At 39.6% G+C, this 72,089-nt stretch overlaps 2 protein-coding genes and 1 long non-coding RNA gene across 3 annotated transcripts; 1 reads left to right on the forward strand and 2 right to left on the reverse strand.

Moving 5' to 3' along the window:
• Positions 1-5,313: 5,313 nt before the first annotated feature.
• On the forward strand, positions 5,314-36,453 carry COPB2 (COPI coat complex subunit beta 2). Its single transcript, XM_045503486.1, has 22 exons — positions 5,314-5,762; positions 11,921-12,058; positions 15,525-15,611; positions 15,810-15,936; positions 16,712-16,860; positions 18,953-19,099; positions 19,949-20,048; positions 20,672-20,814; positions 21,312-21,511; positions 23,141-23,251; positions 24,971-25,059; positions 25,144-25,250; positions 26,397-26,540; positions 27,180-27,310; positions 27,862-28,069; positions 32,153-32,263; positions 33,431-33,645; positions 35,050-35,142; positions 35,236-35,416; positions 35,564-35,632; positions 35,784-35,855; positions 36,081-36,453. Exons 1-22 carry the CDS (start codon positions 5,760-5,762, stop codon positions 36,174-36,176), a joined length of 2,721 nt encoding a protein of 906 aa, XP_045359442.1. The 5' UTR covers positions 5,314-5,759; the 3' UTR covers positions 36,177-36,453.
• LOC123611501 lies at positions 24,738-26,398 on the reverse strand. Its single transcript, XR_006718704.1, has 2 exons — positions 26,300-26,398; positions 24,738-25,812 (listed from the first exon to the last, which is right to left on the reverse strand). It is a non-coding gene; the product is annotated as an uncharacterized LOC123611501 (long non-coding RNA).
• A 508-nt stretch (positions 36,454-36,961) lies between the features above and the next one.
• On the reverse strand, positions 36,962-58,162 carry MRPS22 (mitochondrial ribosomal protein S22). Its single transcript, XM_045503487.1, has 8 exons — positions 57,934-58,162; positions 47,283-47,446; positions 46,052-46,216; positions 44,070-44,213; positions 43,094-43,177; positions 41,455-41,600; positions 38,059-38,167; positions 36,962-37,098 (listed from the first exon to the last, which is right to left on the reverse strand). Exons 1-8 carry the CDS (start codon positions 58,145-58,147, stop codon positions 37,003-37,005), a joined length of 1,122 nt encoding a protein of 373 aa, XP_045359443.1. The 5' UTR covers positions 58,148-58,162; the 3' UTR covers positions 36,962-37,002.
• Positions 58,163-72,089: the final 13,927 nt, after the last annotated feature.

The following is a 72,089-nucleotide window of genomic DNA, read 5'->3' on the forward strand; positions in this document are numbered from 1 at the left end:
ATTTATGAAAAGCCCACAGCTAACATCATCCTTAATGGGGAAAAACTGAGAGCTTTTTCCCTGAGATCAGGAACACGACAGGGATGTCCACTCTCACCACTGTTGTTTAACATAGTGTTGGAAGTTCTAGCATCAGCAATCAGACAACAAAAGGAAATCAAAGGCATCAAAATCGGCAAAGATGAAGTCAAGCTTTCACTTTTTGCAGATGACATGATATTATACATGGAAAATCTGATAGACTCCACCAAAAGCCTGCTAGAACTGATACATGAATTTAGCAAAGTCGCAGGATACAAAATCAATGTACAGAAATCAGTTTCATTCTTATACACTAATAATGCAGCAACCCAAAGACAAATAAAGAAACTGATCCCATTCACAATTGCACCAAGAAGCATAAAATACCTACAGATAAATCTAACCAAAGATGTAAAAGATCTGTATGCTGAAAACTATAGAAAGCTTATGAAGGAAATTGAAGAAGATATAAAGAAATGGAAAAACATTCCGTGCTCATGGATTGGAAGAATAAATATTGTCAAAATGTCAATACTACCCAAAGCTATCTACACATTCAATGCAATCCCAATCAAAATTGCACCAGCATTCTTCTCAAAACTAGAACAAGCAATCCTAAAATTCATATGGAACCACAAAAGGCCCCGAATAGCCAACGTAATTTTGAAGAAGAAGACCAAAGCAGGAGGCATCACAATCCCAGACTTTAGCCTCTACTACAAAGCTGTCATCATCAAGATAGCATGGTATTGGCACAAAAACAGACACATAGACCAATGGAATAGAATAGAAACCCCAGAACTAGACCCACAAACATATGGCCAACTAGTCTTTGACAAAGCAGGAAAGAATATCCAATGGAAAAAAGACAGTCTCTTTAACAAATGGTGCTGGGAGAACTGGACAGCAACATGCAGAAGATTGAAACTAGACCACTTTCTCACACCATTCACAAAAACAAACTCAAAATGGATAAAGGACCTGAATGTGAGACAGGAAACCATCAAAACCCTAGAGGAGAAAGCAGGAAAAGACCTCTATGACCTCAGTCGTAGCAATTTCTTACTTGACACATCCCCAAAGGCAAGGGAATTAAAAGCAAAAATGAACTACTGGGACCTTATGAAGTTAAAAAGCTCCTGCACAGCAAAGGAAACAACCAACAAAACTAAAAGACAACCAACGGAATGGGAAAAGATATTTGCAAATGACATATCGGACAAAGGGCTAGTATCTAAAATCTATAAAGAGCTCACCAAACTCCACACCCAAAAAACAAATAACCCAGGGAAGAAATGGGCAGAAAACATGAATAGACACTTCTTTAAAGAAGACATCCAGATGGCCAACAGGCACATGAAAAGATGCTCAACGTCACTACTCATCAGGGAAATACAAATCAAAACCACACTCAGGTATCACCTCACGCCAGTCAGAGTGGCCAAAATGAACAAATCAGGAGACTATAGATGCTGGAGAGGATGTGGAGAAACGGGAACCCTCTTGCACTGTTGGTGGGAATGCAAACTGGTGCAGCCACTCTGGAAAACAGTGTGGAGGTTCCTCAAAAAATTAAAAATAGACCTACCCTATGACCCAGCAGCAGCACTGCTAGGAATTTACCCAAGGGATGCAGGAGTACTGATGCATAGGGGCACTTGTACCCCAGTGTTTATAGCAGCACTCTCAACAATAGCCAAATTATGGAAAGAGCCTAAATGTCCATCAACTGATGAATGCATAAAGAAATTGTGGTTTATATACACAGTGGAGTACTACGTGGCAATGAGAAAGAATGAAATATGGCCCTTTGTAGCAACGTGGACAGAACTGGAGAGTGTTATGCTAAGTGAAATAAGCCATATAGAGAAAGACAGATACCGTATGTTTTCACTCTTACGTGGATCCTGAGAAACTTAACAGAAACCCATGGGGGAGGGGAAGGAAAAAAAAGAGGTTAGAGTGGGAGAGAGCCAAAGCATAAGAGACTCCTAAAAACTGAGAACAAACTGAGGGTTGATGGGGGGGGGTGAAAGGGAGGGGAGGGTGGGTGATGGGTATTGAGGAAGGCACCTTTTGGGATGAGCACTGGGTGTTGTATGGAAACCAATTTGACAATAACTTTCATATATTGAAAAAAAAAAAAGTATGCCTCCCAACCCCTTAATTCACAACAAACTCAAATCATTTGTGTATCTTGTTGATTCTAGCTTCTTAGTGAAAAAGGAAGAAATGTCAGTCTAGTAAAAACAGCATTTGTTGGGGCACCTAGGTGGCTCAGTCAGTTGGGCATCCAACTCTTGATTTCAGCTCACGTCATGATCTTGTGGTTCATGAGTTTGAGTTCCGCGTCAGACCCTGCACTAGTGCGTAGGGCCTGCTTGGGATTCTCTCTCTCTTCCTCTCTCTCTGCCCCTCCCCTGCTCATGCTCTCTGTATCTTTCTCAAAAAATAAACTTTAAAAGATGCTATTGAAAAAAACAAACAGCACTTGTTTTGGAGATAAACTTGGATTCATATCTCAAGGCTGTCGCTCATTCTTGAGCAGTGTGGCATGGAGCATATCACTTAACCAAGCAGACCTCAGTTTCTCATCTATAAGTTGGAGAAAATAAAGTCTTTTAGTACTACTGTATGAATCACAGTATGCAAAGTGCATATTCTCATGCTGAGTGCTTAGTGGACACTCAATAAAATTCATTCATAACCATTATTTCCACACTTACTTCCCTTAAACTTGTGTAGTATTTCACTGTCCCAATCCATTTATTCATACACATCAACAAATGGTAAATATTACAGAGTGCAAGTATGAACAGGTTTCTTTTCTGGTTTAATGGTTCCAAATTGCTTACTGAATTAAAGTCCAATTCCTCCCTATTTAAGAATCTTCAGGCTCTAGCTCTGTCCTTCTTCTCCATGCTTTTCCCTCAGTGTCCTAAACAAATACCAGGCAAACTGGACTTTTGTGGTTCTCAAATATACCATGTACTCTTTAACTCAAAGTCCTGCTCACATTATTCCTACTTTATCAAACTGATATCCCTGGATGGATATTTTATCCTTTGAGTACTTTATTGGTACTTCTCAGGGTACTCATATTTGGCATAGTATTTCATAATTTGTACATAACTCATCTCCCTTTGAAGAGAGAAACTAGGCTATTGTTCATGTACCTACTCACCACTTTGCTAAATGATCACACACACACACATTCATACACAGAGTTTTATTTTTTGAAAATGCCAACTAGACTTTTCCAGGAATTATTTTCACTTCCTCAACTTCTGATGAAGGGGTGGGAATAGAATGGGGAGAGCAAGGTGTATACAGAGTACTGATAGCGGCATTGCTGACTGAACTTCCATTTGGATTTCTCACAGCTGCGGAAAAAAGGAAGGGGTGAAACAGTCATCCTAGAAATTGACCAGGTAAGACTTTAAGATCTGTTGATCAATTGCAATCAACCTCTTGGGAAACCCTTTACCAATTTGCTAAGCTTGTTCATATTTATTTTCTTCCCCAGAGCTATTTTCCTAACCTTCCAGTCTCCTCTAAACCACAGAGTAAACAAAAGATTTTAAACCCACCATTGAAAACTTAAGAATATACACACATGTAGTTAGTTATTTTATCTATTAGTTCATATTTGAGAATCTTATTTAAAATGGAATTTCTTTTAACCAAATCCAAGACTAAATTTTTATAGGTCTAAAATTTTTATAGGCAGCACCTAGTATAGTGCTTTGGATATAGTACAAATTCAATATGTAATGGTTGAAAGAAGAATGAATTTATAGTATACAACTGCAGAACTTAATGTTGGTTAACTGCAGTGGGAAAAATGAGAAAAGGTAGAGTCACAGTGAGTGTGACATGGGGGGCTCAGCTCTCATCAATACTAACTAAATAAATCCTTGGGTGCCTAGTGTATTTAAGGATTTAAGTATCCCCAACTGAGTGCCTTGAGGATAGAGATAATATGTTATTTTGTATTGCTTGGTAATGTGCCAAGTCTTAAGATACTTTCTCAAATGCAAGAGTATCCAGGAATCAGAAATATTAGAAGCGCCACCATTCAAGCAAATTACATATAGTTTGAATTCATAAAATTTTCAACGAACTCTTCTCAATTTATATTTCATAAGATAAAACTGCTGGCATTAAAATCCAGTTCCAGACCCACTCTTCTATTAAATATTGCAAAAACACAGAATAGTAGAAATGGAAAGATCTTTAGAGATTATCCAGCCTATTTTTTTTTTTTTAATGTTTATTTTTGAGAGAGAGACAGAAAGAGACAGAGCGTGAGCAGGTGAAAGTCAGAGAGAGAGGGAGACACAGAATCAGAAGCAGGCTCCAGGCTCTGAGCCCTCAGCACAGATCCCTGCCTGGGGCTCAAACCCACCAACAGGGAGATCGTGACCTGAGCCGAGGTCCTCTGGCTTAACCAACTGAGCCACCCAGGCGGCCACAACCTATTTTTAATATCAGGAAAACTGAGGCCCACAAAGAGATCACATTAGCAGCAAAGCTCTCACTAAAAGACACGCAGAGTCTATGTCTCTCTCTGAATGTTTCTACACACACACACACACACACACACACTTTTTGCCTTTCTGAAAATACAGAGGTCTTAAAAAGCCACGGCTTCTGTCGGGCCAGAGGTACTCATTTAAACGTAACAAGTTTTTATTTGGCCCACGGTGTTGAAAACAAAATAAAAGCAGGAATATAGGAGGATGGTGACAGGCAAATGCTCTCGCAGTTTTTGCAACCTGTGGCTCATGTCCTTTCTACAGTTACCTCTATGAAGAGATACTCTGATGTAGTAGAAAGATCACGGGACTTTGAGGACACATGAATCTGGGATGAAATCCCGACTCCACCACTTACTATGTGGCCTTGGTCAAGCCACTTCTTTGAACTTTAGTTTCCTCATTAGTCAAATGGAGATAATTCAGTTTGATGTTAGGGTTTGAGAGGAAAGTATGTCTAGCACGCAGCTGAAGATCGATAAATATTTGTTAAATAAATGAATAACACAGTCGATGCTCAGTAACAAATGATCATGCATGATTGGAGTCCCTATCTCCTGGGGGCTCCAGACTGAAGGCTCTTGGCCTCCCTGCAAGCTTACAGGCCTCAAACCCGGCCCTGAGTCTGGCCATTTCTTCCCAGCCTCACTCGGCGCTCGGTCCAGGGCTCGCAGAGAATTTCCTGGTCCTAGTTCTCAGGCCATCTTAGTACTGAGGCGTTGGACCCGTGCTCCGCCTCCTCTCCCCGTCCCTCCCATCAGAGCCAGAGTCGGAAGAGGCGGACGCATCTCCTCAAACCACAGCTCCACTACGGCGATGCTCCCCCTGCCGTTAGCGTCCAAAGGGATTAAGCATTTCGTTTTTCTCATCTTTTTTTCTCTCTCGGTTTCTAGTTCTCAGTCTCCCCTCACGGGTTCGAGTCCATTTCGTTTGGTGGTAAAGACCGCACGCAGCCTTCTCAAACCCTTCGACTCCGGACAGTTTAGAAGGCCGCGTTGCCTAGGAAACTGAGAAGGGCGTTGGAAAACGTCCACCCTGCGTCGCGTTTGCGCAGGCGCTCGCGGCCTGGCTTCCATTATCGCGAGAATCGCCTCCCGGAAGTTCCACGTCAGTCAGTCGGCCGGCAGCAGGTCTGTGGGTCTCTCAGGGTCTGCGTCGCCGGTGGCAAGTGCGGGCTCCCGGGCTCTGACCAACGGAGCGATGGTAGGTCCAGACCCTGCAGGAGGGAGCGGGGCCTTTTCGTCTGAGGCCAGCCTTGAGCTGCTGGAGTGCGGGCTGCGGATGCGGCCACCGCCCCAGGCCTTGCGGGGTCCTGGTCCGGTTTGAGTTTTTTGAGGGAGGCGGCGGCGGTGGGGCCCAGGAATCTGAGGTGGTTTGGAGACGCAGTGCCTGGGCTTTGGCAAAACTACCTCATTCTGCCCTTAACACGGTGGCAGCTGACCGTACTCTCATGTTGGGCTTGTTCTTACTATAATAGCGTGTGCTGACCGCACTGACGATCTTAAACAGAAAAGCATTCCCTCTGAAATAGGTAAATTGTATATGGAGTTCAAAGTGGAATTTCGAATGCTTTGGCACCCCACTTTAAGTTTCTAGGGGGCAAAGAAGGGTTAGGATGTTGCTTATAAAACTGGTGTGCTTTTCTGCATTTGCAAGGATAGTGGCTGGTAAGAATGGCAGACAGGACAGGTAGCACTTTTTTATTGTCATTCACACCCTCAAAAATACCCTAAAGTACTTTTGCCCAAGAGTGTTCTAATAAGAAGAAAAAAAGTACAATAGTGTGAGAATATGATTTCTGCAAAAAAGTAAGAAAGTCGGTATTCTGTATTTAAACATTCTCCTGCACCTCCCCCCACTTTTTACTTGTTATGGAGCATAGGTTCAGAGATTTTGGAGCTTGAAGAACTTTGGGATTAATAAATCCAAAATCTGCATATTGCGGTAAAAAAAAAAAAAGTTTGTAAAAAGCTAATTGAGGCAGAGTTGGGATTACAGCAGAGGTTGAGTCCTTAGGGAAACTGGTGAAAGTTATGGATAATAGGTAGAGAAGCACACAGCGTTGCAAAAAATTCAGTGGGTTCACTAGAGACCACCTCTCCCCTATCCTTATCCATGAACTTCGTTGGGTCCCCCAGGTTAAGGGCCCCTGAACAAGATCTCAGGTCTCTTAATGATCCTACTTCATATTGCCAATGATCCGCTCTGGTCTGGGATCTGCTGTGCTTTCAGTAATGGACATTTTCTAACGAAATATCCTTCATTCTTTAATACATTTAAAATCTTTTTTATGAGATACAAATACGAATTTATTTTTTCACTTGTTTACCATAGAGTGTTTACTATGTGCCCATGCAATTTGCTAATCATTTGCCTCCTAAGTCTTTCAACAGCTGGGAGAATGAGTTATACGAAGTGTTTATGGAGCGGTTATGATAGGCCAGGCACTATTCTAACTGCTTAACACTGAATTTAATTCTCATAACGCTAAGACGTAGATAAAAGTATTATCCCCGTTTTACTTAATGTCGAACCTGAGAGAAGTTCTAAGTAAACTTGCCCATTATTGCATATTTGAAATGAGTGGCAGAACTGAAATTTGGGTGCAGCATAATTCCCTAGACCTGGATTATACCATCTGTCCTTAAACCCCATATCCAAATATAGAAGATGCTGTGGAGATAAAGACATGAGTAAAGCAATGACCCTGCCCTTAAGAATAATCGACTCTATAAAGCAAAAAGATACGTATACAAATGTTAAAGGTTAAAATTAACTTCTGTAAGATCCCTTAGGAAAGGATAGTTCTGGCTAAGGTAATCCAAAAGATTTTATTGGTGGCAGCAGCATTTAAGATGAGTCCTAAATGGGGACGCCTGCGTGGCTCAGTCAGTTAAGCGTCCGACTTCGGCTCAGGTCATGATCTCGCGGTCCGTGAGTTTGAGCCCCGCGTCGGGCTCTGTGCTGACAGCTCAGAGCCTGGAGCCTGCTTCGGATTCTGTGTCTGCCCTTCTCATTATCTCTCCCCTGCTCACAGTCTGTCTGTCTGTCTCTCTCTCTCAAAAATAAATAAACATTTAAAAAAAAAAAAAAAGAGTCCCAAATGCATCCAGTTTTTGGAAAATGGAGGCATTTAGAACGAAGGGTACAGTATGAATATCTTACTCGTGTTTGTATCCTAGAGTGTCTAATACAGTGTCTCATTCAAAGTAGTCACTTAAATGTTGGGAGAAATGTAACAAGAGATTTCATATGTGCTTTTTAAACTGGGATTTGTGAATTAGGGATACTTGGAAGTATTCTAGGTTGCTTAGTCCCCCGGCCCAACTTTCCATAGCATCACTTTTACTCAGTAATCATTAAACATCCATATGGTAAAATATATACAGTTTGTAAGTGATGGATTTCCTCATTTGCTAGAGGAAAAGTGTGAGATGTGCTGGCTTACGTGAAAGCCCCCACTGTGGTTCCTGGCACACAAGAGACATTTCATGTTTGTTCACTCTGAAGAGACCAGCAAAAGGAGTTGAAATTTGTCATGCAAATTAATGAGGCAAAATTGAGAAAAGGATGAAGTAAAAAGTCCTGCTTCCCTGAATGACCAAGAAGTGTCAGGATGGTGATTTGAAAGTAGAGAGTTTGAGATGGAGAGAAAGGCACACCAGTGGAAACATTTTTTGGTGATTGTAGAGAAGAGCCAAAGAACTCTGATCTTTTAAAGTAAAGAGATCTAGGTTATTGCTAAAAGTGGGAGAGGCATGTATAGAAGTGATGACAGGGTTGGAAGTAGTAGATGAATAAAAGCCTTGTGAGGCGTTTGCTTTGTTTCAGAAAATTATCTCTGCTGAAAATATCTAATGATCTTCATTTTGTGTTGAAAAGTAACCTTAAATTTCTGTTCCATTCATGATCATTCTGGAAGATTACAGAAATAAAGATTCCGCAGTAACTCAACTTGCCAAATAAACTTTTCGGTTGTGTTTAAAACCTGTCGAAGGGGAAACATTTTAAATCAGTCTTCCCCAATCTGTGTCCAAGAGAGAATTAAGACTAAATCCAAAGGTATCACTGTTTATAATGAATTAACTTTTTTTCTAGAATGGTAAGTATTCTTGGGAGAGTTGAGAAAATACTTTATTCACATCATTTTCTTGTCTGTGGTGTAGATGAATCCAGGTTGAAAAAAGCTGTTTTAAACTATTAGCATTTTCTGACTCAAGAGTATTTTAATTTTTGTTTAAAATTGTTCTAATTAGAATTAGGTTCTTGTATTAGATTACTAAGTAATGCATCAGTTAGGTTCCTAATTAAGTACGTTAGGTTCCTATAACTTTAAATCGATTAAAATGTTATAAACATTCCCATTTGCCTCCAAAGGCCTTCATGGACATGGATATAACCCATATTGATCACACATCCCATTCATCTAGTATTTACTAATACTATTGCCAAAATACTTTTCTCTGAAGAAATCAATTTTTTTATTGAGGTATAATTGAAATAATGTTATGTTAGTTTCATGTGTACAATATAATGATTTAGCATATTGTGAAATGGTCACAACAGTAAGTCTAGTTAACATCCATCGCTATACGTGGTTAGAGTAATTTTTTTTTGTGATAACTTTTAAGGTCTAAGCAACTTTCATATATACAACACAGTATTATTAACTAGTCACCGTGTTGTACATTATATCCCCAGGACTTAATTATTTTATTACTGGAAGTTTGTACCCTTTGACCTCCTCCATTCACTGTGCCCATCCCCACCCCTTGCTTCTGGCAACCACCGAATGTATGAGCTTGAGCTGTTTAGCGTGTGTGTGTGTTTATTTTTTTTAAAGATTCTACATACAAGTGAGGTCATATAGTGTTTGTCTTTTTCCAACTTATTTGACTTAGCATAATACTATCAAGGTCCATCCATGTTGTCACAAATGGCAAGGTTTCATTCTTTTTTATGGCTGAATAATATTCCTGTGCATATATACAATGGAATATTATATATAAGTATATGTAATATGTATTATGTACATATATACAATGGAATATTATATGTATAGTATGCATATATTACATATGTTTTCTTTATCCATTCATCCATCAGTGGACACTTATACATTGTTTCGATGTCATGGCTATTGTAAATAATGCTACAGTGAACATGGGGGTGTATATATCTTTCCAAGTTGGTGCTTTCCTTGTTCTTTGGATAAATACCCAGAAGTGGAATTGCTAGGTCATACATATGGTAATTCTGTTTTTAATTCTGGCGGAGGGGGGGGAGCCTCCACACTGTTTTCCAATAGTGGCTTCACCAATTTACATTCTAGCCAACAGTGCACAAGGGTTCTTTTTTCTTCACATCCTCACTGACCCTTGTTATTTCTTGTCGTTTTGATAATAGCCCTTCTAATGGGTGTAAGGTGCTATCTCATTATGGTTTTGACTTGTGATGATTAGTGACATTGAACATTTTTCATGTACCTATTGGTCATCTGTAGTCTTTTTTGGAAAAATGTCCATTCAGAACCTCTGCCTATTTTTAACTAGATGATTATTTTTATTATTTTTTATTTTTTTGTTCTTGAGTTGTATGGGTTCTTTACATATTTTGAATATTGATCCCTTATCTAGATATATGATTTGCAGGTATTTTCTCCCGTTCAGTAGGTTGTCTTTTCATTGATGAAATGAAATGAAATGAAATTCATTGCTGGATGTTTCCTTTGCTGTGCAGCGTTTTATTTGATGTAGACCCACTTGTTAATCTTTGCTTTTGTTGCCTTTATTTTTGGTGTCAGATCCAAAAAAATCATCAAGACCAGTGTCAAGGAGCTTACTACCTATGTTTTCTTCTAGTTTTATGGCTTCAGGTTTTACATTCAAGTCTTTAATCCATTTTGAGTCAATTTTTGTAAAATTAACTATGGTGTAAGATAGTGGTCCAGTTTTATTCTTTTGCATATGGCTGTCCAGTTTGCCAGACATTTATTGAAGAGACCATCCTTTCCCCATTGTATATTCTTGGCTTCTTTTTGGCAGGCTAATTGACCATATATGCATGAATTTATTTCTGGGTTCTCTGTTCTGTTCCATTGATCTATGTGTTTTTATGCCAGTATCATACTGTTTTGATTGATATAGTTTAGGATTACTAAGACTGCATGAATAACACTTTAGAATATTTTCGAATAGGACACTCATGACATGGGCACAACATTGTGATTTATTGGATATTTTATGTATGCTTACTTAGATATTCTGTAAACCAAGGGTTCTCAAAATGTGATCTGCAGTCTCCTAGGAGTCCCCCATTCTTTTTCAGGAGGTTCACAAATTAAAACTGTTTTCCCTATAGTAAGACACTATTGGCCTTTTTCACTATGTTGATAATTTGCACTGTTGGTGTAAAAATAATAGAAGATAAAACTGAACTGGTATAGTGTCACCAAATTGTACTGTTAGTATATTCTTCATTACCACACAATTTTTTTTTTTTTTTTTTGTAAGTTAAAAGTCTGTGTCCTTAATAAGGGGTGCCTGGGTGGCTCAGTTGGTTAAGTGTCTAACTCTTGATTTCAGCTCAGGCATGATCTCATGGTTCATGAGATCGAGCCCCACATCAGGCTCTGGTTTCAGTTTTCATATTGCAACTAACCTTTAAGAAACTACCACTTGTCAAGTTTTAACGTGTGTGAAAGAAGAATATTCATAGCTGTTTGAAAAAAGTTATTTAAATATTTCTCTTTTTCCATCTACATATCTTCATGAGACTATTTTATATACATCAACCAGAACAACATATTGAAGGCCAAAGCGAATATGAGAAACCAACTTTCTCCTATTAAGATAGAATGTAAAGAGTTTTGCAAAAATGTGAAACACTACCACTCTTCTCACTAAATTTATTTGGAATATATAGTTGTTTCTCATAAAAATATGTTAAGTTAACACGTAATGAGTTTATTTTTGAGTTATTTTGAGTTATTTGAAAATGAACTAATAAGTATTTTTAAGTTGTTTCAATTTTAATATTTCACATGGTATCAGTAGATATAAACTTCATAAACAAAAGCTTTTTAGTAAATTTTTTTAGAGTGTACAAGATTCCCGAAGCCAACAAGTTTGACAACAACTACTGTAAATTAAAAATAACTTAAGTACTCATATGTTTTTATGAGTGAAGAAGTAGGTGCTTTAGACTTGAAACTGTGCCTACGATTTAGCAAAGTAAAAACTGAATTGTTTTATAGGCCTGTTAATGCGTGTTAATGTAGTGTTTCAGTTGAGATCTCAAATATGTTTTATTTGGCATAGCAATTTAATGTTTTGTGGGTTTTTGATGTTGTTTCTCCTTAGCCTCTGCGACTTGATATAAAGAGAAAGCTAACTGCTCGATCAGATCGAGTTAAGAGTGTGGATTTGCATCCTACAGAGCCATGGATGTTGGCAAGTCTTTACAATGGCAGTGTGTGCGTGTGGAATCATGAAACACAGGTAGGAATTTTTAAGGACTTTTTAGAAATAGTGTGTTAGACAGTGATTATAATGAAAGAGAAGAAATAGAATCCACTAGCTATATGCAGACTGCTTTCTCAAATAGATTGGTACAAAGTATTTTCAGTAAAGCAGAACTAACATTTATGGGGTAATAGCTTGTGGGATAAAACGTTTGGGTCTTGTCATACACAATATTTAAATGTTAAATTCTGACGTAGGAAGTATTAACTTTTCTTTGAAATTAAGGAAATTGTCACCAATATAAGGTCACTTGCTCTAGATAAAGTATTTAATAGTACTTAATTTTCTATTCAGTGAATATTCTAACGTTCCTAAGAATGGGATTTTTGATTTTATTTATTTTTCCCAAGTACTCGATATAATTATTTGCAGATAACTTTCAATCTGCCGTATGAATTATAGAGTATGTCAGAGAAGTATTTATAGTCAGCTTTTGATTACACATATTAAAATATGCATTATACGGATTGTCTGCCTTACATGCTTGTTTTGCTCTTTTTCATCTGAGTAAATAATTAACCTTCAAATTGGTTTGTCTCATTTTCCTTTTTGTTGACCATTCTTAATCTTTTTCCTTCAAAATACAGAACATATAGTCAGCAATATTCCATACACTTCTGTGTCTTCTTATACAATAATTACCTTCAACATCCACGTTTAAGTTCTTAATACCCGACAAACCTCACATTGAATAATTTAAGATGGCAAAAATAGGCTTAGGAAATCAAGGCCAGGAATAAACGTAAAAACACCGTTATAGTCTTATGTCACTAATGACACAGAATGACTGCACACTAAACCAAAACCCCATCAGTGACAATTTATACACATTAACACTTTGTTCTCTGCTTTATGCTACTGCTGATAACATTGTTTGACACGTAGGAAGCGCTCAATAATTACTTTTTGAGCTAATGAATAATGAACATTCCATTTATCCCTATTTCACTGTATCAGGAATTCTCACCTCTGCAATTTCACATCTTCATCTTGTGAATCCATTTGTATTAATGGAGATAATATGCATGCTAATTGCTTTTTTTTTGATCTACTCCTGCATTCACACGTTTAAAATCTTTGTGATTTTATGCTAAACAGATATATTGGTGCCTCCCCGAGCCCTCACTGCACTTCCTAATTCTTCCTGGGGATCCCTTGTCTCCGCTCCATTTAGCCATTTCTCAGCTCTCATTTCACTGTAGTATGTTCTAAATCCCAGGTGTACTTCCCTTACCCTTCTCTAGGTTTTCCTGTAATGTAACTCTGCTTTATCTTTACCCACTTTGCCTCATGTTTCTCTTTTGTGCCCTCCTGTGCCCTCTGGCAGGGCCGCTTCCACTTTCATAATTTACCTCATTGGTAACTTGTCTAATTTCCTTCTTTCCTTCAAGAATGGCGGTTCTGAGGTGGACAGGGATTATCCTAGTCTTATTTCCTACTGTTACTCCAAGTGCATATCTGACAGATTTATAGTAGATACTCAGTAAGTCTTTGTTGAATGGTTTGTCTCTTTTGGTTCTCCCTGCTTTTTCCCCTCTATCACCAACAGAAGCTACTTGGCACTCATGTATATTGAGAGCAAAATTCTTGAAAGAGGCAAAAAGTTTTTGGAAGTATATTCAAATGTACTTGAATTTCAAATACGTCTTTGAGGTGGTGAGTCCAATGATTGAGAAAATCAGTATGTTGGAATTTGAAGCCATCCTGCCAATTAAATGGTGTGGGCAAGGCTTTTAGCCATGTTAAGGCTCAGTTTAATTATCTAAAATGAAGATGATATTATTGCCTTCCCTATATCACAGGAGTATCAAAAGGATTAAATCCAATTAGATAAAATTGTGTGTGAGACCTGTAAGGTACCATACAAGTATTAATCATTATTTTCCTGACTTACATTGAGTGTTTGTTGAGTGTATAGCCTTTCCTCCTGTTTAGACTGTTTAGGTTCTAGAATGTGGAGACCGTCTCTTGTGTTATTTGTATCAGTCATAGCACTTAACATGGACCTGAACCATGACTGTTCTGCAGCTGCTTTATGTGTACGGCTCAGCAGATCCCTGGATTTATTGACTACTCATAAGCTTTCGTGGATTTGTCCGTCATCTTAGAGACTGCATGTTCTTTCTGCTCTCAGTGTCTGTATTGTAATCAACTGACAGTGGTTGTACAGGTTGGAGCTTCCCCATTTAATGTCTTTGTGTGAAGAATCTTTGAGGTCTGTCTCTATTCTTTTTCTTTTTTTTTTTTTTTTTGTAACTTAGTTTTTGTTTGTTTGCTTGTTTTAGTATAGTTGACATACGATGTTACATTAGGTTCAGGTTTACTAGCTTCTGTTCTTTTTATTTAGTGCCCATGGTTCATCAGTTAGTAAGATTATACTTTTTTCCATTACTCTCTGGTACAAAAAAAGATATTGCAAAATGATAGCTTGATTTTCAGAATTTTAAAAAATAAGGCATCAAAGTAGGAGGACAAAAAGATGCATTTATCCCTGTTCTTTCCAGGAGGGATCTCCTAGTTATCTACTTTTATCCTGTGTATATTATTCCATTCTGAACAACTTGAAGAGATATCTAAATCACTGTGTAAAGCATAACTTCACTAAAGACAGGTAAACAGCATTTGTATGGAAACATATTGCTGAGATGTACAAAACAACTGTATCTTTTTTAGGAGTTTATTTTGTGAGTTGACGGGTTTAATTTTAAAAAGAAAACTAAGCAGGGTGTTGGGTGGCTTAGTCGGTTAAGCGTCCGAATCTTGGTTTCTGCTCAAGTCATGATCTCACAGTTTGTGAGTTCAAGCCCTGCATCAGGCTCCATGCTGACAGTGTAGAACCTGCTTGGGATTCTCTCTCTCTGGCCCACCCCTGTTTGTGGTGTCTTTCTTTCTCTAGGTAAATAAGTAAGCTTTAATAAATAAACAAACAAAGCCAATTCATTCAACAAATAGTTGTTACACACTGGTGGTTTGCCAGCCACTGTTCTAAGCTCTGGAAATACAGTGGTGAAAAGATTCCTGCCCTCAGGGAGCTTAGTAGGAAAGATTGACATTAAACACATAATTATGAAGGTGCTGTGTTTTGAACAGGGAGCGTAAGGATCTGTGGGTAGGTTTTCAGGAGGAGGAAAGGTAAGGCTGGGAGTAGCCAAAGGTGAGGCTAGAGAGAAAGGAAAGGGCAGGCTGGAGCACAGAGGATCTGGAATTTCATCTTGTGGACATTTGCTCTCTTTTATCCTTTGTAAGTATTTTAGTTTTGAAACTGTTAAAGAAGAGAAGATTGGTCTATGTTTTTCATTTGATTGTTGAACTTTTGTATTTTAGCCTGAAAATATTTTTAAATTAGAAGTGATCTAAATAAATAGATGTTTTAAATATAACAATAGATTCTTCAGTTATTTTCTCATAACTCAAAGTGTATGTGTTTTTATTAATTTTAAAGACATTGGTGAAAACATTTGAAGTATGTGATCTTCCTGTTCGAGCTGCAAAGTTTGTTGCAAGAAAGAATTGGGTTGTGACAGGAGCGGTAAGTAATTCTGTGAATCTCTAATCCCTTCGGTTCAATTTCTGAACTGGTCAGTGATAATGTGGATGATTTAATTCTTGATTTTTTAATTAGTGTAATGTTTTGAAGCTTGGACTTTAATCCTTGAGCCTATAATCCACTTTTCTTGTGCAGTTGACTTCATAACAGTAGTAATGACTTCTAGATTTTCATTTCCAGGATGATATGCAGATCAGAGTGTTCAATTACAACACTCTGGAGAGGGTTCATATGTTTGAAGCACACTCGGACTACATTCGCTGTATTGCTGTTCATCCAACCCAGCCTTTCATTCTCACTAGCAGCGGTAAGAAGTGACTTCTTTTGGTTACGTGCATCTCTTTGAGTCATTCATTTTCATTCAGCGAGACGTGCAATTCTTTCACTGCCATTACAAGTTGAGTTCTAATTCCAAGCAGCCTTTAAACTATTTAAATCCATTAGTGTGCTATCAATGCTGCTTGCTTTTGTATTTAATGAAATATCAACTCTGCTTAGGATTTGTATAGCACTTGTTCCAGTTCCTGTCAGGGAAGGCCTACAGGTCTAGATGATTAAACATCTGAACAGAAAGCTAATTTACATGCTGGTAAGTGAGTTTTTGCTGGATTGCCGTATACCCTACTCAGGTTATACTTGGGCTACTTTGCTCGCTGGTATTCCATCTAAAACAGTGGACTCTTTGGAGGGCAATTAAGACAAGTTGCATTGAATTGGTAATGGTTCTTTGAAACATTTTTAAGTTAAAATTGAGAGAAGTAATTCAAAGCTTTTTTTAGCCATTCATATAAGAGAAATGCTTATTCCCTAGTCACCGACCTCGTTATTCAGTCATACTTAGATTCTAATCAAACTTGTCATTCTGTAAAGCCCACTGAGGCTTTCTTAAATTTTCTCATGAAACTTTTGTATTTGCCATTATAAATAAGGATTTTGAAAAATGTATTCAGTTCTGATTCTTTAAGTCATGGAATGTATGATTTCTCTTAGATTTGCTGCCTTAAAAAGCACAAAGACTGCATCTTAGTTCTGACTGAAAGAAATATAAATTGCAACTAACTTGAGACTTTCTTTTGGCCTAGATGACATGCTTATTAAGCTCTGGGACTGGGATAAAAAATGGTCCTGCTCACAAGTGTTTGAAGGACACACCCATTATGTTATGCAGATTGTGATTAATCCCAAAGATAACAACCAGTTTGCCAGTGCATCTTTGGACAGGACCATCAAGGTAGGGTGTCCACTATTTGTATCAGTTATGGTGGTGAAATACAGTTGTTTAGGTATTTTACTACTGGCTGCCCAGAAAGTTATTCCTGATTATAAGTTTCTCTCAAAAGCTTGTATTGAAGTCAAAATAGGATCTCTCACTTTGATCCAGAAGGACATATTCTGTTTAGAAGAATATTGTAGCAACTTGGAGCTCTTTTTTTTTTTAATATGTAATTTATTGTCAAATTGGTTTCCATACAACACCCAGTGCTCATCCCAAGAGGTGCCCTCCTCAATACCCATCACCCACCCACCCCCCATCAACCCTCAGTTTATTCTCAGTTTTTAAGAGTCTCTTATGGTTTGGCTCCCTCCCTCTCTAACTGCAACTTGGTGCTCTTAATGGAAGGAGTGTTTTTCCATATCAAAGCAGTATACCGAAAGACTTTTAAACCACCTAAACCACTGCAAACCCAGAATAAGAAAAATGCCAGAATCTTCTGTTCCCTCTCCTTTTAGTGTATTTCTTCTATTTCCTATTTCCTTTTAGTGTATTCATTGTTGACCTCTGCTGATTGTTAATCTATTTTACATTTAAATTTCATCTGCCTCCATTCTCTTTTTCTTATTCCACTTCTCCATACTGCTGCCAATTATCTTTCTATAACATGGGTTTCATCTTTCAGTTCCCAGTCTGAGAGTAAAGTTCCAATACCTTAGTGTGGACTACAAGGGTTTCCAAGACTAGCCACAGCTAATATGATGAGACATCTCCTGTAACCCTGGTCTATCCACCATTCTCTAGAGATGCCATGAATGTTCACATAACCATATTCAGCTATTGCCTCTGCTTGTGACACTCTCTATTCTCCCTTTTGATTTTTTTTCCCCCTCTAGAGAACTACTTATCTTTCAAGGCTTAGCACAATTACTTACTCTGAGAAGCTCTTTTCAGACACCCATTTCATCTCCAGACAGAGGCAGTCCTGCTCAGTCCCTTCCTTCCATTTCTTTTGTCTCCATTATGGCCTTCATTTTGAATGATAACTGATGTGTGTATGGAAATCTGTATCCCCCCGAAATGTTGATGTTTGGGGCAGGAACTATGTGTCACCTCCACTCCCTCAAACAGATACTCAGTAGCAAGCAACACAGTACCTTGCTTGTACTAGATGCTTAATACAAGACGCAAGAGTGCAGCCATACTCCTTTTTCCATTATGATTTTTAAAATGCCTCTACATGCATAGATTTAAAATTATATATTGCATTAATTTTTGCTCACATGTGTATACTTACGTCTGTATAACATTTTTGTTAGTTTTCCTTTAACTTATAGAAAATGGTACATGTTATTCATGTGATAATTATTAAATGATACCTCTCTGAATATCTTAGCGTTTTGGCCTTATTTTTTTTCCTTTTGCTGGATTGTCCTTGCTTTTGACATAAGTTGGAAACTTTGAATTAGTTTCAGACTTGCGTCACTAAATTAGGTATATCATGAAAACATAAATTGTCTTATCTTTGGCTCTAGTAAAGTGTGTTTGATCCAGTCAATGGTAAACATTTGTTTACACATCTTTACCCTCCCCTCCCGTGTAGGAGGCACTCAGGAAATATTTGTAAAGGTAAAGCTCAATACTAGTGCTCTAGTAATGTTTGACTACTTTTACAACTTAAAATTTTTTAGTTAAGTGGTAATTTTCTCTTTTTAATAGACCTTCTTAAATTCACTTTCATGATCTTTATGTTAAAATTCTCATAAAATCATTTCTTACCCTTAAAGTATTACTCTTCACACTATAGCCTATGGACCATTGGGGTTTCTATTAAAAATCTAGATTTCTGGGGAATCTCTAGGGATAAAGAAAAATCTCTAGGGATGAAGCCTGGCAATTGGAATTTTCAGAGAATGCCATAGTTATTCTACCCCCTAGAAATTCAAGTAAAGTAAGAAACAACAGAAACAAATGGGTGAAAAAAATGTACATTCTTTAGTTTCCCTCCCCTGTGCTTTGGTGTTTTATATAACATGTCAGAAGTGTGGTGGATCTGCCTTGTGAAAGGCGAGTCACCATACTGAATGTCAGATGTTGTTGTTCTCTAAAGGTGTGGCAGCTGGGGTCTTCCTCCCCAAACTTCACTCTGGAGGGACATGAGAAAGGCGTGAATTGCATCGATTACTACAGTGGTGGCGACAAACCATACCTCATTTCAGGTGCAGATGACCGTCTTGTTAAAATATGGGACTATCAGGTACAGTTTTTTCATAACCTTACTTTGCCATATGTTAGACATGGATTTCGTTGTTTCTCACAGGACAGTTAAAACTTGGGTTATTGAACTCCATTCATAGCACAAAATAACTTCAGGCTTCAGTATTTACACCTAAACAGTGATCCCAGAGTTCTCCATAAAAATGAAAACAAATGCCTGTCAAGGTTTTAAAAATAAAATGCCATCATGTTTATTTTTCATTTAAAAGTAGAAATTAGAAATTTAAACATTTGATTAAAATGAATTATTACATCCTCACTGGTAAACTTTTGTTTATAATTGGAAACTAGCAGATTAATAATATCATGACACAGCCATGCTATAGCCATTTTGCCACATAGACTTTGCAAACCTAGTTATGATTTCTTGTTACTATGCTTTTTATCTCTAAGAGACAGATTCAGTTTCTGTTTTTTGTTTCTCACATCAAAATGTCCATAAACAGTTAATAAAATGAAGCCTAGAAAATCAGTGTTACTTAGAACCTTATTCAAATTTGTGCTTAAGTACAGAAATAAAAATATGAAAGACATTATCTTAGGAATTTGGCGAGAAAATATTCAAATGAAAACCAGATCTTTTGAGGTGTGTGTGTTTTCTTCTTTAAATAGGATGGTTGCAATTACATTTCCCTGTACTATCAAAGAGTTAGAGAAAGTATGCACACAACAAGATAATGGTGTTTCAAAACTTTCTGTGTCGAATACTATTTAGATTGTCATTACTACTATCATTTATAATGTATGTGCACTGGAAAAATTAAAGATAAGTTACTTACTTTTCACACACAAAAAATGTTTTCTGTGTCTTGCTGTCTTTTGATTACAGAATAAAACTTGTGTACAGACACTGGAGGGACATGCCCAAAATGTATCTTGTGCCAGTTTTCATCCTGAGTTGCCAATCATCATCACAGGTTCAGAAGACGGTAAGTTAGAAATGTATGTTTGTTCCTGTGCTTTTAATTACAAAGTAGATATTTAAGCCAGGTAGTGCCCGGCATTGTAATTAGGTTTGCTGTTTTTATTAGAATAGAATATTTGAGTTATAAAATGAAGGGACATTGTTATTGTCATCGTCGTCATCATCCTAATGTGTTTTGACTCTATTATTTAAATAAGAGGACAGCCAGAAGTCCTAGCGAAAAACTGAAAAAGGCTGTCAATGCTTTGGAGTCTACAAACTTGGGGTCAGATTCAGGCACTGACACTTCATGGATGTGTGGTTTGGGCAGATTATGAAATGGGAACAGACATATCCACCTCACAGGATTATAGTGAACATAAAAGATCATGTGTATCAAGCATCTGCAGGTACATAGTAGGCACTGTGCCCGGGAAATAACATTATTTCACACGGAAAATCACCTTTCTTACCTGTAATTTTCTGTTTATTTATTTGTTACTTGATAAAATCACCTACAGACTGTAGACCAAAACTTTACGCTGCCAGGAAGCTAATAAAAAAGGACTTCGCTGTGGCTGGTTCATCTGACCTAATCCATCGTTAGATGTTCAAATTAAAAGGGAGTATTCACATTGTTCTTTTTAGGAACCGTGCGTATTTGGCATTCAAGCACGTATCGCCTTGAGAGCACATTAAATTATGGAATGGAGAGGGTGTGGTGTGTGGCCAGTCTAAGAGGGTCCAACAATGTCGCTCTGGGCTATGACGAAGGGAGCATCATTGTTAAGGTAATCTCTCATTACACTCTCCTGAATAAATGAACATAGTGGAAGCAGTTTTCCTTGTATTTTTGTACAGTCATCTTCCAAGTCACCAGTTTTATTAAACTGGCTCTTCTTTCATTAAGCAAGCACAAGAGATTAAACACTGGAGGTTTAAAGTGAAAGGATGGAGGGGTGCCTGGGTGTATCAGTTGGTTGGGTGTCCGACTTCGGCTCAGGTCAGGATCTCGCAGTTTGTGGGTTGGAGCCCTGCGTCGGGCTCTGTGCTGACAGCTCGGAGCCTGGAGCCTGTTTCGGATTCTGTGTCTCCCTCTCTCTCCACCCTTCCACTTCTCATGCTCTGTCTCTCTCTCTCTCTCTCTCTCAAAAATAAATAAACATTAAAAAAATTAAAAAAAAATAAAGTGAAAGGATGGAGCCCTCTGTTAAACGAAAATAGAAAGTGTTTATTTTGTGGTTTTGTTTTCTTTTTATTGCTACGAGCCATTTGTTAATTCTTCTAGCTTGGTCGGGAGGAACCTGCCATGTCCATGGATGCCAATGGAAAGATAATTTGGGCCAAGCATTCAGAAGTCCAGCAGGCCAACCTAAAAGCAATGGGAGATGCTGAAATTAAAGATGGAGAAAGACTGCCACTGGCAGTAAAGGATATGGGCAGTTGTGAAATATACCCTCAGACCATTCAGCACAATCCTAATGGGCGGTAAGTCAACCACAATCTCTCTCTCAGCTTCTGTGTTGTTAGATATGTGGGTTTGCAAATCCACAGCATATGCTGCTCTTCCTCTAGGGTGGGCATTCCTCATGAGCTTTTGCCCTGGCCTCACAATCCTCAGCATGGCCACAGGCAACCCTACCAGTTGATTAAGTTGGCATGCAAGGGGAAAGCATATTTGCCTTCCTGGCTTTGTCCCACCATGCAATTTTGAACAGTTAAATAGTTTTGTATTTACTCATTTTAAATGTGTTGGGTTTGTGTCCTTGTGCTTCTCTGAGGGCAGGTAACATGTACTTAGGTGCTCTAAACACTTACTGACTTAAGAAGAAAAGCAGACTCTGAAGTTTGTGTCCGTTGAAACAATTTGGGTTGGGATGAGCACTGGGTGTTGTATGTAAGCCAATCTGACAATAAATTATATTAGAAAAAAAGAAACAATTTGGGGACTGGTAATAATTCTGCTTCTTAGCTATAATTTGAACCATCAGTTTCGTTTCTTAAGATTTAGAAAGCACCCAACATCTTGTTAAGAGAGGAGTTTCAAGCATGAGTTTTAATTAAGCCTGTGGTTCTTTAAAAGTCACTTACAATAGATCTGGGCATCTTATAATTCTGTGCTGAGTATTGAAAAAGACAAATTATGTAAACCAGGTATGCTGCCTCATTCAGTAAATGGCATCCACAGTTATTTCTAATGTAATTTTCTTAGGAAGATTAAGAATGCATTATAAATATCACAAAGCTTTTTCTTCCTATAAGTTTTGCATTTCAGCTTTGGCAATCTGGTAGCAGCCAATACAACTTTAAATAGAGTTGTTTTATATCTGTGGAGAAAATGTTACTCGACTGTGCAACATCCTGTTTTTACTGATTATTTAAATGTTAAAATACTCTATTTTGATAAACTTAACAGTCATTAAAAATGAGTATTTTTATTCATTTGAGTGATGTGCTTTAAAATTAAGATAGTCTTGCAACAAATAGTGCCTCCTAATGGTGTAAATGTAATGAGCAAAGTTCTAGGCATCTTGGTGCTCAACAAGTATCCGTTGTATTATTAGAATCCTCTCCCTGTGCATCGGCAGCCATTCTTGTCTTCCTGCCTCAAGTCTCCTTTGCTTATAAGAGAAGGCCACTGCAGTAAGATTTTCAGCAAATGCCCATGTTCATGATATGTTTTGGGATTTGTTGATAAAATATTTATGTCTAGCTCTGTATTTGAAGAAATGTATAACTTCAGAAGATACTAGATTCAATTATAAAAGTCAACTGAAGGGGAGACTGGGTGGCTCAGTCGGTTAAGCGGCCGACTTCAGCTCAGGTCATGATCTTGCAGTCCATGAGTTGGAGCCCCACGTCAGGCTCTGTGCTGACAGCTCAGAGCCTGGAGCCTGTTTCAGATTCTGTGTCTCCCTCTCTCTGGCCCTTCCCCATTCATGCTCTGTGTCTCTCTGTCTCAAAAATAAATAAATGTTAAAAAAAAAAAAAAATTAAAAAAGTCAACCGAAGTAGCATTTGTCATCAGAAATATTTTATTATGCAGAGGAATCAGTGTTTCATAACTTCCACGTGTCATTGATCCTACTCCCTCTCTCTGGCTTCCATAATTTCCAGGTTTGTCGTGGTGTGTGGTGATGGCGAGTACATCATCTATACAGCAATGGCCCTGAGAAACAAGAGCTTTGGATCTGCCCAGGAGTTTGCATGGGCCCATGATTCTTCAGAGTAAGTTTTGGCTTGTGCTGTCCCACTGGCCCTGACTGCAGATGGGTCATCTGTGTGCTGCTGTATGAATCATGTTCCCAGGGCTCGGTGTTGGCTGTGCTTCTCCCTTTCAAGAACAGTTCTCACCAGAGCTGTCTTTGCCCTTTCTGTGTTCAGTATGCAGCAGGCTCACTCAGGCTGATCCACTAATCCCATTAAACTGGGGGCCCAGCACCCATTTCCTTGATGGAGCCTGCATTTGGGCCTGGTGCTTATGGGCTCAAGACGAGGTAGGCTTTCCCTATGAGCTGATGTCCTGAGCTGCTGCTAGGATCCCGAGCTAGTTGGGAGAGACTACAGTCTGATATCATCTTGATGCTAACTTCATTGAATCTTCTTTAAAACGTATTTTCTGTGATGTTACCCACCCCCTATTTTTAAAACAAATTCTGTTTGAATTTAGTGTTCATAAAATATTCTTATTAAAAACAGGAAAAATCATTTAACTCTGAATTATCATATTAGATACTGGTTATTTATAATTTCTTATAATTATTTATACTAGATACTGGTTACTGAGTGGTTCTTTTTTGATTCCTTTTTGTGCTCATAATAAACACCAGGACTTCCCCCCAATCCCCCCCACCTGACCACACAACTGATGCACATCTTCATAGTTTTCTTAGTTTTGTTTCCTCCATATTTTTTTATTGCCCCTGCCCTCAACAGAGTAACCTGAGCCTCAGTGTTGCATATAAGATGCATGTTTTTAAATTTTTTAACAAAAGATACACTGAGAGTAGGAATTTGTTTTGATCTTTTCATAAATTTCCTAAATACACTCATATATACACAGTTCCATTTCTAAATGTATTTTGTTATCATCCTAAACAAAATTATAGTTCATGAATTCTTACTTCTCTCACCATACCTCTCTGTTTTGATAATTCACTTTTTTTTTTTAAGCTTTATCCAGCTAAGGTCCTATTCAGCATCTTTCCTATCTTGATAGGAACACTCATCAGATCACTTCCTTAAATACTCTTGAATGTCCAGCAATAGCCACAGTCCCCCTTTTTCAAGACGCCTGAATATACATAGTGTTGTAAGTTGTTGCCAAATGTGGCTAACTTCTTGAGCCACTTAACAAAAGTTTTTATTTTTTAAGTTGCCTTTATTGAAGTATAATTTATACAGAATTAAATGTACTATTTTAAGTGAACATTTCAGTGACTTTAGGCAAATGTATACAATCTATAACCGCCAGCACAAAGACAGAGAACATTTCTACCATCCCCAGAAAATCCTCGTTTTCCCTTAATAGTCAGTTCCCTGGCCCCAGTCACTGATTTGCTTTTTCTCACCATGTGGATTAGATTTGTCTTTAGAGTTTCATATACATGAAACTACAATATCCAGTTTATATGTCTGGCTTCTTCTGTTCAGCACAGTATTTTTGGGATTCGTCCATGTTGTTGCATGTGTCAGTAATTGGTCGCCTTTTTTGCAGAGCAGTGTTCCATTGCATGAATGTACCACAGTTGGTTTAATCACTCATCTACTGAGGGATGTTGGGTCTTTCTCAGTTTTTAAAATAGCTTGTAAACTCTAATAATTTGTGTAACAGACAGTGTGAAACTCATAAGTCATTACTCAAGTATACCTGAAGATATTTCTGACATTCGATGGAAGTATGGTTTGGTATATAACATGCTGTGTTTGCCTTCCGTTTCCCCCCAGATACGCAATAAGAGAGAGCAACAGTGTTGTAAAGATATTTAAGAACTTTAAGGAAAAAAAATCCTTTAAACCAGATTTTGGAGCAGAAAGTGAGTGCTATTTATAAATGATAGATTTTTAGAAGCTTTGCAATGGCTCAGAAACATCTACCCAAAAATCTTTTTTCTTTTCAGGTATCTATGGAGGCTTCTTATTGGGAGTCAGATCTGTAAACGGCTTAGCTTTCTATGACTGGGACAATACAGAACTCATACGCAGAATTGAAATTCAGCCCAAACATGTGAGTTTTCCCTCCACTGTCACTTTTAGAATGTGTAACTTTGTGAGGAGCTCTGAGTCCCTGAGGCAAAGAAATGTCCTTGTACCCAGCTGTCCTGGTTCCATTGTGTTGGACACAGTGTCATTTACTTCAAGATTGCTTAGAAAATCAGACTTGCAGTATTTGAATGAGGTGGTAGACATTGGATATTTTGAAAAGCAGGAAAACTTATACAAATGCCAAGTGCTATTCATATTTTAAATGGCGTTTGACAGAGTATGAAAAGCCTGCTTTGAAGACAAGAAGTCAGAAAGGTCTTGACTTGGAAAGATCCAGGATCAGATCAGAAAGCCTTTTCATAGTTTCCTTGATGCTATTTAAACTTTAGGTAATTGTCTCCAGTGACAAAGTTTTCTACCTTATGGAACTACCTGCTTCTTTGACAGCTTTCATTGCCACAAAATTCTTTGGAGACAAATCCACCTCTCTTGGGTCCTGGTTCTATCTTTTATAGCATGCATTCTCAGTGAGCACTAGTACCCCAATGGCAAAAACTGCTTTTTGAGGATGAAGAAAATTTTATCTATAAAGCATAGATATTCACATGTATTTATATGTTATGCAAGTATATATATGTGTGTATATACAGTGTGCATATATGTTATATAATTTTATATATAACATGTATTATATAATTGTATATGTATAATATATATATAGTATCTATGGATTTAAAATTTTGTAGGTGAGGGTGATTAGGAGAAAGATGTCTAAAAACATTCCTGGGTGGGTGGATGTGGGTGATAATGGGGAAAAAAAAAGGCTGAGAAACACTGTTCTAGAGCAATAGCGAATAGGCTGCTGCTCCTAAATTACATTATATCCACTGTTCACTGACAGTTTCCTTCCTGTCTCCCTTTAGTCTTTCCATTTCTAGACCAAATAGCCCAGCCCACCCTCTAAATGCATATACATACACATGTGTGTGTATATATATGTGTGTTCGTGTATCTGTGTACGTACGTATATACCCACTATGCACTACATAAAATTGTTCAATGCGTACTTACTGTCCTAAGACGAATCTTGTAAGAAACAAAGTGTATGCAGTTTGTCATACCACTCGGAAATCCGAAACCATTTGTCTGTTCTGTTGTCATGTTGTAGATTTTCTGGTCTGACTCTGGAGAGCTGGTCTGTATTGCCACCGAGGAGTCATTTTTTATCCTTAAGTATCTGTCGGAGAAAGTCTTGGCTGCACAGGAAACACATGAAGGAGTTACAGAAGATGGCATTGAAGATGCCTTTGAGGTGACTGCATCAGCACAACTTTACCTTCGTTCTTAAATGATTTACATTCGTGTAACCTAACTTCACTGATTTTAACATTCTGTTAAGTTAGGTTTGAGGAAAGTAAACATTTAAGGAAGTCTGGTGAAATGTGAAGATTAAAGCCTTGGCTCAAAGATCAGAGTTTGAAAGTATATATGTTTAAAAGATATTTATTTGTACTTTGATTTTAGGGAATCTTCAGATGACTTTGATATCTTTCAGTAAGGAAATTAGAAGGTGTTTTGGTCTTAAGACATTTTACCCAGTGATTTAAATGAGCTCTCAAATGGTAAAGATAAATCACCTATCGTGGAGATGTTCCTGGAAGATTTTATGAAATACTTCCTATTCCAGTTTCATGTATATAAGAAATTTAGATCAACACTTTTTGATCACAGCTTTGATGCAGCAGTGAGATTTTATATTATAAGTACTCATCCAGGAATCTGTTTTTAAATGAAAAAAGAAGATAGAAATTCCAGGGAAATATTTTCTTTCTTGAAGTAGGATTTTACTTTGCATTTCTTAATCTCCCTTATCACCCCCAATCATATTCAGTTTTTGTAACAGGTTTTCTAATGCTGAATAAGGTAATAATAGACTCTTTTCTCTCTGCAGGTTCTTGGTGAGATTCAGGAAATTGTGAAAACAGGGCTGTGGGTAGGCGACTGCTTCATTTACACGAGTTCTGTGAACAGATTAAATTATTATGTTGGAGGAGAAATAGTCACCATTGCCCACTTGGATAGGTAACTGAGAATTGCTTTGCTTGTGTCTTAAGCATCCTAAATTTAAAATTACGCTTTGCTTTTCTTTCTTTTTTTTTTTAAACGAAACTTATTGCTGGCCTGTAGCAGTGATGGGCCTGATTTTTCAGTGTTAGAGTTTTTTTTTTTTTTTTTTTTTTAATTTTTTTTTTTTTTCAACGTTTATTTATTTTTGGGACAGAGAGAGACAGAGCATGAACGGGGGAGGGGCAGAGAGAGAGGGAGACACAGAATCGGAAACAGGCTCCAGGCTCTGAGCCATCAGCCCAGAGCCCGACGCGGGGCTTGAACTCACGGACCGCGAGATCGTGACCTGGGTGAAGTCGGACGCTTAACCGACTGCACCACCCAGGCGCCCCAGTGTTAGAGTTTTAATAGATGGGCTGTTGTTGATCAAAATTGCATCAAAGTGGAAAGATTTTGAACAAGAGGTAGCGTGTGTGTGTGTGTGTGTGTGTGTGTATGTATGCGTGTATGCATGCTTACCTACTAATTTGGGCCTACTCCTAAATTAGTTTCTGTTTCTATTACAGAACAATGTATCTTCTGGGCTATATTCCTAAAGACAACAGGCTTTATCTGGGGGATAAAGAACTGAACATCGTTAGCTACTCTCTCTTGGTTTCAGTGCTGGAATACCAGACAGCTGTCATGAGAAGGGATTTTAGCATGGCTGATAAAGTTCTTCCTACCATTCCAAAAGAACAGAGGACCAGAGTTGCACACTTTCTGGAAAAGCAGGTAAAAGGATTTTGTTTTGTCTTTTTGCTTGTTTTCTTTTGTGGGTTTTTTTCTTTAAACCAGTAATTTAAGGGGCGCCTGGGTGGTGCAGTCGGTTAAGCGTCCGACTTCAGCCAGGTCACGATCTCGCGGTCCGTGAGTTCGAGTCCCGCGTCGGGCTCTGGGCTGATGGCTCAGAGCCTGGAGCCTGTTTCCGATTCTGTGTCTCCCTCTCTCTCTGCCCCTCCCCCGTTCATGCTCTGTCTCTCTCTGTCCCAAAAATAAATAAACGTTGAAAAAAAAAAAATTAAAAAAAACAAAAAACAAAAAAAAAAACCCAATAATTTAAAAGAATGTTAATGTGGATTTGAAAATACTATTTCTTTATTGCCACTGATTTCCTTATGGCAGTGGAATTTCTCCTATAAACTTAAGTCACTTATTATATTCTTCCTTGTCCTTTCTTAATGCCCTTAGTACCTTCTTTAATTGTTGGAAATGATTATCAGTCTTCTCTTTCTGTAGACTTCTTTTCCATTCTATCAATATTTTCATTTCTGCTCTGCATTTTCTCTCTCTATCCTAGCAGGCTTTTCTTTTTCTTTCTTTCTTTTTTTTAATTGTAAAATATACATAACATAAAATTTAGCATTGGTGGTAGGTTTTTTCTTAATGGAGTGTTTTTAAGTCAAAGTTGTGCATAAAGTATAAAGTTCTTCAAGGCTCAAGGAAAAAAAGCAGCACTTCCTTCCCTCTATCATATCTGCTTCCTAAAGGAAGTAGAAGTTTAATTCTTTTGGTTGATTCTCTTGGAATTTATTTCTACATCTCTAGATAACGTATGCTGTTACTGAGCTTTAGGCATTTCTTGTGACTTAACACTCTGTAGAAGATGACGGTTTACCTTTCTCTCTCCTGCTACTTATACAACATACATGCCATTTTTCTGTCCTCCTCCCACTATAGTTGGATGATTTTGATTACATCAGCTTTCAGTGTTTACATTTTTAGAGCTATGTAAACACTGCTCACAGCTGAGCCATTTAGTATAGTGTAGCTTTCCCTTCCTGCAATTGTTTGTTTTCCCTGGAGTTGTCTTTTTTCCTTTGCTTATTTTTCTGTGTACTTACAGTTAATTCTCACTAGATTCTGGTGGTTCTCCAGATTTCCTTGAAATCTCCTATCATCATGGATATCCCCTCACCATCAGGTTGGGCCTTCCTTTTGCCTCTCAGTTGGATCCATTGTTTCCTGTATCCCCTATCTTCTTTGCTGGTTTACTCCCTTATCTGGCTGGAGCATGTCCTTCAGTAGTTTTCTGAGAGAAGGATTATTAATTGGAAGTAAAGTTTTTTGTGACCTTGATTATCCAAAACTGCCATTGTTCTCCTCTAAAACATATTTGACTATTTAACTAGATACAGAATTCTAGGCTGGAGGCAATTCTCTCTCAAAATTTTGAAGGCATTTGTTCCATTGCCTTCTAGCTTCTAGTTATTATTGAAGTGTTACTGGTTTATATTACTGATCTTGGTACCTGATCTGTTTTTTCTTTCTGGAAGCTTTTTGGACCTTGTCCCTATTGTTCTGAAATATTATGATGGTGGGCCTTGGTAGAGGTCAATTATGAACAAATTCATTTTTTTGGGTATTAGACAAGCTTATTTAATTGGACACTCATTTCTGATTTTGATTTTGATTCATTTCTCTGATGATGTCCTTCCTTAGCTTTCTGTATTCTTTGTGGAACTGTTAGTGAAATGTTAGGCCTCCTACACTAGTCTCATTTTGTTATTATTGTACTTTTAAAATCTTATTCTTGTGTATGGATGAAAGTTTATTTCTCTCAGGGTCTGAATGATAGGTTTTGTTGTTGTTTTGAGGTTTTCTTTTATTTCTTCATGGTATGCTTCCTTCAAGTTGCTGTTATTGGTTCATTTTGATCTGTGCCTTTCCTGTTAGAGATTTTCTTCATGCATCTGATGATCCTTGGGCCCTCATTTAAGAGGAGAGGTCTAAGAAGCAGATAAAAGGCCTGAATTTGTGAGAGGTCTTGTTCGATACGGACTTCACACTATGGATGTGGCTGGGCCATTTGATTAGGGATGCTCAAGGTCCATATGTTCATCTTGTGAATTTAATGAACCCTTAACATTGCACCAGGTACTGTTCTAGCTGACATATAGATCGCAGGTTGTTGATATTTTAGTAAGTGTTACCCCTTAGGCTGGTTAGGGTTTACAGCCCAAGGGGTAAGATTGAGCTTAAATCACCATCTTTCTGGATGCAAAGTAGAAAACAGGTTGGTGTCTCGGCATCTGGTATTTCATTTAGTCTCAATCTCTATTCTCATAATTTCCTTTTTTCCTCTTGAAAGATGTATAAGGTATCCCTCAGACTGGAGACCCTCTAGTTTATCCTCTTCAAGGAATAAACTTGCTGTCTTCTGTGTGTGTCTGTGGGGGAGGAGAGGAGTGGGGACCTGGGGTATCTTGTTTCTTACCTGCTTGTTACAGAGACTTTCAGGCAGTTTTATTTTAGCATTGCCTTCCATGAGATGCCACTGGGGATCCTGATGTGTGAATGAAGTTGTTTCTATGCTGTCCTCACTCCTGATTTAGGATTAGTTTTCTTTAGTGTTTTAACTGTTTAAATTCCTCTGCCAGTTTTCTAGCTTCCAAAATTTTGTTACAGAGGTCTCCTCTGTCTTTCTGTATCCTAAGGAATTTATGCCCTAGGGGCACCTGGGTGGCTCAGTTGGGTTGTTTCCAATTCTTAATTTCAGCTCAGGTCATGATCTCATGGTTCCTCGGATCAAGCCCCATGTAGGGCTCTGCACTGACAGCGCTGAGCCCGTTTGGGATTCTGTCTCTGCCCCTCTCCCACTCTCTCTCTAAATAAATACTTTTTAAAAAAGAATTTGTTTCCTAAAAAAAGAATCCTTTTAGTGTCATTTCAGTGGGGATTTGGGGGAAAACAAAAGTTTATTTAGTCCACCTAATTTCATCTGCTTTGCTTATGTCTGATGAGTTCCATAGATCTTATATGCTCTGTTCTTGGATTTTTATTATTTACACCAGTTGCTAGGAAAGAAAAGGAGTATGCAGATTATTCAGAATGCCTTGTTTACATTGTTCAGATGGATGAACGAGAGGAGGGACAGCTTGGATAGTCTGGGAAGTTAAAACATTTTAAACACAGTGATACAGCCATCCTGAAGATCCAGCCGGAACTTGGAAAGCTGCCCAGTTCCTCCCTCTTAACCACCCTGTAACTGAGCATTGTTCCTCATTCCAGTGAAGTCTCTTGAAGTCTGAGCTTTGTCCAACACACCGCATCCATAGAGCTGAAGAACTTGCCCATAGTGTAGACTCCCATCAGTACTCTTAGAGGAGAAGCTAATTTGGTAATTACAGTAGTTGGTTTTAAAGCCTGTTTTTATGACACAGTGGAAAATGGAAGACAGTTTTAGATTTCCTGCCCTCTGGAATGCTGGCTGATAAATAAAGTGGATGTAAGACCAATAGTAAAGTCCTAGGTAAGGATACCTGATTGGCATTAGGACCTGGAAGCAAATGTTTGCCAAATGACCTAGATTACGAAAAACTGAAAGGAAGACTTTTACATTTGACTTGCTTTTCTTTGAGGGACTGGACTAGATGATCTCTAAGCCTAGTTTAGTGAGTAGATTATGAACAGCTAGGTCTACACCACTGTGCCTTTCTTTTTTTGAAATGGTTCTTGTTCAGTCAAGTTTCCAAAATCTTCTTCTTGACAGCTGTTTACTTTTGAATTTCTGATTTTACCAGTTTTACAGGAGTTTATCTAGCTAGCATCAGTCAACTTTCACTGCTTAGAAAACAGCATTGTGGGACTGAAATCTCTCTGCTGGGTTGGTTCTTACCAATTAATTTAATGACTCCTTAATTTTTCTGTCTTCTCATTAAAGAGTATTCTATTTCTTTTGTTTAGGCTGTGGGGTTTCTATGTCAGCAGGGTATTCTTAGTTCAAAAGGGAGTGGATCAATGATGATTTGCTGTGTGTGCACTGTAAATCTACACATACAGACTGCCTACACATTGTTACATCTATTCTCTGTTTAGGGCTTCAAGCAACAAGCTCTTACAGTATCCACAGATCCTGAGCATCGCTTTGAACTTGCTCTTCAGCTTGGAGAACTAAAAATTGCATATCAATTAGCAGTAGAAGCAGAGGTATGTACTAAGTCATGATTTTTCATAACTAATGCAAAAGTTAGTAGGTACTTACGTGTGTTTAGTGTAAGTTCTCTTCATTAAAGTTTTCCGAAATGCACATTAGTGACACTCTTTGGTGACGTTAGTGCCTCTTTTTGATCTTTTAAAAAATGCATTTTGTTAGTCTTTAAATTAAATGGATTTTACTGCAGATATTCTTAGCATTCTGATTTAAGAAGTGTTTTGGGGGCACCTGGGTGGCTTAGTTGGTTGAGCGTCTGACTTCAGCTCAGGTCATGATCTTGTGGTTCCTCAGTTTGAGCCCCATGTCAGCACAGAGCCTGCTTCTGATCCTATCTCCCCCCACCCCACCCCTTCTCTGCCCCTCCCCCACTTGTGCTCTCTCAAAAATAAACATTCAAAAAAAAAAGAAAAAATGTTTTCATAGCTTATATGAGATCTGTTTTGCAAAAGATGTAAGATACTAGATATTATAGTCTGGGAACTCTAGGAGTGCAGACAAAGCACTAATTTGCCAGTATCCCAAATTAGTGAGAAAGTTGTTGGTTTTAAAGAAAGATTTTAATATTTTGACACAATTTAATGACATTTTAATGAACTGTTACATATCGAGGGGCCCCCAACCATGGTTTACATGTAGTATTTATTGGTAAATTCATTTCAAATGTGCTAAATAAATTTCAGCTATGTTAAGATAATCTAAATGTGTAGTATTTTGATTTCTGAGAAGCTACAAATGACAGATAATATTACTGTTAAATATTTAAGGATGTATGAAATAATTTTATTCTTTCAAAAAATGGTATGAAATCATTCATTAATTACAATCTAATTACCTTAAAATTCCAATTAGATAGTATTACTTTTAGTTTTACTGGCTAATTACAAAATAAAAATAGCATGGGTTTGATGATTATTCATGCATCATTAAAATTGATTTGTTTGAATTTTATATATGCGAATAACTTGTTTTCTCATTACACATTTTGTCACTACATTCTTATTTTGATTGATAGAACCAATTTAACAAGCACAGCTCAGTATATGTGTAAAATATCTCCCATTATCAGCACAGTAATACTCAGGTTAACAGAAGAATATTGATGTTGAAAAATCAAATGTTTATTTCCATAGATGTGTTTACTTGGAAACTCTTTCTTACAGTCAGAGCAGAAGTGGAAACAACTTGCTGAACTTGCCATTAGTAAATGTCAGTTTGGCCTCGCCCAGGAGTGCCTGCACCATGCACAGGATTATGGGGGTCTGTTGCTCTTGGCCACTGCCTCTGGAAATGCTAGTATGGTGAATAAACTAGCAGAGGGTGCGGAGAGAGACGGCAAGAATAATGTGGCATTCATGAGCTACTTTTTACAGGGCAAGTAAGTATCAAATCAAGGTCTAAAAGGTGAGTGTAGTAATTTAAAGCACTGATTTCCGCACTCGCCAACTTTTGAGGGTGGTTGAGAGAGGAACGAACCCTGGAAAGAGACAGATGGATGCCTGGCCTAGACCCTGGCTAGTAGGGGCAGTTGGAGGACAGTCCTATCTTGGTGGCACTGGCCTTCAGCAAGGGATGTTCTTACCAATTTGGTCGAAATGTCTGAGCAAAATGAGCTGTTCAAGGAGTTTTGGACTGAGAGAAACGTGAAAGCCGTTTCTCAAAAGCCCTGCCTCTCCCTGCCTGAGCCATTTTATTTTCCCATGGCAGGAGGCTGTTGTGATGCTCCCATAGTACTCAAAAGGCAAGTAATTTTGCCCAAATTGGGTAATTCTGACCTGTCCATGGCAAGAATAAAGGGGTTTAGGATGCCAGTTACTTCTAGATTTGAGTCCCAACTGTAAAGCATAAAAATGTCATATACTTCTGAAAGTTTAGCAGTCAGTGCAGACCAGATCATCTCAACATTAGCTGACCATATTATGAAGTAAAACACGAAGTATTCATTAACCTTGCCCTGCATACATTTAAACCTCATGCTTCGTTATAGAAACCTTGTGCACCCCACTGTGTATTTATAATGTGTTTGTAAATTTGCATATGTGTAGGAATAGGTCCATAATTCAAAAACCCAAAAATATCCTGAAAGTTTTTTATAACTTACTTGATAGCAAAACCTGACCTAAACTCCGAAATACTATTATTAGTTGCTCTTATGCCACTTGTTTTTATCATATTTAGTATTCATGTGTTCCTGCAAAATATTGTTTATGACTTTTATTTGATGCTGAGAGTGGTAGATGTGTGTGGTATACGTACTGCTACCTTTCTAATATCCAAAAACCTGTGTTTTGTTTTTTTCAAAAACATAGACTTCTAAAACACATTATCCACTTTATCAAACTTCGAAAAAAAAAACCAAATAGACACTAGGACATTGCCCTGCTGGACATCACTACATTGCTGCGCACAGCCCACACTCAAGACACCGGCCTCGATGTTCCCACTTGTGAAACCGAGTTTCTGCTCCCGTATCCCCTGAAAGCTCTTAAAATGTGCTTGCTTATAAGCTGCCTTTGCTGGTCTTGAAAAGCCCCCTTAGGTTCTTCTTAGGAATTGTTAAAATAGGTTATTAGGAGATTGAAAATGGTCACCAGCTGCCCTACCCCTCACACTCTTGGAGTCCATTGATTATGTAACACACTGGTGCTGACCAGTTAATGGCTCAGTGACAGAAATGAGGAGTATGTGTGCAAGCTGGGGAGGAAGTGCTGACTTTGCAACACTACATCTACACTTCGTTGTTTATTCTTGATAATTAGTGCCTCTCCTTTTTAATCTTTAGGCTTGATGCTTGCCTGGAACTCCTGATTAGAACTGGCCGACTGCCAGAAGCTGCCTTCCTGGCCCGGACTTACTTACCTAGTCAGGTTTCAAGGTACAGACTTTTAATTTTAGGAACAAATGGTTCAGATAAAAACTAGAGCACACTTAACTCAGTTTCCCTTTGGTTTCATGATACCTACAACAGGGTGGTAAAACTCTGGAGAGAAAATCTTTCAAAAGTCAATCAGAAAGCAGCAGAATCCCTTGCTGATCCAACAGAGTACGAAAACCTTTTTCCTGGATTAAAAGAAGCCTTTGTTGTGGAAGAATGGGTGAAGGAAACACATGCTGATCTGTGGCCGGCCAAGCAGTACCCACTTGTCACGGTGAGTTGCCAGGGAGTCAGGCCTCTTTAATAATTTATATACATTATTGGTGGATTGAGAGCTAATATCTGGGATTTAGGTCAAGTCCATAGATGAATTAGGACTTCAGATTACACTGCTTTATTCATCATTGCTTTATTCTGATAGCCAAATGAAGAAAGAAATGTTATGGAAGAGGCAAAAGGCTTTCAGCCCTCAAGATCTGCAGCTCAGCAGGTCAGTAGAATATCTTAATCAGATAATCTGGTTAAGATTTGTTCATTTTAAGTACCATGTCCCACTTCCTAATCCTGAACAGCCTTTCCTTGGGGGAAAATTACCTGAACAAATTCCTTCATCTTTCTATTTTCTCCACTCGGGCTTTCAGGAACTTAATGGGAAACCTGCTTCTCCTACTCCAGTTATTGTGACCTCCCACACAGCCAACAAAGAAGAAAAGGTAGGACATTATACCCAAACTTCCCATGGGAACCCCAGGCTCACTCCTCCCTCCTCATGAATGGCCACAGGATGTGCAGGCCTCTGCATTTCAGTGACATAATCACTTTCAGAGCAGGGGCTCTGCAATGAGAAAATGCCCCTCTTGACTATTGCTTTGGTTCTCTTGATCAGGAATCAGATAACTTTTCAAAAAGTTACCTACCAATAACTCTTTTCTTTGCAGAGTTTACTCGAACTAGAAGTAGATCTGGATAATTTGGAATTGGAAGATATTGACACAACAGACATCAACCTGGATGAAGATATTTTGGATGACTAAGTGTAATGTTTCCCGTGAACCTTGCTACACAGGCCATTATTAAGGACAGGTGTTGACTGCCACCGTAACCACAGTTCTTTGGACTCTAAGAAACTCCTGAGATTTTTTATATGGAAAGGCTGTGGCCCACTGGGAGCACAGTGCTCTCCTCATTCTAGGAGTTTATGTGCCGCATCTAAATCACTGCTTCCTGTTAAGTAAAACAGATGTGGGCTTTGATTTTTTTTTCATACTGTCACTAGATCACATCTCATAAAATCTTTTGAATTAATGAAAATACTCAAAAGTTTCCTTTCTAAATAATGAAGATAAGCTTCTAGTTTTAGAAGGCTGAACCAAAACTACACCTCACCTAGGGATCAGCCCACATTCTCTTAACCCTTTTTTCTTGATCTCATCCTCCTACCCCTGCCCTAACTTTTTAATACTTGGATTATTATGTCCTGATTTTTGTCTAGTAGCTACCTGCTTCTAGAATCAGGATCTGAAACCCAGAAACCTCATTAAGCTGGGCTCTGTTTAAACTACCTAGTTGGTAATACAGAAAGAAGTACCTTTTTGTTGTTTTATACTGCACCATCCACACTGGTGAGAGAAATTCATAACCAGGCACTCAGATATACTTCAGTTATCCCCCTGTGGCCTAGGAAAATGAGTGGAGTAACAAGATTTTCTTTGGATTTTTGTTAGAGGCACTGTTAAAAAACAATTTTATTGGTAACTCCCATCTGTAGTTTTCATTTTGACATTTTTAAACATTCAGCTCAACATTAAAAGAAAGCTAGTTATAATTTAAGTAAAATGAAATTTATTTAAAAAAATATTTTCAGGAAGCTGCAGAATGGCTAATGAATGCTTCTTGATAAGCTTGTAGTGTTAATTCTATATATGCTCCCTTCTGTGCTTCTGTTTTTGCAAAGACCTGTTTAAATTTAAAAAAAGAAACTCTTAAGCAATAGAACATGTACTATTTATAGTTTTCCATTTCTGCATTAGCAAAGTCCCAGTTTAAAAAGTCTTCCAAGTTTCACAGTTTTTTTTTCTGATTATAAAATAAGCATACTACATGGACCAAAAAATAACATCCAATACAGTTCAAGCCACAGTAATTCTAAATACCAGAAGAATTCTAACATGGTTGCCATGTCTCTTACTTAGCTTGTTTTCAGAAAAAAATTAAAACCTGACATTGTACCCCCTGCTAGGTCAAAATGAAAATCATTAGATTTAAAAAAAAAAACACTTTATTTTCCCCAAAAGCATTTTGCTTTACCTGACCAATCACAGAAAACCAAAATTAGTACCATAGTTTCTCTCTACTCCTCCTAGGGGGTCCATCACTGGTCACTTTTATCCTTAGAACTGCTTTGCGGTATGGGTAAAATAATATTGGGAGAGAAGCCAGATCCACAAAACCATGTCTATTCTGAGCATTAGAAGTGATGAAAATTATACAGTGACAGAACTCTATGTAAGGCCATGGTTGGGAGAGGGAGGCAGCTCCAAAGTGCTAATGCAACTAAGACTTAGTAATAATACAGGCACCACCCTCTCCCCTTCTGGACAGGATTGTGACCGCCCTGAAGGACGGGAAGGTACACTGGGAACACGTGCTACCTGCTCCACACTGCCCTGCTCGTCACTTGATCCCCTCAAAGAACAAGGGGGCGGCTGCCCTACTATCTGAACTACTTGGGACTTTAGCGTGCAGCTCCTCCACTCCCATCCCATCTGTTTCTGTTATCCAGGCTGAAGAAATACGGGGCTCTGGTCACTGTTTCAAGATCACAAATGTTTAGCTACTATTAAATATGACCCACTTTAGAATCCTTCCCATCTCAATTAGCACCACACAACAGCCGGGTGAAAAAAGTCCCTTTACCTTAATTAAATGTACTCCCTCAGCAGCCTGCTCCTTGGCCTCCTGAGCCGACGGGCCATCTGGATGGAGCATGTGATACAGCTGGACCAAGCTGGTGGCATCATCCAGTCTAGGGTGAAAGGAATTACTGCTGTCAGTGGGTTTTCTTCATTTGCTTCATGGTTCTATAAAAATGTGTGCCAACTTAAAACTAAATTACACTTCAAACTTTCCTCGGGCCAGACATTTTTTAAGCCTTCAGGTTTTATACTTTCAAAGGCATTTTCAGAATACGGGCCAATTTAGGCTTTACTTCTACTCTGAGGTAGGCAGGCCGGGAATCAGTACAGGGAGTGCCCAATTTATGAAAGTGAATATATTCTAAGTGTGACTATATTCCTTTTGGAAACGGAGCATTACTTCTCATAGAAACAGCATTCTTAATGGTAGATGGCTGCCAGGCCAGCCCACTTCACCAGCAGCTAATAATGTCCTGTTACTCAGAGGGCAGGAATACTACCTTCCTCCCACATAAGCTGGAGGCTGGTGGTCAGGGGATGCTCAAAGCCACTTGCCTTTAAGTTCATTAGCAGTGAACTTATTGGCAGCTAACAAATTTTCATTAAGACTCTGAATTAGTGGGAAAATGCCTTTACAAGAGGCCTCCTAGGAGTCCAAGGAAAGACTCCCAGGCTACCTATCTATTCACAGGAACCAACTAGTTAAAAATTAGCATCCTAGTGAAGCCCATCTGAAATTGTGCACCGGAGTCAGAAGGAACGTCAGGTTCTACTTTTGCAATCTAGAATTCAGTCTTCTGGTTTGTACTTACCTTTTTAGAAACCTATAGACAACTTCTATCAGCAAAAACACCTCTTTAGCCTTCCCCAAACCAGTCACTGTCTTCTCACATAGTCAACACTTGCCCACCATTTGTCACCTCAAAGCTGAGGAGGTAACAACCTTTCTAAAATGCTTATGCTTTTGAGGTTATGCTGTGCACAATAGTGAGGTACTGGCTTCCAGTTGGGGGTAGAGGGATAAAGACATCCTAATTCAGTATTTCTCCCAGCCATCTCGTTAATTTTCTCTGCTTTACATCTGAGCTGGTGGATAAAGAGCGGAGTGATCGTGAGAGTAAAGAATTTCTCAAGCCATGGTGACCTTAGAGAAATGCTCTAGGCTTATCCCAAGGCCCATCCACTCCAAGGCCATCCTCTGGGAGAAATGAGAAATCAGAGCTGTTCATATAGTAAAACTTTCCAGGGAAAAAAATTCAAACATGTTCATTACAAATGTATTGCTTGTTATAATCTAACAAAGTCCAATAAACATGGCAACAAAATTACCCAAATAAAAAATAAAATTCCCTTTAGAGCTTAGGCATGTGGTCCTGTTAGGAGCTTAAATGGGTTTCTATATATATATTTAGATTCCATTTAGGGCTTTATTACATTCATGCTAAAGTATAATGCCTGCATCTTACTAAACAAGTTAGCTTAACACCTAGCCATATTTGAAAATAAGAGCAAATAAGTTTCCATGTTCAAACATTTTAAAAGAGTCTCAACCACACACCAACAGTGGGACTTAATTAAGTCTGAAATAAATATGAGCCAAATCCCAGTTCTGCCTTGTTTCATTCAGTGAGGATGTGCACCCTCTACTGTCCGGTCTGAGATTTGCAGCACATTGTCCGGGTCAGAAACCACACAGGAATGGTTTTACTTAATGTGGAGCAGGAAAGATTACTCAAAACTCCCTCCCAGTATACAAATAAACTGCTTCAAATGTAAAGCTTAAATATGGTAATGAGTATTACTATAATATATATTACTACACTTTGATAAAGAACTTTGATTTTCAGTTACACATTTTTTACGAAAATGTTACATGTCTTTAAAATAAAAAAATTTCAGAATGATTCCATCTTAAAAACCTTATAAGAAAATTCGTTCACAGGAGATGTCACTGCCAACCGGCCCCCTGCTTATGTGGGATGAGGTTATGTGTCTGCCCTCTGAACTGGGTTACAACACACTTGCTAGTAAAGTAGGCTGGCCTGAAGTCATCAACCATTAGGAATGCTGCTTCTATGAGAAATAGTGCTCTGGTTCCAAATATGGGCTGTATTTCTTAAAGAATGCCTGTGGCACCTTTTAGTTCCAAATGCCTTAAGAACTTTGTGTGAAGAACTTAGATGAGATTACGTGGAGGATACTCTGAGTCAAAGCTCCTCATAGTCTGAAGGTGGCAGTAATCCCTATAACCCTCTTGTAGTTCAGACTTTTGAGTCAGTCAAGGACTGCCTACTGACCTTACTACAACCATGCTGGTTTCTTTTCCTTGTCATCTTGGCATTTCTAATCCAACTGATAATCAAAAACAACATTCAGTTTCATCACAAGCTGTAAAGTACAGTTTCAGCTAGAACCTGGGAGCACACCAGTTAAAATACATGCATGTTAAAATACAACAGATATTCCAGGGGCGCCTGGGTGGCTCAGTCGGTTAAGCATCTGACTTCAGCTCAGGTCACGATCTCACAGTTTGCAGGTTTGAGCCCCGCATCAGGCTCTGTGCTGACAGCCTAGAACCTGGAGCCTGCTTCAGACTCTGTGTCTCCCTCTCTCTCTGTCCCTCCCCTGCTCATGCTCTAAAAAATAAACATTAAAAAAAAAACCACAACAGATATTCCTTGTTTCATGCAACTTTGGAAAACTAATTTTTTCAACATCTTAAAAGTCTTGCAAAAGCAAGGGACATTAAAAACAGTATTTTCATAAATTAAATGATGACTTTTACTGAAAAGCTCCAGTCCCACCAGAAAACAAGCACCTGTCAGAGTTTATGTCTTTACATTTCCTATTTAATCCCTTTTTGAGTCTCTGGAAAGTTCACTGATCCCCAGGAACTCTGGTGAGGCCCAGGATAAGTCAGTATCCAAGGTATATAATACAGATGCACTACCACGTATCTTTCAAAGAATCTAGCCTTGTTTAAACAACACAAAAGCAGGGGCGCCTAGGGGGCTCAGTTGGTTAAGCGTCCGACTTTGACTCAGGTCATGATCTCATAGTCTGTGAGTTTGAGCCCCGTGTCGGACTCTGTGCTGACAGTCTGGAGCCTAGTGCCTGCTTTGGATTCTGTGTCTCCCCGCCTCCCCCCCGCCCTGTCTCTCCCACTCTTGTGCTCTGTCTCTCTCAAAAATAAACATTAAAACAAAAACAAAAGCCACCAAAGCAAAGACTTGAGAAAACTGGATTGTGCTGGAAGAACAAACCCATAAACAAACGAGGTAAATGAAAGGTATTTATTATTGGACAATACACTGTCATCAATGGGGAAAAATAGCTTAAATACAGATTTACTATAATAGTTGTGAGAATTTCTTTTACTTACTAAGATTGTACTTACAAATCTCTCTGAATCTGGTCAATCAGTAAACCATCAATCTTTTTCTTATTTACGAAATACCAAGCCATTCCACCGAAGTGTCTTGTTGAGCGTAAAAGGTCGTACTTTCCATGTTTATCTATATCTTCGTAAGTCTGATGATGAATCTATCCACACAAAATGTAATTTTTCAGAAACATGAAAAAAAAAAGTGAGGATTACTGGATGCACATTTACTAACATGAGCATTGCCCAAAAGGTATCAGTAAACCAGGTCTACTGATACCCGCCTCCACTATCATTAACCAATAGGTATGGTTTAGACTGGCCCTCCACTGTGGAAGTGTGTGGCAGCCTGGAACAAGTTTGCCACACATTTACAGTCAGATCAATTACTTTTCAACAGCCGAGCACTACTCACGAAGCACCTATTACATATACTGGAGACCACTAGAAATAATAGACCACCACTATCTTGGTCACTAGGGGAAAAGAAAAGAAATCAAGAATGTTTTTTCACTCCTCCCTTTTTTCTCCTATCCCATCAACTGCTCCATTCTTACTAACTAATGTTCCTTCATTTCTTCCAGATTCATCTTGCATATGATAAATAGGGCATTTCTGTGTTCAAAAGGCTTTCAAAGGCCTTCTGACTAAAGTCCAGATTCTTGAGTCTAGCCTCTGAGGTCAAGTACGGCCCCTTTTACTTTTCTTTTTTTGTTTTTAAAAATTTTTTTTTCAACGTTTATTTATTTTTGGGACAGAGAGAGACAGAGCATGAACGGGGGAGGGGCAGAGAGAGAGGGAGACACAGAATTGGAAACAGGCTCCAGGCTCCGAGCCATCAGCCCAGAGCCTGACGCGGGGCTCGAACTCACGGACCGCGAGATCGTGACCTGGCTGAAGTCGGATGCTCAACCGACTGCGCCACCCAGGCGCCCCTCCCTTTTACTTTTCTAGCTTCATCTTGAACACCTCCCGTACACACTGTATGTACAAGCAAACCAGATGACTAGCCATTTGCAAGCACACTGTTTCCTACCCGTTTTTTTACACTGTTCCCCCTCCCTGCCTGAAACACCTCACTCAACTTCACCATGTTCCCTGCCCTTCTAGAACCCTGGTCAAGACCCCTATGAAGTCTTTCCTGAGAGCACTTTGTAATCTCTTAGCACCTAACATCTTAAACCCAAGGTGATAATTATCTGCATACTTATCTAGCACCCTTCTCCACAGTCAATGCCAGACTGCAGCTCTGACAGAGCACACCCGATCTTAGTTCGTGTCCTCGCCTATATTACCCACCACACTATCTCACACATGGGAGGCACTACGTGATTACTTACTGAATTGTAAGACACGCGACATTTTGGCAAATTTTAGCAAATGACTCTGTTCCTGTATGATAAAATGAAAAGAGAATAGGCTTTGCCTATTCAAGTTTGGGTCCTAAACTACCACCTACTAACTGTGCAACTTCCAGCAAGGTACTCAACTCTCCAAACTTAAATTCTCTCATCTGTAAGGGCTGCTGTAAGGATAAAACATCTGGTATACTTCAGGTACTCCATAAATGTTCAGGTATTTCTCTTTCCCTTGAATAAATCTTACTCATAACCATACTTAAGTCCATACTTTAGAAACTATAAAATATACTCACTTTGATATATTCAGCAGAATCAGGCTCAAACTGGGCAACACAGAGATTGAGGACATCAACATGCCGGTCCTGGCTGTACATGGTCTAAAACCACACAGCACAGATGGAATTAGATGAGATAAACATGAAAGCTCAACACCCGTCCTGATGCCATGACAGATGTACTCATCCACATCGGTGCCCAGTAAGAGGTAGGCAGAGATAATACAGGCTCCACAACTCACACCCACATTCAAATCCCAGCTAAGCCAATTGCAAGACTGATAACAGTGGTGGAGTCATCATTAGAAACACGTATCTGTCAGGAGTGCTGATTCGAAGGGGCACATGCACCCCAATGTCTGTAACAACACTATCAACAATAGCCCAATTATGGAAGAGCCCAAACGTCCACCGACTGATGAATGGATAAAGAAAATGTGGTATACATACAATGGAATATTACTCAGTGATCATAAAGAATGACATCCTGCCATTTGCAACAATGTGGGTGGAACTCGAGTGCATTATGCTAAATGAAATAAATCAGAGAAAGACAAACACGTGATTTCAACTCACATGTGGAATTTAAGAAACAAAACAGATGAACATTAGGGAAGGGAAGCAAAAATAATATAAAAACAGAGAGGGAGACAAACCATAAGGGACCCTTACATACAGAGAACAAACTGAGGGTTGATGGAGGGATGATGGGTGGGAGGATACGCTAAAAAGGTGAGAGGCATTAGGAGGACACTTGCTGGGATGAGCACTGGGTGTTATATGTAAGTGATGAATCACTAAATTCTATTCCTGAAACTAATACTAAACTATATGTTAACGAACTTGGATTTAAATTAAAAAAAAAAAAAAAAACAACAAAAACACAAAACCCTGCGTATCTGTGCTTATCAAAGCAGAATGCTCTACAGCACCAGAGCCAATATTCAACCAAGAAACCATCACCACTGACTCTACGAAAGCACAGTCACCTTACCTTAAGATTTTCTTCCTTGAAAATTACTGGTGTCAAAACCCTACGACCTTCTTTTGGGAAATAAACTTGTATCATCCTGTCCCGTTCTTCCCAAGAGGCTTTCCGTAGTGTGCCACTTGGTTCTCTGACAACAATAAAACGCTCCTGAAATAGAAAACATAATCAAGAATGAGTTTCTGAAGACTTATTTTTAGTTCCAGTGTTCCATTAAGCACCATTATATGAATAATTTGCAATCAAAATATAAAATGCAACTGGGAGACATAAAATGCAATGGTCTATGATTTCAATAATGTTAAACCTCAAAGACTTGGCAAGATTTGATACTTCCTTCACTAATCACTGCTCTGCCTCTGACATCAGAAATCTAAAATGAACGTATTTACTAAGTGCCAACCATGGTCCTAAAGTGAGCTCAATACATAAAATGATTCAACTAAAAAAAACTGATCAGAGATTCATCTAAATCCATTTCAGAGGAAAGAAGTACTATGAGACCTTTCAAACTGTTTCATTTCCCCATTCCAAAGTCTCACTGAAACAGACTTTATTTACTTTCTGATCTACTTCTAAAGTCCCTGGGATAAAAGGAACAAACCCAAGAATGTGGAGTCTTAATTCCTCACCTGTGTAATTCCTTATAGTGACAGGAGACATAAATGTGTCAGAGACTGTCTCCCTGCTTCCGGCCTCTTCACTTTTCCAACTACCAAATCCCAGGCCATGAGATGTCTTCCCTCTGAATTCCACCCACTGTGTGTGCCACTCAGTGGGCAATTTATCATGTGCAAGATTCCTGACACTGCTCAGATACTGTTAGAAAACTTAAAATGGGCAGGAGCTATGGATTATAATTCTTCACAACACCCGGTGACTTACAAAGAACTTTGCACATCGCAGATACTTGATATACATCTGATTAATGTTTAAATTAACTGACTTTCACCTTTTCAGAGATGTGAGAGTCTCTGAATGTGTTTTGAGGATAATAAAAACTTTCATCAAGTACTGCAAACAGAAAAAAATAGCAGATGCCTAAATAACACAATTATTTCTCAAAAGGACTAAGGTAATTTGAATTCTAAGTTCCTCTCTCAAGTTATAAAATGCTCCCATAAACAGCCTTCAAAGCACTGCAAACGTATAATAAAGCAGCCCAAAGCAAAAATTTTAATTAAAATGAAACTCTGAGATCCTTGTTCATCAGGTCAGGCATACAGACAGTTGATGTACACAGACATGGACACTGCTCGAATCATGTCTTCTAACCATAATCATACATGATAAAAAGAATAACGTGGTGTGGCCCTTCCCCCAACTATAGCGTTACGTAGTACTCTAGTGCATTTTTTGGGCTAAATTATAAATCGCTCTTGTTTCACTCTTAATTGAAAAGGCTCAAACACAGTTCCCTTTTGGAACTGGTCATCAAGGGAAGAGGAGCTAGAGAATAAAAACCACAATAGAAGAAGCAGTGGTATCTGAGAATTATCTGGGGAAACCTGTCACTCTTGCCGCAAATTCTGAAGAGCAAATATCCTTTGGGCAGTCTGGGTTTTTCTGGCATCCTCAAGAATTTACAGGAAAGAAAAATGTTTCAGCTTAGGAAGTCAGTCTAACTTGGGCAGAAAGAATCCCCTTCTGCCACTGCCTTGAAGATTTCTGCCTATTTGTGGCTTAGGGGTGGGTTTCTGTCTGTAAACCCCTCGTTCTGTCTCAGCACACCTTTCTCTGCAGTCAATCTGGAATATACTGAGTCCATAATCTGTAGGGAAATGGTAACATGATGATGTGGGACTGGTCTGCATTTCTCTTCTTCCTTATGCTGGGCTGGATCTTCCGGAAGGGTCTCACCCAGTCACAGGAATTCTGGTTTGGAAGATTCAGAGATAGCTGGGTCACAGTGATGTCAACCCTCGTTCCTCAGGTCCAACCGCACATATTTCAAAGAAAGATCATTTTGCAGTTAGATATATACTCACCCGGTGTGGTATGCTATACGATATATCAGTAAACACATATTTGGCTGTTTCCGTTCCTTCCAAAATTTTATCTTCAGCTAACACGTCGTTTATTGGCGCTCGTTCTTCCAGAACCGGTGGCATTTTTAATCGTACTTTAGCTGCCTCAACTGCCTTTCTTGTAGCCTAATGAAATAACACATTTCTTGAGGAAAGCTACAAGGTTACAGACAAGAAGGATCATCTGACAAAAGCAGATACTGATATAAAATGCCAAGGACTGCGAAGAGAAAAAGCTGTAGCCACGATTCAGTGAGTGAAAAGGCCCCTGCACCCTGGCTTTTGCCTCTCCGCTGTGACTGAGAGCACCACCTACAGACTCAACCATTCTCAACACAGCAAAAGACGCTCGGAGACCGAGCTGGGCTACAAAAGCTGCTTAAAATTAAAGAAAGGATTTCATTTATTGTGTACATACTATGTACCATATATTGTTTACATACTCTGAAAATATTTGGCTCATTTAATGCCCACAACTACCTAATGAGCTAGCTGACACTGTTATTCCATGGAAGAGAAAATAAAGGCACACAAATGTTAAGTAAATTGCTAAGTTGCAACACTGGGACTTGAACCCTGGCAACTCAGCTCCAAATCCCACGCTCTTAACCACTGACCACAGTGCTCCATGCCACACAGTTAGCAATGATTACCTCTGAGAAGTGCAAAGAGGACCTTTTACTCATGTGATATACTATTGGATATCTGAATGTTTTGCTCTGACTATAATGGGCAATAATGCTTCACATATTCACACATGAAAGCATTTTCCACAAAGCACTCAATACGCATGACTCCAGGAGGACCCTGGTAGCTTAGAGTAGGATGTGCTTCAGCAGGATCTCATAATCCCACGAAAGCATCAGCTTCAAAGCAGCTCACAGCAGAGGCTTCTGAGGAAAGAAGCTGAAGCAGGCAGGACAAAGAAAAGACACTCGAGCAGGTTTGGGAGCAGAGGAGGAGCTCTGTTTGGACACACAGGCCTGACCCACGTGCCCCCATCTGCCTAATTTCAGCCACACTCCCTGCTCCTATCTGCCTGCCTGATCCCATTTCTCTTCTCAGTCTGTGCCTGGAACTCCCATCATGAGCATCTATGGAAGAGCAGCTCTCAGCATCCAGGGGGGCCTGTGGAAATCTAATTTAACCCTTGAAAGAAAAGTATCCTGCCCATATGTCTGCATTCACGTACTTCTTCCAACTGTGCCTGGGTCATCAGCTTATAGGTTGGTGGCTTCAGTTCTTGTACAGCTGGTTTAAAAATCTTCTGCAGATTCAAGCCTGTCATCTTGATGAGTATGTTTTGGACTTCCTCATCCATAAATGTAGGTTTCTTGATCTCTGAGCTACCAGATTCTGTTAAAATGGATTGTAGTAAATAATAAGATGGTAAAAATGACAAGTCAATGAGACCTCAAAACAGAAAAGTTAATAGAAATGATGAACAAAGTGTCTACCTCAGTATGCATAATGTTAATCCCTATGAAATCCATTCATCCATTCCTTGATAAAATTTACTGACCACTTACAATGATTAAGAATACTGGAAAAAGGCACTCAATCTAGTGGAAAAGCAACATAAAAAACTAATTAATCTGGGGCACCTGGCTGGCTCAGTCAGTAGAGCATGCAACTCTTGATCTTGGAGTTGTGAGTTCGATCCCCATGTTGCGTGTGGAGATTACTTAAAGGTAAAATTTTTAAACTAAGTAATGTAATAATGTTAATCATAATAACTTACAGAGTTGTCTCCTATACGTCAGGCATTACACATATTTTCAGGAATGTTTACAACAACCCACAAAATAGGTATTGATATCTCAATTTTATAAATGAGGACACTGGAGCCTCCTTAAAGACAACTAGCTATTAAGTGACAGAGTCAGGATTTAAACCAAAGTTTGTTTCCAGAGCCTAGATCAGCTCTAGTCTCTCATGGTGGCCCCCAGTGCAAGTGCCATATACATACTCTTGGAGCAGAGATGGACACGGCAGGGTCAAAGAAGGCTTCCCAAGGGCCTGAACAGCACAGAGAATCAAGGGAAGGAAATTCCAAGCTAAGGGGCTGCAACTAGGAAACACAGGCTTGGATTACGATGTGGGACTGAAAAGGCCAAGTGGGTGTCATGGAAGAGGCTTGGACAGGAGAGGAAACCAGATATCATCTCTGCCTTATACAGTTTGCCTATCCATTTGCCTAACTTCCCCTGTTCCATTTCCATTAGGGAAAAAAAAAAAAAAGAGAGACAGAAAAAAAAGAGAGGAAATAAGTACCATTCCTTCCCAGCCACCTCTTCCTCTGCTAGTCCTGTACATGCTGATTCCCCTAAAAATCCTTCTCTTCTCCCTTCCTATATTCTCTCTGGATGATATCCTAGCAATATAACTTCAATTACTTCTTTTTTTTTTCAAGTTTTTAAAATTTATTTATGAGAGAGAGAGAGAGAGAGCATGAGTTGGGGAGAGGCAGAGAGAGAGAGGGAGACACAGAATCTGAAGCAGGCCTCAGGCTCTGAGCTGTCAGCAGAGAGCCCGTTGCGAGGCTCGAACTCACAGACCATGAGATCATGACCTGAGCTGAAGTTAGATGCTCAACCAACTGAGCCACCTGGGCACTCCAACTTTAATTACTTCTATATGCTGGTGACTCTAAAATCTGAATCTTCAGTCAAGATCATCCTCCAACCACCTAACCCATGGACATCTCACTTGCACTCCAGTACTGCCAAAGCAGAACCCATCAACTTTCTCCCTTCTTAAACCTGCTTTTCCTATTGTTCCTTATCTTAGCAGCATCCATAGGTCATGTGGGCCTGAAATCTCACAGTCATTCCTGACTTCTTTCCTCTCTACATCTAGCCAAAGAGCAGTAATAACAGCAACAGCAATGATAACAAATAACATTTGTTAGGTGCTTACTATATACAGTACTTACTGAGCTAAAAATGTTACATATTCAGCACATTTAATCTTCACAACCCCAGCAATACCATAATTATCCCCGTTTTACAAAAAAAGCACACTAACACAGAACATACTGCCTGTTATACCTCATAAATCTCTCTAATCCTCCATTTTCCACTGCCACTACTCTGATCAAGGCCATCCTCATCTCTTGCCTTTGCCTCCTAACCAGTCTCCCTGACTCCAAGAATGACTCAGACTCCATTCTGACACCACTGTAGACCAATGTTCACAGAACAACCAGAGTAATCTCTTAAAAACGCAGTCAAAACAACAGGAAAGATTAACAAAACTAAGAGCTGGTTATTTGAAAAGGTAGGAAAATTCACAAACCTTTAGCTACACTAAGGAAGGAAAAAAAACAAAGGACCCAAATCAACAAAATTATAAATGAAAAAGGAGACATTACAACTCATACTACAGAAATATAAAGGATCCTAAAAGGCTAATGTGAACAATTACATGGCAAAAAACTGGACAACCTAGAAGAAATGGAAAAATTCTTAAAAACATATGCCCCACCAAGACTGAGGAAGAAACAGAAAATCTGAACACACCAATTACTACTAAGGAGGTTCAATCAGCAATAATAAATGTCCCAACAAAGAAAAGGCCAGTACCAGATGGCATCACAGGTGAATTTTACCAAACATTCAAAGAAGAATTCCTGCCAATCCTTCTTAAACTCCTCCAAAAAACTGAACAGGAGGGAACACTCCCAAACTCATTTTACGAAGCCAGCACTATCCTGATACCAAAGCCAGACTCTACAGCCATACCACCCTGAACACACCCAATCTGGTCTGGTATCAAAGCTAGAAAAGGACACCAGCAGAAACTACAGGCCAATATTCCTGATAACTATGGATGTAAAATTTCTCAATAAAATACTTGCAAACCAAATTCAGCAGCACATTAAAAAGATCATTCACCATGATTAAGTGGAATTTATCCCTGGGATGCAAGGATGGTTTGACATACACAAATCAATGTGATACATGGCACTAACAGAATGACAGAAAAATCATATAATCGTTTCAACAGATGCAGAAAAAGCATTTGACAAATTTCAACATTGGTTCATGATAAAAGCTCTTAACAAATTAGGTAGGGAAGGAACATACCTTAACATAATAAAGGCTATATATATGCTAAACCCACAGTTACCATGAAAGACTGAAAGCCTTTCCTCTAAGTTCAGGAATAAGACAAGGATGTCTCCTATTCAACATAATGCTTCAAGTCCTAGCCAATCAATTAGGCAAGAAAAAGAAAAGGTTCTCAGAATTGGAAAAGAACAAGTAAAACTGTATCTAATTGCAGACGATAGGATTTTGTATGTAGAAAATCCTAAAAACTCCACAAAACAAAACAAAACAAAAACTATTAGATCTAATCAGCAAATTCAGTAAAGTTGCAGGATACAAAATTAACATTTAAAAATCAGTAGCATTTCTATACTAACAGCAAGTTATGTGAAAAAGAAAGAAAGCAATCCCATCGACAACAGTATCAAAAACAATAAAATACTTAGGAATAAATTTAGCCAAGGAGGCAAAAGATCTCTATATTGAAAACTAAAAGACAATGATGAAAGAAATCAGAGGAGGATGCAGGGAAGATGGTGGAGTGGCAGGATCCTGAGCTCACCTCACCCCAAGGATGCACAGAGGCAACAACTACATGTATGGCAACTAACCCTGAAAATGACCTGAAGCCTGGCAGAACAGATCTCCCACAGCTGGTTGTAGAAATAAGGCCACATCAAAAAGGGTAGGATGGGTGGAAACACAGTCAGTAATCAAACCCCTGGCTCAACTAACCAAAAACAAGAAGGATATCACGAGCACAGAGGAGCAAGAAGATCAGACTCCTAGACTGGACTCCTTCCCAGACCCACACTGGGAAAAGGAGTCCCCACAAGATCTGGCTTCGAAAATGAGTGGTGCTGATTTTAAACTCTGAGACAGCCAGAGGTTAAAAAACCTGAGACCCAGCATGCTAAGTAACTCACCACAGACACAGCACAAAAGCAGCAGTTGGAAAAGCACCTGGGGCATATGTGAAAGATAGGTATGGACGAAGCTGAGGACGTGTGCCAGAAAGACAGGAATCTTCAGGAAACTTCCTGGGAACAAAAGTGATGGTGGTGCCATTTTTCTTGCCCTCCCCAAGCCTAGACGGCCAGACTCTTGACGGAGCCTGTTCTAACACACTCTTCATCTACCTTGCTAGCAGCATGTGCCTTGCCTCAGTGTTGCCCCGTGGACCTGTCCCACCCAACCCACCTGCCTTGGTAGGCACCCCTCCAAAGCAATTCCTGCCACGGGGAGTGGGGGAGATAGTCCCACACACCAGCATGTGTTCAATTCCTGCCAGCCAGGCCTCTTACTGCCTGCATGGGGAACAAACCCTGCCCCCTTCAGCTGTCGCAACGACTAACTGGAAACAACCAGGCTACCTACCAGCAAGCCCATGGCAGCCGCAGCCAGGCCTTTCAACAGGACAGTACACTGCCCACTGTGCCTGCGGCAAATGAAGCAGGACATGGAGCCCACTGAGCTAAGGGCCAGCCCAACCCGTCAGGATGCCCACAGAAATTGTGCCCTAGCCACAAAATGAGGACACACACAGTCCACACAGGGGACACTCCTGGAGCATGTGGTCTGGTGACAAGAAGGGATTGTGCTACAGGGCACCACAGGACCTCTTCTACACAAGGATACTACTTTAGAGATCAGGAGACATATCTACCTGATACACAGAAACAAATACAGAGAGTGAGAAAAAAATGAGGAGACTGAAGAATATGTCCACAAGGAAAGAACAAGACAAAAATTACAAAAAAGAACTAAACAAAATAGAGACAAGGAATATGCCTAATAAAAAGATCAAAGTAACAATTATAAAGATACCCAACCAGACTTGAGACAGAGGAATAGATGAATTCACAACTTCAACAAAGAGATAGAAAATATAAAAAATAATCAATGAGAGTTGAAGAATACAATAACTGAAAGAACAAATACACGAGAGGGAATCAACAGCAGATTACAGAATGCAGAAAAATGGATCAGTGATCTGGAAGACAGTGTAATGGAAAACAACCAACCTAAATAGCAAAAAGAAAAAAATAACAAAAAGTAAGAATAGGTTAAGGGACCTCTATAACATCATGAAGCACAGTAACATAGTACTATAGGGATCTCAGAAGAAAAAGAGAGACAGAAAGGGGCAGAAAACTTATTTAAAGAAGTAATCGCTGAAAATCTCCCTAATCTGGGAACACATTCAGGTTCAGAAAACACAAAAATCCCCAAACACGATGAACCAAAAAAAGTCCACACCATGACATATAATTAAAATGAAAGAACTTGCAATAAAGAGAGAATATTAAAAGCAGCAAGAGCAAACAATTACACACAAGGGAACTCCCATAATGTTATCACCTAATTTTTCAGCAAATAATCTGAAGGTCATAAAGGAATGGCAGGACATATTCAAAGTGCTGAAAGGAAAAAATTTACAACCAAGAATGCTCTACCCAGCAAAATTATCTATCACTCAGAATTGGAGAGATCAAGAGTTACCCAGACGAACAAAAATTAAAGTTCATCACCACTAAATCATCTTTACAAGAAGTGTTAAAGAGAATCCTTTAAGTGGTTAAAAAAAAAAAGACAATAACTACAATTCAGAAAATTGTGAAAGGAAAAAATTTCACTGGTAAGAGCAAACATATAGTAAGTAGGACATTAATCACTTATAAAGCCACTATGGAAGTTAAAACACAAAAGCAGTAAAATCACCTATATCTACAAAAATTAAAAGAAATATTAGGGATATACAAAATAAAAAGATGTAAAATATGACATCATACATATATAAAACATGGAGAAAAAATGTAAAACATAGTACTTTCAGAATGTGTTCAAACTTAAGCAACCATCACCTTAATAATAGGGACTGCTATACATATGTGATGTTATATATACACCCCTGGTAACCACAAATCAAGAACCTGTAATACACACACACACAAAAAAGGGAAAAAAAACATGACAGTAAAGAAAGCCACCAAACAACAAGACAGCAAAAGAAGAAAGGAACAGAGAAGAGCTAAAAAAAACCACCAGAAAACAATTATTAAAATGGCAATAAGTACAATACCTATCAATAATTACTTTACATGTAAATGGAGTAAATGCTCCAAACAAAAGATACAGGGTGCAGATGGATTAAAAAAAAAATTAAAAAAAAAAGACCCATCTATGCGCTGCCTACAAGAGACTCACTGCAGAACTCAAGATACACAGAGACTGAAAGTGAAATGATGGGAAAAGATATCCCATGCAAATGGAAGAAAAAAAAATAGTAATATTTACATCAGACAAAATAGACTTCAAAACTAAGACTGTAGCAAGAAACAAGGAATTACATAATGATAAAGGGATCACTCCCATGAAAAGATATAATTGTAAATATCTATGCACCCAACATTGAGGCACTTAAATACATAAAGTAAATATTAATAGACATACAGAGAGAAACTAACAATAATAAAATAATAGCAAGGCACTTTAACACCACTTTTACATCAATGGATGGAACATCCAGTAAGAAAATCAGTAAGAAAACAATGTTCTTGAATGACAGTTTAGACCAGATGAACTTAGAACATGTATACATAATATTCTATCCAAAAACAACAGAATACACATTATTTTCAAGCGCACATGGTACATTCTCCAGGTTAGATCACATGTTAAGACTACAAAACAAGTCTCAATAAATTTAAGACTGAATCATATCGTGCATCTTTCCCAACCATAACAGTATAAAACTAGAAATCGACTAAAAGAAAAAAAATGAAAAAAACAAAACAAAACAAAAAAACACGAACACATGGAGGCTAAGCAACATGCTCCTGAACAACCAATGGTCAACAAAGAAATCAAAAAGAAAGATATGGAGACAAATGAAAATGGTAACACAACAGCCGCAAATCTTTGGAGCACGACAAAAGCAGTTCTAAGAAGGGAATTTATAGGAATACAGTCCTACCAAAGAAATAAGAAAAATATCAAATAAACAATCTAACCTTCTACCTGAAGGAAACTAGAAAAAGAACAAGGCCAACATTAGAAGGAATAAAATAAAAAAATTTAGAGCAGAAATAAATGAAACAGAATAAAAAATAGAAAAGACCACTGAAACCAAGAGCTGGTTCACTGAAAAGATAAGCAAAATTGATAAACGTATAGCTAGACTCATCAAGAAAAAAAAAAGGACCCAAATCAGAATTAAAAGAGAAGTAACAACCAGCACCACAATACAAAGGATTATAAGAGACTACTACGAAAAATTATATGACAACCTAGTAGAAATGGGTAAGTTTCCAAAAATATAACAATCTTCCAAAACTGAAGCAGGTAACAATAGAAAATGTGAACAGACCCCTTACAAGTGATAAAGTTAAACCACAATTTAAAAACAACAACAAAGTCCAGACCAGATGGATTCACAGGTGAATTCCACCAAACTTGTAAAGAAGAGTTAGTACCCATTCTCCTCAAACTATTCCAAAATAATAGGGGCCCCTGGGTGGCTCAGTGGGTTAAGCATCCGACTTGATCTCAGCTCAGATCTTGATTTTAGGGTCATGAGTTCAAGCCCTACATTAGGCTCTACACTACATATATAACCTACTTTAAGAAAAAAAAAAAAAAGTAGAAGAGGAAAGAAAGCTTCCAAATACATTCTGTGAGGCCAGCACTACCCTAATACCAAAACCAGAAAGAAAAGAAAAGAAATACAACCACAGGACAATATCCCTGGTGAACCCACCCTTATGTCGTCAATTAATCTACCACAAAGGAGGCAAGAATATACAATGGAGAAAAAAACAGTCTCTTCCATAAATGATACTGGGAAAACTGGATATCTACATGCAAAAGAATGAAAGTGAGTCACTTTCTTACACCATACACAAAAATAAACTAAAAATGGATTAAAGGCATAACTCCTACAAAAAAAAAAAAAAAAAGAAAGAAAGAGGGGCGCCTGGGTGGCTCAGTCGGTTGAGGTCATGATCTCGTGGTTTGTGAGTTCCAGCCCCGCGTCAGGCTCCGTGCTGACAGTTCAGAGCCTGGAGCCTGCTTTGGATTCTGTGTCTACCTCTCTCTCTCTCTCTCTGCCCCTCCCCCTGCTCATACTCTGTCTCTCTCTCTCTCTCTCTCTCAAAAATGAATAAACTTAAAAAAAAATTAAAAAAAAAAAAAAAGGCAGTAATTCCTCTGACATCAGCCATGGCAACATTTGTCTAGATAGAACTCTTCAGGAAAGGGAAACAAAAGCAAACAAACTACTGGAACTTCATCAAAATAAAAAGCTTTTGCACAGCAAAGAAAACCACCAACAAATGAAAAGGCAACCTACTAAATGGAAGAATGCAAATGATAAATCAGATAAGGGATTAATATCCAAAATATATAAAGAAGGTAATACAACTCAACACCAAAAAAGCAAATAATCTGATTAAAAATGGGCCGAACACCTGAACAGACATCTTTCCAAAGAAGACATACAGATAGCCAACAGACACGTGAGAAGATGCTCAATATCCCTAATCATCAGGGAAATGCCAATCAAAACCACATTGAGATAATACCTTACACCTGTCATAATGACTAGACTCAAAAAGACAAGCAACAAATGTTGGCAAGGATGTGAAGGAAAAGGAACTCTAGCGCAATGCTGACGGGAATGTAAACTGGTGCAGCCACTGTGAAAACAAGTATGGAGGTTCCTGAAAAAACTAAAAATAGAAATACCATATGACCCAGTTAATTCCACTATACTGGTTATTTATCAAAAAAAGCCAAAACACTAATTTGAAAAGATATATGTGCCCCTATGTTCAAAGCAGCATTATTTACAACAGCCACAATATGGAGACAACTAAGTATCCATCAATGGATAATAAAGTTGTGGGGTGTGTGTGTATGTGTGTGTGTGTGTGTGTGTGCATGCACACGCATGTAAAAGAATATTATTTGACCACAAAAAAGGAGGAAATCATGCCATTGGGGACAACATGGATGGATTGTGAAGGCATTATGCCAAGTGAAATAAGTCGAGCAGAGAAAGACAAATACTGTATGATCTCAACTACATGTGGAATCTTAAAACAAACAAAAACTCACAGAAAAAGAGATCGGGGGTGCCTGGGTGGCTAGGTCAGTTAAGCGTCTGACCCTTGATTTCAGCTCAGGTCATGATCTCATGATTTGTGGGACCAAGACCCACATCTGGCTCTACGCTGACAGCACAGAGCCTGCTTGAGATTCTCTCCCACTCATGGGTTCTCTCTCTCTCTCTCTCTCAAAATAAATATTTAAAAGGAAAAAAGAAAATGAGATCAAACTTGTGGTCTTATGGTTACCAGATGAAGGGGTAGGAGGAGGGGGAATTGGAAGAAGGTGGTCAAAAGAGACAAACTTCCAGCCAAAAGATAAATAAGAACTAGGGATGCAGTGTACAACATGATAAAAACTGTTAACACTGCTGAAAAGCATATATGAAGGTTGTTAAGAAAGTAAATCCTAAGAGTTCTTACCACAGGGGAAAAAATGTTTTTTGCTTTTCTTTGTATCTACAGGGGAGAAAATATGTAAACTAATCTTGCTGTAGTAATAATTCATGACATATGAATTTCACAACATATTATCACTGTGTTGTACACCTTAAACTTATACAATGCTGTATGTTAATTGTATCTCAATAAAACAAAAAAAATTTTAAATATGATCAAGATCATGCATGCTTGAAACTCACCAATGACTTCCAATATCATTTAGAAAAAAAAACTAAGGCAGTCTGCTTTCTCACTGCATCCCCCACTAAACAACGTGCTCCCCCAAAGGCCAGAACCCTGTCTTATACTCATCTCTAACACCCAGGTCACTTAAAGCACCTGGCAGACAATATGTGCTCAGCACTATTCTCTCAGGCCGTCTCACCCATTCCCCCAGCTTGAGTTACCACTTTCACCAGATGTTTCTCACTTCAGATACGACTGCGTATTAGATACCTACACTAGAATTTCAAAAGCACCTCAAATTTAACATGTGCAAAACAGACGTTTAGTTCTGCCTTCCTGCCAAGCTCATCTCATCTACTCCTGCCTCTTCTTCCCTCACCTCCCTACCTGTTCCTACAATTTCTCTGTCTTGGTATAAATGGGATTATTCTCCACTCAACTGTGCAAGCCAGAAACCTGAGAAGCAACACTGATTTCTCCTTTTAAACTTAGAGCCAAAGCCATAACGAACCCTTATCAATCCTACCTAAAACATGGGTTTCCAAACTACCTGTATTTCAGTCTCATTTCTGGACTTTTGCTTATGCTGTTTCCTCTGCCTGAAATGCTTCCTGTTTTCTCCCTATAGCGTGGTTAGCCAGGTCTCAGCGTTCGTCATCATCTCCAGGAACCCTTCCCTGCCCCTTCCAACCTAGTTTGAGCGCTACTCTTATGTGCGATCCCCTATCCACAGCCTGGGTCACACTACACTGCCACCTCCCCCTTGGGCCACGAGTTCCCTCAAAGTTTAGTTGGCCGTTTCCCCAAACGTAGCTGTGCTTTGCAAGGAACCGAACTCAGGCACTGTTAGTTAAGTGAGTGAAGAATTACAAAGGTGGGCGATAACAGACCCTTCAGGTACAAGGTACAGAAGGAAGCCGGCTGGGTCTAAGGGAGCACTGCTAGAGGAGCCGGGGACTGGGATGAGGGGGTGGGGCCCGCGTGGTTCTCGCCAGCCAGAAGGACACTCTGGGTCTCCCAGGAAAACGCGCCAGCGGACGTCTGACAGGTCACTTACCCGCCTCAGAGGCAAGCCGACGGCATGGCAACCCCGCCCCGCAGGGCCTGGGCAGCGGCTGGAGCAGGGTGCCGAGATGGAGCCGAGTTCGGGCCGGGAAAGAGACCCGCTCGGTGTTCCGAGTACCTGTCAGGAGGCCCCACAGCGACACAGACGCTCTGAGGGTCGCCATGATTATCCGGGGCCATCTGCGCCGGAAGTGGCTGTGAGCCATTTCGGGTCTCGCGCACTTCGCGCGGCATTCTGGGAAATGTAGTCTGGTTGCGGGAGGTGGGAGGCGAAGCTGCGCAGCTTTACGATTTTCTTGTAACCCGCTTCTTACCACGTGGAAAATGTTCGTGTCCTGTGTATGCATACAGCCAAAGGTAAAACGTACAACATCTGCCTTATATATTTTTTCCTGGACCCTTTCCTTCGGTTTCCATGGCTCTAACCGATTTCCATGGCCTGCCCAAACCTTTTCTCCATGCCCCAGGTTTAAATCCAACTGCCTATTCGACTTATCCATTCCAGCTTATCACAGACCCTCCCACATGCCAAGTATAACCGATTGCCACCACCAACTTCATCCATACCAACTCATACACTTCATTCTGTCTCAGAACCTTACCTCTTTACTTCATAGCCCTTTTCTCAATTTGTGATTATTTTGCTCATTTATTTGCTTATTTTTCTCATCCCATGAAGACAATCACTCTACGTATGTCACCTAACCTGGAATGTCTATGTCCAGCAAACATGTGTTGAATAAATGACTGAATGATTAAGTGATCCTGTTATTTTCTTACCAGCTGTCCAGGATGTGTAGGTCTTTCTCTTCCCTGTAGTTTGGCACTTGTGCTAAGAACTCATCCCAAGGCCTGGCCAAAGGAGGATGTTAACACTTGTTTGAGTTAGTTGGACAGGTAGACTCATCTTCTAACCTTAACCTCTTTTCCACCATGGCTCATTTAGATCTCTGTTTCTGAACAGATTCCCTGATTGGGTGGGGGAGCATAGAGCTCTAGGCTGCATTCAGGGATGGCTGCTGCCCTATGCTTCCCAACACTTCCACTCACACCTACATCATAGCAGGTAGCAAGTGTCAGGGAGTGGTAGTGAAATGCATGCAAGTGTCTCCCAGCCCGTGCCCTTTCTCTAAGAATCGCCCACCTACTTCATTCCCATAGGCACTGCTCAGAGGATAGGCCTCACTGGCTATGTTTTTGTATATCGCTCCCCTGAATAATACTGTTTGGACAATGAGTGGACACCTAATGCAGGAGGAATGAATCCATTGGCTGCTGTATTAGTTTCTTGTAGAGATGGCTGACTATGTGCTTTGAGAAAAAGAGAGATGAGGAAAGGTGCTATCTTGGCCAGAGACCCTCCCATGTTCCTTTCATTAATCTCCTTTATTCGGGCCACACTAAGTTTTACTGACAAGTATTAACCAAGTTTCCTAGTTCTAGCTGTAACCGTGGACAGTCGCCCACGTCATTCAGAATCTCAGTTCCTCACCTACAAAATGGCTATAATGAGAGCACTTACCTTGCAGACTTTGAGGATAAAGGACTTTCAGGATTTGACGTCTGGCATTTCATAAATGGGGTGGGTGCAAGACAGCTGGGTGGCAGCAAGTCGGGGCCTGTCTGAAGATCTTCAGAGGGAACGCTTATCAGTGAAGGCTATCTGGTTATAAGCAACAAATATTTCCTGTCTAAAACAGAGATGGAAGTGTTGGGAAAGATGTTGACTATCTCACAGAGTGAAAGGGAAAGGTGAATAGCAAAGCCGCAGGAAGGCCTTGAAGGATGGAAGCTCCAGGGTTCCCAGAGCAGGAACTCAAGAGAAATCTCTCCAGGAGGCTGCTGTCAGAATGCCTTGGTTCCAACTACTTGCTTTCCATCAAAGCCGAGTTCCTGGTGAGAGAAACTGACTGGCCTAGGTGAGGTCCTATTCACCCCCTGGGAAATGGGGAGGGCTGGCCCTCTGACAGTCCTAAGACACCCTAGAAGCATCCAGTGGTAGGATTCATCAGGTCAAATCTGGGATCACCAGCTCTGTGAAGCAAGAATGGGTATTATTTGTAAAACAAAAGTATAGTGACATTTCAATTACTCAACTGCCAGTGATTTTACAGGGTCTGAATTTTCATTATTTTCCTAAAGGGACTGGGATTTTGCCCTGGGCTTTTAGAATTCTTCAAGATGATGATCTGGGGGCAGAATACTGGAAGAGGGATGTAGAGAGATGGAAAGAGGAAGGACAGGGCCTGAGAAGGAAAAGTGACAGTGTGGAAAATCCAAGAGCCCTTGCAATCTCCAGCAAACCCTTGAAACTTCCACAGGTCTTCAAAACACCATCTTCCCGAAGGACCACATCTGCCCCATTTGGGTCTTCACCCAGAATGTATTTTCCCTGCCCCGTTCAGGTCCCAACTCCCAACATGTTCCCACAGACACAAATTCCATGGTCAAAGCCCCTTTGTGCACTGAGAAGAGATGGGTAATAAGGCAAGAAGTGAAATGAGGAGGGACAAGTAATGATGGGAGGCTCCCAAGGAAGCTGCAGAGAATGAGGCCCTAAATGGGGAAACTGGCCACTGATGGGAAGCAATCTTTGTACCAGGAGGCAAGAAGTAAGGTGAGTTGAGTGTGGATAGGTCTTGAGGAAGGAATCAGAGGGCCTTCCTGCCTCTCTGCCTCTGTTCTCCAGGCAACAGAAAGCAAAGCCATTGGTTGAGAAAAAATGGGGTTGTGTTGGTAGCTGCAGGAACAAGAAGTTTGATGGTGCTCCTGGGGGCTGTACATCTGGCTGTGATGCCAGAACCTGAAGGAACAGCAGTCCACCAAGTGGTGGAGCAGTCACAGCAGTGCAAGAGGAACCAGGATCTGGAAGCCTGGAAGTTATTCCTGATAGTTCTAAAGGAATATGGAAATAATGTGTGCCTGTGAAAATCTGTACCTGAGCAGAAACATCCTGAGCAATGGTGAGGATGTCGAAAGATGTGACAAAGCACAGCCATCATCCCTTCATTCGGAGGGCACTGTTTTCTCATCAGTCCTGCTGGTCTTCCTGGCAAACTGGTGAGGCAGACAGGACAGGCACCAATATGACCGTCTTCTATACATATAAGCTGAGGCTCCAAAGTTGGGCTTGCCCAAGGCCTTCCAATTTATTCAAAGCAAACACAAGGTACACTCTAGGGTCCCTGGCAGCTATTATGGTGGAAAAGTTGTTTCACATGTGTTTCCTGGGGTAAGGAAAAACACTGAGACTTCCAGGGATGATACAGACTCTCTTCTGAGTCCAGAAGGTGGCCCAAAAGAGAGCAAGCAGGAAGACCGTCTTCCACCCTGAAACAGTGGGAGTGAATGAGTCACTTCCTCCAACCCTGGAGTTATCAGTTTATCTCCAAATTTCCACACGGCACTCTGTCTCCTTGCTTCTGACAGCACCCGCTCAACTATAATTCTACCCAAAAGTGAATTCTACCCAAGACAGAAAATGATCGCCAGAGGCCAAGGCTACATCTGTCTGTGATAACAGGCAGACCCTCTGTCCTATAGCACAGTAACATAAATGTCAAAGGCACTTAGGCTGGCTCCTTCCTGCCATCCCAGATGCCCTCGCAATGACGGAGGCCCAGAGTAATCACCCCATGTCATGGCCATCATGGATATGATCTATAATAGCTGACACTTGGCTCCCTTGCTCCCCAGAGCTGGCTGCTGTCAGGTTTGGTATGTGGAACATTTTGTCAGAGGGACATGCTGGCCTGGGTTGAAAGTAATTCCCATCAGCTCAGAACCGGGTGGTCTGTCACAAGATTATTTTTCAGTTCGATCTGGACTCCGGAAGTCCTTTGGACGGAGAGCTGGTATTTTCAAAGGTTAATAAGCCTGTCAGAAATTTCTTTCATGAGAAAATGTGATGCATCTGATTTCCCTGACTTGCATGCAGTTCCCAGATCAGGGGTCTGAGCATAATTTCACTTTGGCCTCAGAACTTCAGCGTCCTGAAGATTCCTGGGGCCTGGACTGGGAGAAGCTGGCAGTGGGTTGCAGTGGTTGGAAGCCAGAGCCAAAAGAGCAGAATATAGATTCTTAGGGTGCCCTACGTGTGTGTGCCTATGTGTATGTGTATGTGCAAATGTGTTTGGCTGTGTCATGCAAACGTGTATATGTGTGTCTTCTGGGGACATAGATGCATGCATACGTGTGTGCACATGCATGGGTGATCATTTTGTGTGCACGTTCAAATACATATGAATATGCATGTATGTCCATGTCCATACGTGTATATGCAAAGTGAGTGTATGTGTGTGTTTATGTGGTCTCTTCTGTGTACAGGTGAACATGCATGTGTTCACATGTGTCTACTGGCCTGGAAATGGGAGCAGATTCATGGTAAGAGCTTTGGGGCCAGACAGATGTAGGTTAAAATTCGAGCTCCACAACTTATTAGCTGTATGAGCCCTTGTTACTCATCAGCTTCATTTCCTGCTAAGCTGACGTGACAGCAGCTTCCACATAGGACAAGAGCAAAAGTTAACAGGCATGAAGCACACAGTGCCCATCAGATGACAGACAGCATCATTACTATTACTATTACCACCAGCATCTTTCTGGTCTCATCTCATCTTGTTCCATGGCTACGCAGCATTCCTTCTGTCTCCAAAGTTTCCCTATGCCCCTCAGGAATCCCTTTATTCCACTCAGCCTGCACAACTTCCTTCCCCCAGGCCACCACTGCTTTCCTCCCTCACAGAATAGCTTGCATTTTCTGGAGTTTCATAAAAAAAAGCATCCTAAGTATGTGCTCTTTTTTCCATCTGGCTTCTTTAATTCAGCATGATGATTTTAAGGTTCACCCATGTTTCCTGTGTATCAATAATTGTTCCTTTTCATTACTGAATAATATTCCATTGTGTGGGTGTACCACAATTTGTTAGCCATTCACCTGCTGAGGGGCTTTTGGGTTGTTTCCATTCTTTGGCCCTATTAGAAATAAAACTGTTAATATTTGTGTACAAGTCTTTGGACATGTGTTTTCATTAATCTTAGGAAAATATCTAGGAGTGGGATGGCTGAATCATATGATTAGCTGCATCAAATTTTTCAAGAAACTCCCAAACTATCTTCTAAAGTCATTGTACCATTTTGCATCTCCTCCAGCGGTGTGTATGAGAATTTGGTTTCCTCAACATCCTCACCAACACTTGATGTGGTTAGTTTCTTTGCCATTCTAATACATGTGGTATCTCATTTTGGATTTTTTTTTAGGTTTATTTATTTTGAGAGGGAACATATGCACGCACATGAGCAGGAGAGGGACAGAGAGAGGAAGAGAGAGAATACCAATCAGGCTCCATGCTGTCAGCACAGAGCCCAATGTGGGGTTTGATCCTACAAACTGTGAGATCATGACCTGAACTTAGAGCAAGAGTCAGACATTTAACTGACTGAGCCACCCAGAAACCCCAAGTTTTTAGTTTTCATTGACCTAATGACTAATGATGTTGAGCATCTTTTCATGTCATGTTTGCCATTCATGGATCTTCTTTGGAGAGCTGTCTATTCAACTCTTTTGCCTGTTTTTAAAGTGGGCTGTTTGTTTTCTTATTGAATTTCAGGAGTTCTTATATGTCCTGGATACAAGACCTATATTAAAAATACATTTGCAAACATTTTCTCCCTGTTTGTGACTTGCCTTTGTATTCTTTTAACAACATATTTAAGAGAGAAGTTTTTAATTTTGATGAGGGTCAGTTTATCAACATGTTCTTTCATGGGTCAGGCTTTGTCTGCCCAAAGTAACAAAAATTTTTCTTATGTTCTTTTCTGGGAGGTTCATAGTTTTACATTTTGCACTTAGGTGAATGGTACATTTTGAATTAATTTTTTGATATCATGTGAGGTATGGATTTAAGCATTGTTTCAGAATCATCTGCTGAAGACTGTCTTTTCTGCACTGAATTGCCTTTGCGCCTTTTAAAAACATCAGTTGTCCATATATGTATGGATGTACTTTTGAGGTCTCTATTCTATTCCACTGACCTATTTTTATATGTTTATGCAATACTACACTGGTTTATTACTGTGGTTTTTTTTATAATAAATCTTGAAATTAGATAGTGTTAGCTCTCAATTTTGTTCTCCTTTCCTTTTTTTCAAAGTTGTTTTGGCTATTTTATGTCCTTTACATTTCCATATAAATTTTAGAATCTAGTTTTCTGTTTCTACAAAAATTCTGCAGGAATTTTGACTGAGATTATATCAAATCTCAGTTCAAATCTAAGATCTCAGATCAAATCAAATCTATTCTCTCCATATAAACTGATTTCTAAAGAATTGACATCATAACAATACTGAATCTTCTGACCCATAAATGACACTTATCTCTTCATTTATTTAGGTCCTCTTTAGTTTCTCTAAGCAATGTGTGGTATCTTTCAGGGTAAAGATTTATCTTTTGTCAGATTTATCCCTGAGTGTTTCATATTTTTGATGCTACTGTAAATGTTACTTTAATTTCAATTTATGATTGTTGCTAATTTTGCTAATGGTACAGTGACATTGCAAAAACCAATGTACAATTGGTTTTTGTTTATTGATCTTGTATCCTCAAACTTGCAAAACCTACTTTCTAGTTCTTGTCTGTAGATTTCATCAGATATTTTACATAAACAATAACATCTGTGAATAAAGAGAGTTTTAAATTCTTCAGTCTGGATGACTTTTTTTTTTTTCTTTTTCTTGCCTAATCACACTTACCAGAACCTCCAGTACAATGTTGGAGATCAGTGGCTCAAACAGATATCTTTGTCTTGTTCCTGATCTTAGAGGAGAAGCATTCAGTCTTTCACATTAAGTGTAGTGCTGATTGTAAGTTTTTCACAGATGTCCTTTGTAAGGTTGCAGAAATTAATTTTATTCCTAGTTTGCTGAGAGCTTCTCTCAGGAATGAATGTTTGATTTTCATCAAATGCTTTTTTAGAATCTCTTGAGATAATCACAGGGTTTTACTTTTATAGTTTGTTAATATACAATATATATTATATAGAATATATAATTGCATAATTATATATATTAATTATAATTATATATGATATAATATATAATTACGCTGATTGCTTTTCATACATTAAACCAACCCCACATTCCTGGAATAAACCCTATTTGATACGGATGTATCTTTTTTTAATATAGACTGTTGGACTGATTTAATAACATTTTTAGAATTTTTTCTCTATTTTCATGAAGGATTTGGTCTGTAGTTACTTGTTCTTGTAGTCTTTGTCTGATTTTAGTATCAGGGGATTGCTGACTACATAGAATGAGTTGGGGAATTTTTCATCCTCTTCAATTTCCCAAAAGAGTTTGTGTAGAACTGGTATTGTTTCTTCTGTAAATGTTTGGAAGAATTCACCTGTCAAGCCATCTGTGCCTTGAGTTTTCACTGTGGGAAGCTTTTTAACTGACGTTCAATTTCCTTAGTAGATACAGGGCTACTCAGATTACCTTTTTTATTTTTTTAAGTGAGCTTTCATAGCTTGTATCTTTCAAGGAACTTGTCCATTTCATCTAAGTTGTCAAGTTTATCAGCATAACATTGTTTATAGAATGAACTAACTAGGCTTTTAAATCTGTTGATTCTGTAAATATATCATGTCTCTTTTTCCTGATATTAATAATTTGTATATTCTCCTCTTTCTAATGAGTCTAGCTAGAGGTTTATCAATTTTATTGATCATCTCAAAGAATGTTTTTTTAATATTTTTCTGTTCTTTTATTTTCTATTGATTTCTGTTTATTTGATCCTTATTATTTATTCCCCTTATTCTACTTATTTTTCTAGTTTCTTAAGGTGGAAGCTGAGATTATTGTTTGGAGATTTTCTCCATTATAGGTGTTTCATGCTACAAATTTCCCCTTAAGAATTGATTTAGCAACATTCCACTAATTTTTATGTGTGTTTTCATTTTCATTCATATCAAGATACTTTAAAATTTTCTTTGTTATTCCTTCCTTTAACCTGTGGGTCAGTTTCTCCACATTTGATGATTTTCCAGGTATCTTTCTGCTATTCATCTCTAATCTAATTCCACTGTAGTCAGAGAATATATTTTTGTACGAATTGAAGCTTTTTAAATTTATTGAGACTTGTATTGTGGCCCAAAGTATGCTCTACCTTGGTAAATGCTCAGTGTGCACTTGGCTATCTTCCTGTTTTTGATTTCTAGTTTAATTCCACTGTGATCTGAGTGGATCTGAGTGGATATGATTTCTGTTCTTTTAAATTTGCTAAGGTGTGTTTTATGACCCAAAACAGGGCCGACCTTGGTCAGTGTTCCATGTGAGCTTGAGGAAAATGTATATCCTGCTGTTGTAGGATAAAGTCGTTGACAGATGTCAATGATATCCAGTTGACTGATGGTGCTATTGAATTCAACTATGTCCTTACTGATTTTCTGCCTGATAAATCTGTCCATTTCTGGTAGAGGGCTGCTGAATTCTTCAACTATAATAGTGGATTCCTCTGGTCCTCCTTGGAGTTCCATGAGTTTTTGCCTCACATATTTACAGTCTCATGTTAGATACATACATATAAGGATTGTTATGTCTTCCTGGAGAATCAACACCTTGGTAATTGTGTAATGCCCTCTTTATCCCTGGTAACAGCCCCTGCTCTGTCTGAATGTAGCTACTCGCTTTGCTTCAATTAGTGATAGCATGGTATATTTTTTTCCATCCATTTACTTTCAGAATATATGTGTCTTCCTATGCCCAGAGATTCAGGCATGTATAGACTACTAATGAGCCTACCCATCAAAGGCATTTGTCATTTCTGCTGATATCAAATTTTTACATCTTTTGTTTATCTGAAAAAAATCTTTATTTCACCTTCATTTTTGGAAAGATATTTTTTGCTAGGTATAAAACCCTAAACCGTCAATTTTTTCTTTCAGCACTTTGAAGACTGGCTCCAGTGTATTCTTGATTACATTTATGATGGGAAATCTGCTATACTCATTTTTTTTTTTTGTTCCTCTGCATATAATGTCTTTTTTCCTGTGGCAGCTAAGATTTTTCTCATTATCTTAGGTTCTGAATATTTTGATTATGATGTGCCTTGATGTAGTTTTATTCACATTTCTTGAGCTTTCGACCTGTTGAGACTCTTGGATCAGTAGGTGTATAGTTTTCAGTGAATGTGGAAAATTTTTGTCCATTACTTCTTCAAAAGTTTTTCTGTCTATTCCCTTCCCCACCCTCCACTCTCCTTCATAGACTCCAATTATATATATGAAGCCACTTAAAGTTGTCCCTCAGTTTACTGATCCTCTATCCTTTTTCAAAAAAAAAAAATGTTTTCTATGTTTCATTCTGAATAATTTCTATTGCTATGGCTTCAAGTTCACTAATCTTTTCTTCTGCTGAGTCTAATCTGCTATTAATCTAGTCTGGTATACTTCTAATCTCAGACATTGTAATCTTCATCTACAGAAGTTTGACTTAGACGTTTTCTTGTATTTTCTATGTCTCTACTTAGCTTTTTTAATAGATAAAATACAGTCATAATCACTGTTAACGTCCTTTTCTGCTAATTCTAATATTTGTGTCAGTTCTGGGTCAGTTCAGATTGACTATTCTTGTTCTTAACAATATTTTCATGCTTCTTTTTATGCCTGTTAATATTTGATTGCCACAGTTTGTGAATTTTACTCTGCTGGGGGGCTGAATGTTTTAGTATTCCTATACATATTCTTGTACCTTGGTCTGGGATTCAATTCAGTTAGGTGAACTGAAAACACCAGTCTTTTTACATATTCTTTAAAAAAATTTTTTTTAGAGAGAGAGGGCATGAGTGGGGAAGAAGGGCAGAGGGAGAGAGAGAAAGAATCCTAAACAAGCTCCATGCTCAGCACAGAGCCCAACATGGGGCTTAATCCTACGACCCTGGGATCATGACCTGAGCCAAAATCAAAAGTCAAACACTCAACTGACTGAGCCACCCAGGGGCCCCTGGATGTTCTTTTGTGATTTGTTAGGTAGGTCTAGGGCAGTGCTCCACATAGGGCTAATAATTTCACATTACTCAGATAACACCTTTCAAATATTCTACCCAATTCCCCATAATTTATGAATTTTTCTTGCTGGTGGGAACAGTCACTATTTCCAGCCTTTGGGGTATGCTGTCCACTGCTCTCTATTCCTTTTACATGTTCCCCCACTTCAGCTTCAGGTAGTATCTTCATACTCATGCCCTGACCAGCACTCTGCTGAGTGCTTGAAGGGAACCCCTTGTGGATCTTCAGAGTTCCATGTGCAGCTCTCTGCTTCTTTGGTATATATTTGGCCAACTCTGGCCACCGTGGTCTCCCTGGGCTCTTAGCTCCATCTCCTGAACTCAGGGAGTTTTCTGAGCTCTGGCTGGGTTCTCCTTCTCTGTGCTATAGCCTAGAAAACTTCTCAAGTCATTAAGATGTGAAAATTGTAGGACTCCCCTCATTTGTTTCCCATGACAGGGACACTGCCCTTCATTGCCTGGTGTCTGGTATTTTGAAAACCATCATTTTGTATATTTTCTTGCTTTTTTGTTTCAAGTACATCTAGTCCTTGTTCCTCTCTCTTGGAAGGAAGTGGAGATCCTCCTCAGTGGAGTCCGAAGGGCACAAACACCTATATGATACCACTAGGGAGTAATTCAAGACTGTAGAACATGAATTTTCTTAACCCAGACTGTAAAGGGGCATTTTTCTTCTGATTTAAAAACTAAAATTCATGAAGACTCACAAAGGAACACAAATTATGAGGCAACTTAAAGCAAGCAACAAAATCCCAGGAAACTGGAAATGTCACTGAGGACCCAGGACAGAGGGCCTCATGGCTGGAGGATTTCCTATAGTGCACATCCAGTATGGGCTGGAGGTTGTGAGGCATGCTGCAGAGAGGGGAGCCCCCAGACTAATGCTGTTGTAGTATTCCAATCCTGCCTTCAGAGTGCTTATGAAGACTGTGGTCAAATACTTGTAAATTTACTTGGTTATCATCTATTTTACCTTCCAGACTATGGGCTCTGTGAGGGCAGAGCCTTTCACCACTATATCTTCAGTACTCATCAGAGTGTCTGACACACAATAGGAGCTCAATAAATATCCATTAAATATATGAATGAATAAGCACACGGACAACAAGCAGAACTAGAAGAGAAGGGTCCAGGCCTCCAGGTGAAGATGAGAAGTGCCCACCCTAACTGGAGTCAGAGAATGGCAGTGACAGTGACCTTGATGGCAGATAGGGGCCAGGATTCATGTTGGACTTCTGCAATGACAGTGACAGGGTTCATTATATGTTTGTGGAATACATGATGTTGATGATGGTGACAATAATGATACCCATTTTTATTTAAGCCATGAAGAGAAAGTGAACCTGAATTTGGTAGAAAACTTATTAATGTTTTATGGGAGATTTTTCTGGGTGCAAAACTTTTTCTTCCACCAAAGCAGAGGCTGTTTTAAGACAATGATGATAAAAGGAAGAGTTCCTCCAAGGGGGGTGGGGGGGCACCTGGGTGGCTCAGTCGGTTAGGCAGCCAACTCCAGCTCAGGTCATGACTTCACGGTTTGTGAGTTTGAGCCCCACATCGGGGTCTGTGCTGACAGCTCAGAGCCTGGGGTCTGCTTCAGATTCTGTGTCTCCCTCTCTCTGCCCCTCTCCAACTCATGCTGTGTGTGTCTCTCTCTCAAAAATAAGTAAACATTAAAAAAAAATAGGGGCGCCTGGGTGGTTCAGTCGGTTGAGCGTCTGACTTCAGTTCAGGTCATACTCTCACAGTCTGTGAGTTCAAGCCCCGCGTTGGGTTCTGTGCTGACAGCTCAGAGCCTGGAGCCTGCTTCGGATTCTGTGTCTCCTCCTCTCTCTGCCCATCCCCCACTTGTGGTCTGTCTCTATCTCTCAAAAATAAATAAATGTAAAAAAATAAAATTAAAAAAAAATTAATAGTTCCCCCAGGGAAGCAGGGACCTAAGGGTTTTAGGTTGTGAATCCCAGTTCTGTTTTGTACAGCAGGGTGAATTTGTATGCGTTACTCTACTTCTCCAAGAATCAGTCCCTCTTCTGTAAAATGGGATTGATAATCCCTGCCTTTCAGTGTTGTTGTGGGGCTTAGTGAGAATACTCAAAAATTAATAAGCAGCCTCAGGCACAGAGCAGGTACTCAGTAAGTTACACCACTTTTCTCAGGTATTTTATATTTGCCCGCAAAATGACTTGATGGGAGAAGACACACAGGATCACCCAGGAGGCAAGGGGGACACAGGTGGTTGTGGGCTAAGGGCACTGGAGAGGGACAGGAGGAGCCACTGCTGGAAGCAGCTCTGACTTGTCCCAGCAAGGAATCAAGCCGCTCACTCTGAGCCCTGTCCCTTTCTCCTGCCAGGCAGAGTTGGTGGGAGGATTAACAAGGTGATCTGGCCGCATAATGGGCAAAAACACCTGGCCCAGGTTCTGGCTTAGGAGGTGCTCTGGGTCCCTGTCCTGTGCCCCACTCCACATGAGGGCACATGTATTCTCCCTGAATGCCACTGGGTGGCGCTGTGGGACCGCCGTCAGGACCCAGACCTTGGTGTATCTCGTCCTCCGAGGCGGCTCAGCCCTGGGGATGCCTTTTCATGCCACCGCAGTCCCCCTCTACATTCGCATCTTTGGAAAGACACAGAGTGTCCTCCCCTTTCACACAGCCTTTTGGCTACTTCTCCACCCGTCCTGAGGACAGAGAAAACCTCAACTCTCCCTCCTCCAGCCAAAGAGGCAGGGGATCTCCCAGAATACAGGGGTGGTAGGGAGCAGACAGCAGACAATAGAAGTCAAGAAAGTGACCTCGCTGCAAAGACCTCGCTTGCTTTTCTAAAAGGGTCTGACAGAGCCAGAGAGCCAAGTCCCCCTCCCATCTGGCACTTAAGAACCCCACTTGTGTCCAGGGGCCTTTGCTGTGGAATTTTCAATGTGGGTAGAAGAGAGCGTGAGTCAGGAAACGTCAGACCCAGAAAACAAGTTCAGCTTCCACGAACAGGGTGATTTAGAATCAGAGTCGGCATGTACCTTCTCTGAGGCTTATCTGCAAAGGGGAGCGAGTGATCCCTGCTTTGTAGGGTTGCCATGAGGAAGGAATACATGAGTGTATCCTGTGAAAGTGCTTTGTCTGTTGGAAAGTTCTAGGCACCTGTGAGATGTGATTATCACAAGAAGATAACAAACTTGGACAGCCTTGAGACACGTACAAAATGGCTGGTGTGGGCAGGGCCAGGGACGCTAGAGGAGGGTGGAAGGGAGAAATGGACCTTGAGCCAGGCCAACAGGATTAAGGGTGGAGGGGGAGTGGGTTCACAGAAGTACAGGGACTGGAAAATGTGGGTTGAGTGGGGCCTGGGGCACAGGCTGGAAGGAGAGGACAGGGGCAGAGGTGGAGACTTAAGTGCCTGACTACTGAATCTGAACCCAGTACCCCAGCTATCAGGGAATTTTTACCTACAAGGGGCAGCACTTGGAGAGATCCCTCTGGTAGCAGTGAAAATGGAACACTGGGAAGCCAGCCTGGAGGCTGTTGTAATTAGTGTGCATTTCACCCTGTGTTTTTTAAGATGTTTAAACAGCAACTATTTTTAGTTCTCACAATTTTTTGTAGGGCTCAGCTGGGTGATCCTTCTATATGGCGGCAACTGAGAGTCCATGTGGAATTCAGCTGGTGCGTAAGCTGGGTCTGACGGATCTAAGATGACTTTACTTACATGCTGGCAACTTGGAGAGGATGGCCAGGCAGCTGGGCTTAGCTGTTGATCAATACACCTACATGTAGCCTTGTCATTGTGGTGGTTCCCCCTATTCTTAACTGTGACCCTGGAAGTGCTCTTCTTTTTCTAACTTTTCTGACACCTGAAATGGCCCTGAGAGTGGAGGCTCACTCATCCTGTCTCAGGAAGATAGCGTCCATGGCATTGCGCGCACACACGCACACAGATATGTCTCCATCTGCACCGATACCAAAAATTATGTTTCTGCGGCTTCACCGCCTGCTTTCCAGCAAGGCAGGAAGCCCAGCTGAGGCCCATGTGAGCTGTCTCAAGGAGAGAAGCTGGTTATGGCACCCATGACAGCACCCCCCCAACACAC

This window comes from Leopardus geoffroyi, chromosome C2 (genome assembly GCF_018350155.1).
Source record: "Leopardus geoffroyi isolate Oge1 chromosome C2, O.geoffroyi_Oge1_pat1.0, whole genome shotgun sequence".
Lineage (NCBI taxonomy): Eukaryota > Metazoa > Chordata > Mammalia > Carnivora > Felidae > Leopardus > Leopardus geoffroyi.

Bases quoted from the DNA above. Each gene is read 5' to 3' on its own strand.
- COPB2 (XM_045503486.1), top strand. The intron at 12,059-15,524 runs GTAGGAATTTTT...TTAATTTTAAAG, and splicing joins TGTGGAATCATGAAACACAG to ACATTGGTGAAAACATTTGA. The intron at 23,252-24,970 runs GTAAGTTTTGGC...GTTTCCCCCCAG, and splicing joins TGGGCCCATGATTCTTCAGA to ATACGCAATAAGAGAGAGCA.
- MRPS22 (XM_045503487.1), bottom strand. From the start codon at position 58,147: ATGGCTCACAGCCACTTCCGGCGCAGATGGCCCCGGATAATCATGGCG. The intron at 44,214-46,051 runs GTGAGTATATAT...TTTCTATTTCAG, and splicing joins CGTATAGCATACCACACCGG to GAGCGTTTTATTGTTGTCAG. The intron at 41,601-43,093 runs GTGAGTATATTT...TTGTGTGGATAG, and splicing joins ATTCTGCTGAATATATCAAA to ATTCATCATCAGACTTACGA.